Here is a 72089-nt window from a genome sequence, read left to right as displayed (position 1 = left end):
CCCAAACTGGGGCGGAGGTGTTACAACAGGAGTAGGCATAGGGGCAGGCATATCAAAAAGCACAAAATAAGATTTCTTCTCAGAAATCGTATTACAAGTGACTGGCCACATAAGATCTTTCTTCTTAGTGGGTTGGGCAAAAACAATAGACTGTTTTCCTACTTTAAAGGTCAATGTCCCTGAGCCAACATCTATATCTGCACCAGCAGTGTGCAAAAATGGTCTACCCAAAATGATAGGAATGTGAGCATCCTCGGTTATATCTAGTACAACGAAGTCAACTAGGAAAAAGAACTTTCCTATTTGCACGGGAATGTCCTCTAAGACTCCTATAGGCTGGACCGCAGAACGATCAGCCATCTGTATTGTTATATTAGTAACTGCAAACCTAGTCAATTTCAATTTCTTAGCTAGACTCAAAGGCATAACGCTAATGCTGGCTCCTAGGTCACATAATGCCTTCTTAATTGAGAAGGTACCAATATTACAAGGAACGGAAAAGCTACTAGGATCAGCTAACTTATGAGGTGCAGTATAAGTCAAATAGGAACATGACTCCTCAGTTAGTGCGACAGAATGCGCAGTATCAAGTGACTTCTTTTTAGACAAGAGTTGCTTCATAAATTTCGTGTAAGCAGGCACTTGATTAACTAATTCAAGGAAAGGAACTTGTACATTTAAACTACGAATAACATTTTCAAATTTGTTAAACGATACCTATTCCTTTGTCGGCACCAATCTCTCCGGATAAAGGGCTGTAAGAAGCAACTTAGCCCTCTCCTCTAGATCTCTCATACCGGCATCAGTGGACTTAGGCTGAAAATCCACTACCTTTTCCTTGTTGAAGCTCGAACCTTCTTCAGACCGTCTCAAGATGAGCCATTAATCGTCATTGGGTCATACTTTGGAACCGGAACAGACCCATCAGCATTTGGGTTTTACCTCAATAATTTCGGAGTCGTCGTACCCCGAAACAAGTGGTCCCTCAAGTTATCTGGCATTGGAGGGCAAAAAGGTTCAATATCAGTAGCGTTTTCAGTCGACCGACCGTGTAGGTCGATCGATCGATCGACTTCCTCGTAATCAAGTCGCACTATTTCGCGAATCGGTCGATCGCCAAGGGTATGTCGATCGATCGATCGATATACCATTGATCGTCTTTTTCTTGCTCTTTGTTCACTCCGCCTTTTTCTTGCTTGGTTCCGCCTCATTTTTTTCAGTGACATCTTCGACCATAGCGGGCCCATCAAGGGTAGACCCACTCCTCAAAGTGATAGCATTTAGGGTCTCTTTTGGATCCGGCTGCGACGGTGATTGCCCCGGAGCTCGAGTTACACTTTTGCTTGCCAGTTGAGCAATTTGACTCTCCAACATTTTTGTAGAAGTCTCTCTAGCTTGAGACTCCTTTTACAGCAAACCCGACAGATTTTGAACCATGTTTTTCAACTCGGAAATGTCAGAACTTTGAAATTGCTGCTGCTGAGGCACATAGGGAGGCTTTTAAAACTGCTGTTGCTTATGAGGGGGCACATAACTTTGCTGCTGCTGCTGCTGTGGACCCGGATTAAGAACATTCTGGTTAGACCACCTCAAATTGGGGTGGACATTAGAGGAATCGGGATATGTACCAGTCTGTCTATAATGTTGAAAGGCAGCACATACTTCATTCAAACTAGGACAAAAATCCGAAACATGTCCCTCAGCTCCACATCTTTTGCATGTAAAGGGACTGTCTGAGACAGCATTAACTTGGTAAATACCTCCCTTTTGAGATCCTCTTCCAAGCTCATACTTATCAAATCTCGCCGTAAGAGCCTCTAATGCAGATACAGAAGGGGATTCAGCAGCTCTCCTTTGATTTCCCCTGGAATTTCCATGCTCAGCTTTATGGGTGGCCATATCATCAATGATTTTCCACCCATTAGTTTCTCCAACATTCTCCTGGAATCTGCCATTAGCTGTAGCATCCAGGATAGCCCTCTGATCGTCATAAAGGCCATTATAAAACTGATTGAATAGGCTCCATTGCTCGAACCCATGGTGCGGAATAGTTCGCACCAGTTTCTTGAAACGGACCCATGCCTCATGAAAATTCTCATCAGGACCCTATTTAAAGATCGTGATCTGAGCTCTAATGGCATTGGTCTTCGAGGCAGAAAAATATTTCTTGTAGAATGCTAGGGCCAGTGAATTCCAATCAGTGATCCCGTTAGCAGCTCGATCCAGATCTCGGTACCATTCCCTTTCGGCATCACGAAGCGAGAATATGAACATCGTCTCCTTCACCTGGTCCTGGGTTACACCTGCTGGTGGGGGTATGGAGCAGAGAGTCAATGAATGTCTCCATATGTTTAGCTGCATCTTCATTTGCAGCTCCCCCAAATTGGTTTCTCTCAACCAAGTTAAAATAAGACGGTTTCGGTTCGAATTTTCTGTCCGTCCCTGGTAATGCGAATCCCTTATAGAGATTCTCACTGTTGGCTCGGAGTGACTGGCTATACTTGCTTCTTCAGCCATGTCTGGAGATGTGACGGTCTCAGCTGAGGAAGTAGAAATAGGTGACGAAGGTGGATCCTCATCAAACAGCTCGTTCTCGTAGTAACTAGACAGAGTACTCAACTCTTCCTCTGTCGGCAATACTCTAGATGATCGTCTCAACTCGCGCAAAGTCCTTTCGATCTCAGGATCCAATGGTCTTGGTACACCACCCTGTGACCTGCGCATAAGAGGAAATTACAAGTAGAATATGAGAATAGTTTAAGGAACAGATGTCCCTTAAACTAAGAAAAAGACTAAAATAAAAACAACTAAAAATTAAACAATTGCCTCCTCGGCAACGGCGCCAAAATTTGATACCGTCGTAGAGTACCAAAGATAATATTTATAATCCAAACTACAACTATAGCTAGTGGCAGTCAGGGTCGAATCACAGAGAGGCGATGCAATTACTATTTGTCTAATTTTAGTCCAAGGTAACAATTGTGAGGGGGTTTGATTTGAATTGTTCTATAACTAAAGGCAATTAAATCTAAAAGTAAATTACAGCAAGAAAACTAGTAATTAAAGAAATAAGAAGAAAACAAATATTAAAAGAGTGCCAAGATGGTCGGTTCACTAGAGTTTCAGCGGCAGTGTCCTAGGTAAGTCTGAGTCAATCACGTGAGACGGGAAAATAAGAAGTCCTCTCTGTCCATTCATAACAAGTAGCATCTTTCGATCTAGCTACGGGTCCCTAATATCACTAATGCTAACTTCCGTCCTGAAAAGTGACTTTAAAAGTCTAAATTAACTTATCTCTCGATCTTATTAAAATAGTCGTCTTAATTAGGTAGTCTATTTCCCTCCCCTATCTTTCGATCTTATCGGGTCGGTCAATTTCTAAGCATTCAACTAGTCACGTGCACTCGATTCATCAAATATAGCAATTAAATTAATTAAAACGAAGTAAAACTCACGGAGCCGGTCGATCGACCAGGTAGGCCAGTCGATCGACCATGGTGCGACTCAGGTCTACCAATTTCTACGCCGCCTGTACTACAGATCCCCTACATCCTAGCACAAGGGGTTTAGCTACTCATGATTACGATAAAAACAACAGTAAGATCAACAATTAAAGCTATTGAATGCATATTTAAATTAACTAAACAAGTAAATAACATGAAACGATAATTCGACTTTTGGGAATTCTAGACTAGCAATTCTAACCTAAGAATGAAATAAATATCAACTGGAATTATGGAATAAACGTTACCGTAAAGAATTGCAGAGAAAAGACGAATCCGAAAACGCAACCGAAAGTAAATTGTATTAAATAATTATGCCCTAAAACAAACTTGATATAGAACCCTAATTATTTCCTCAAAATCTGATGATCAAAAACTACCTCTCATCTGAAAACATCAGGTTACGTTATATAGGAGTATAACGTAACACTTATTCCTAAAACCTAATTACCATGGGCTTTGGAATTCTCGTTCTTTTAATTCCCGTCAAAATCACGGTCTGCTCGATCGACCATACAGCTCAGTCTATCGACCGATACGCGTTGTACAGTAGCTTCTAATCATTGTGCGCTGGTCGATCAACCATAGGCATAAGTCGATCGACCACTGTAGCTGGTAGTCGCTTCTAAATTCTTCATAAAGTTGTCTTTCAGGCCTCGAAATGCGCACCTAGTTCGTTTCTTGAGTAAATACTTCACGTCAAAATGCAATGCAAGGTACTTAGGGACGGATTCGGCTTGATTTCCACTGGATTCTTTACATTTCTGCAATATAATACAAAAACACGAAAATAGATGGAAATAGGGAAAATAGTAGCATAAACTACTTGATTGAGCTGTGAAATGCGTGTAAAATGGGGTGTAAAACATCATATTTAAGACACGCATCACACATTACCCTTTGCGAGGGGTGTGATGGTTTTTAGGCCCTGCAAATGATTACACAGATGAGAACCACAACCAGTATCAAGTACTCAAGTTCCGAAACTTGCATGTTTAATCTCAATCATATGAATATAAGATGACATACCAACAGAAGTGACGCGGCCTGCTTTTATGTCCTCACGGTACACGGGACAGTTCCTCCTCCAATGCCCTGTCTTGTGACAAAGGTGGCACTCAACATTGCCATCCTTGCTCTTTGCCTTGCCTTGTGAGCCACTAGTCTCACCAGGCCCACTCTTACCATTTCCTGACTTCTTAAACTTTGGCTTTCCTACAGTTAGGTCACTGTGAGCTTTGCCCTTACCCTTATTCTTGTTGGAAATCATGAGAACATCTTGCTTCATGCTCCCACTCAATTTCATATCCTTCTCGGTCTGTACGAGAAGTGACTGTAGCTCATGAGGACTTTTCTTCATGTCATTCATGTAGTAATTTTCCCTGAAGAGGGCAAAACCATCATGAAGTGAATGAAGCATACGGTCAATGACAATGCTCTCACTGATTTTGCAATCAAGTGCCTCCAGTTTCTCGACATTCTCAATCATGTTAAGAATGTGTTGGCTAACCGGTTGGCCCTTATGGATTTTCGCCTCAAAGAAGCGACAGGTATGCTCATAAGTAACGATTCTCGGTGCTTTTGAGAACTCATTAGTGAGCATGGTGAAAATCTTGTTTGCACCTTGGGCAATGAAGCGTCTTTGCAAATTGGTTTCCATTGCAAAAATGAGTACGTTCTTTATCGCACCCACTTCCATGACGAAGTCACTATAAGCAAGTGACTCGTTAGCTCTTGCATTGGGGCCTGGGTTTGGCGGTATTGGCTCAGTGAAGTACTTGAGCTTACCGTCAGCAATGGCAGCATTCCGTAATGATGCCTCCCAGTCCGCAAAGTTGGACCCGTCATTCTTCAGTCGTGTGGACTGATTCATGTGGTCCATGAAAGTTTTGAGCCAGGACTCGCGTGCAAGTGTAGCACTTGGCGTAGGGATATCATTATTTCCAGCCATTTGTTGTAAGCAGTATTATCAATATAAAACGAATTCTACACTGCGAAAAGAAGAATAAAAACATAATAATCATACTTATCGTTATGATTTAAGTCTAATGCAAAACTGTTATAATGCGAAGACTCAAGCATTTATACAATTGACCTCCCTCAAGAATTATATAAATGATCCCAAGACTCAATTATCTATAAATTGATAACCCAACCTCTTGGTTAATTCTACTTTTAGAATTCTTGGTTGATAAATTTCTGTAAATTCTATCTATAGTCCATCATAATCTCGAGAAACTCTTCGGATTATAATGTTGAGGTAAAATAAGTCAACACAAACTACTTACCCAACGTAGAAGGGGTCATATGGAAAGTACGGTCCTATATGCCTACCGACGAAGAAGGGATTCACAGTTGTTTGGCCTATAAAGACTAGTCTCAATTTTAGTTTTAGAGGAAGATCCCATCAACTTTATTTTAATACATTTTAAGTGAACTAATATCTAGCAACCGATAATGAATAAACTAAGATGATGGCTTAAAATTGTATGACATCTTTATGTCCATGATAACTAACATCCAAACTATATGAGTCAATTTTCATGCATATAAGTAGGTGGTTTGGTTTAGGCGGAATATGTTGCACTAATTATCATGCGAAGAAAAGCAACAAGAATGGAAAAACGTAAAACAAAATCAAAGTCCTAGTGTGGCCTATCTACCAAAATGAACATAAATACAACTTTGGAATCCTTCCTAGGACCCGAGAAGCTTGTCTTGATGTTCCATCTTGGTCCATGTAGCGGGAGTGAGCAAACCAATCACCATCTTTAGTCTTATCAAAATTACAATTAATAAATTACAAGATAAACCTATTTACATTCTAATTTCAAAAACATAATAATAAAGAAAACCAAAGGAGATTCGAGATCTCAAAATTACATCAAGATTATGTTTCCATCATTACGAAAACATAATCAACTAAGGCCACACTAGGTAATACAAATTACAACCGATTGCAAAAATACGTAAATAAACCATTCAACAATTCATACAACTAAATAAAAATGCATCAACATTAAATTAATCATTCAAGACATAATTCCTTAATTATGTAGAGTAATTTATTCAAACCACCTATTTTAAAATGATCAAAATTATGTGACAATTCCTCAATTACTCACAATAATTTCAATCTTAATACACATTAACTTGTAATATGAATTAATCTAACAATATTTTAAACCACTTTAAAATAATTGGGTATCAAAAATTTGTGAACTTTTTTACAACAAACAATCATACATTATAGATTTAATGTATAATAGAAACAACCAAAACACAAAAAAAAAAACAAAAAAAAAAAAAAATTTAAATGCTCTCGGCATTCAGCCCTAAATTCGAAAAATGGTTTTTTTTTTCTTTTTTTCGAAAACCACCCCTTTTATGAGAACAAATTTGTTTAAAGTTGCTACTATAAAAAGATTGGCATAATCATCAACTTTTAATTTAAACATAGATCAAAACTAGATGATTCAATTTAACCTCTTAAAATGAATATCTAAATTATGATTAAATCGATTATCTGAATATTTGATTCATCACAATTGATTTGAACATTATTAAATTAATGAATCATGATTCTTAAACAACAATTTAACACCATGTATGCCAAACCTATATAGCAAAAACAAATGAACATCATCAATCAAAACAATTTCCATTTACATTTCAATTTAATTCTTATTAAATCAAAACATCTACAAATTTATCATATTATCATCTTAACATATTAAAACAACAATATCAATAAATCAAAATGGAAACAAGGCATCAAAAAACAAAAACTCTCGGCAAAAAACAAAAAACAAAATTATTCGGCCGAATTTTTTTTTTTTTTATAATCCATTTATGAAAATCATATAAAATAATTTTGTGGCCTATGCTCTGATACCACTTGTGCGAAACATCGGTATATCTCATCAAGAAAATTCGGATTATAACGAAATTATGAAATATGAAATTACGAGTCATAAACGAAATTGCATAAACAAAAGAATAGAGATTAGAATTAACCTCCGGTCCTAGCAATTTGGTTTTAAGAACAAATATCGAGATCGATATTCTCCTAATCGTTGCACCCAAAATGCTCCGAGAAATGCCCTTTTCTTGCTAGAAAGAGAACCCTAATTCCTAAATCATTTTTAGGGTTTTTGTGATTAGAGTTTTTAGGTCAAAAATTAATAAAGAGAAAATGATCCTCCCTTTTCATATTATAACCATCCAAGGAGGAAAAAGGGGGAAGATCTTTTTCTTTCTTCTTTTTTTCAAAACCGTGTAACCAACCAAAAATAAGGAGAAAATCTTCTTATTTTAGGTTGTTATCAAATTGAATAAAATGTGTATATTTATCAATTGTCATTTATGTCGCCACGTATTAATAAGTCCACACACAATAGTTTGTAATCGATTTATTAATACCGGTCTGTCATCATTTTTATGACAATTTCGTATAATATATACATTAACTATAAATATGACATATTTATAATTTGCTAATTAAATATAACCGTTTACGTTTAATTACGAATTAACATCTTAATTCGTTTAAGCTAACATTATATACAATAATTAAATATAACAGTTGATATTCAATTTACGAATTAACAATTAATTCGTCTCAGCTGATATTATTTATTTGTATTAAATAATCGACTCATCATCACATTGACTAACCTTTTAGTCATATAAGGCATCAATGTGATTATATTTTCATATAATCACATCTCTCAAACACATCCTTTAGGTGTGACTTTTAGGGACCAGTTGATCACCGCCATCAGTATGATAATAACGTCAAACTTCTAGCAAGCCAACCGTTATTAGTTAACGTTAATCAACTGATAAAATACTAAGTATACCCTGTGAACCTATAAGAGATTTATACACGTTATCACACTAACTATGCAGGACACTATCTCCAACAAGCAAGTCATGATGGCTTCATGCTGGGGAGATCTAGACACCGAGGACGATGAAGAATCCGAAGATGAAGAAGTTGCAAATTTATGCTTAAGCAATATAAGTTTAGATATTGACAATGATTCAAGTTCAGAATTCTGTCTCATGGGAGAATTTGATTATGATGAAGACGAAGATGAGGTGAGTTATCTTGAACTTAAGAAACAAGTTAAGAAATTATCTAAAAGTGCTTTAGTTAAATATTTTGAACAATCGTTGGATCATTGTCATGAGCAAAGTCTTGAGTTAAAAGAATTAAAAGGGCAAATTATGGACATTGCTGAAGAAAATCAATTGCTTAAGGCAAAGGCCAAAAAATTGAAATCTAAGGCTACAGTTGATGATACTGAAGCTTTGAATTCAATGGCAAAGAGAAGAAGGCTCTTGAATCTAATGTTATAGCTAATGAAGCTATAACCAAAGAGCTGAAAGTCAACATTAAGCAACTTCAAGACAAGGTTATAGCCAATGAAGCTATAACCATAGAATTGAAGAAACTTAATGAACTTCAAAAATCCGAGATTTCAGCCAAAAATGGTACAATCTCAGATCATAAGAAGGAAATTGATTTTCTTAATAAGCAACTAAATGAAAAGGAGACTAATTAAGCAAATATCTCAAAACAATATGAAGAGAAAATTGCTATATTAAAAAATCTCCGTGAAGGTAGTTCTTCTACGGAAATTAAGATTGATCATACAAAATGCATTGAAGAAATTCAATCCTTAAGAGAACTACTTCTTCATGCTCGTAAGGTTCATAATAAATGGGAAGGAAGTACAAAAGTATTAAACTTCTTAACAGAACAATCCGATAATAATATGAAAATGGGATTAGGGCATGAATGTTATGGTCGCAGGGATCATTCTAAATGCAAGGCTACTCCCTCAGATCGAGAATTTAGAAAACGAAAGTACGCTGATTTACCCGAGTATTTAATTTGTACTTACTGTGGCGATAAAGGTCACATAAAGGTTAATTGTGTAAAACATGCACATGATATTCGTAAAAATGTCGAGACCCACAGAGCATGTGAGGTAATAGTTAAAGACGATTACTCTACCGTTGATGAACCGAAAGATAATGAAGGACGAAATAATGAGTTTCAATGGTTTTATGATATGAGTTTTGATTTTGAAAGCAAAAAGAATGTCCCTAAACAAAACACAAATGAAACATCTAAAACTCAAACGAATGATGTTAAGAAGCCTAGATCTTATCATAGAATGCCTTAGAAGAAAAAAACCGTTAGACAAGTTTGGGTTCGGAGAGACCTAGTTTATAGAGAAACTAACATCAAAGGACCCAACTTAGCGTGGGTACCTAAAAACTGTCTTTAAATTATTTTGCAGGTCGTGGTGAGAGAAAACAATCTGTGGTAGCTCGACAACGGATGCTCAAGATATATGACTGGAGACAAAAATCTATTTCTTTCACTCAAACTGTGACACCCCTCGATAGGGCATCAAAAGAACTATTTATTTAAAGCGGAAAATGCGAGATTTTTAAAACCTTTAAAAGTTTAAAGTGCGAAATCCACCATAAGTGATCAAAATAAATGAAAAGAAAGATAATTAAGTTTTAGTATTAAAAACAAGTGCGTTGGGGAAAAGATATCCCACGAATAAACACAAGTCTAACGATAGGTGAGTCTAAGCAGACTATAACTAAGGTCCAAGGGTCAACGTTCTCGCTAGCTCACACGTCTTCCCCATAATCTGCATCACAAACCTGTCATTCATGTAAACATGAACGCATACGTCAAGTGGGGGAGTAACTCAGGGTTCTCCAGCCACTATATGTCAAAATACACGTAAGCAAGAACTTATTTAAACATATAGATCATACATCATACTTGAATAATAATGAACAAGGGGATATAAACGATAATCATAATGAGATAGGCATAGTACATTCATAATGAGTTAGGCATTGTACATTATATTAAACATGCATTCAATGTAACCAAAACATTGATATGAGATTAGGCATCGAACCACATGAAGAGGGTAAATAACGGATCAATTAAATAGAAAATATACGGATGGAAACCAATAGCCATTACTTTGAAAACCTCTTAAAAACCATAGCACGGGACGTGGCTAATAATGTCACATTCATACTTATGGCTTGCATCTCACCATAAGAACGGATGGGAACATCAATCGCGGCGATCATATCGCAACTAGGGGCTAACGTCTCACCACTAGTATCCGATAGGACCAAGACTCTCGCAAACAGTAGGAGACGTGAACTCTCGTATATAAGAACACGCCAATGACCATAATCAGCAAGACATTTACAAAGGCTTTGACTCAAACAAGACAGACCCCTAGACTCCAACCTCTTGGTAGGACGGCGATCATAATACGGTCCTAGTCTAAACTGGCGACTCTCGGGATGGACGACACCCGATTCGACAAACGATACCAAATCGTATCCAAGACTCGAAACATGGTACACCTAACCGTGCCCGAAAGTCGAGTAACCCCAAATCGGAACCTTGTCACCTAACCGTAACCCCCGGTCCGAAGAGGCGGAAGGAAAAATAGCCCAACTCGGAGACCATGGCACCTAACCGTGACCCAAGGTCCGAGGGCAAATAAATAAGGAATGTCGAGTAGTCTCACAATGTAAAACGTCACGCTCGGGTCACAAATACGAGCAACAATGATTGCCCAAACATAACGTAAACAATTCATGTGAAGCATGTATAAACATAAGAGTATAATGATTACAGTGCTCTCTCTCACGGCGTAGGGGCCTGCGCTGCCCACCGGCAGAGGATTCATGCTAAGGTGAAACAAGGTCAAAAATAGATGAAGGTGTATACTCTGCCGGGTGGCCGGCTGCCGGCCCACCGGCAGGGAATACAAGCCAAGGTAAAACAAAGCCAAAATAGTTGGAAGTGTATTCTCTGCCGGTCCACCGCCGCCGCCCACCGGGGGGAATACAGTCAAGGTAAACAAGGTCAACAATGCTCAATGTGTATTCTCTGGTCCACCGGTCGCTGCCCACCGGCAGGGAATACACCCTATAGCCAAACAAGCTCAACTTTGCACATTATGTATTCTCTGCCGGTTGGACTGCCTCGCCCACCGGCATAGGAGTACACCCTATAATAAAAGATATCAAACTCGCATATACTCGCTGCCGGTTGGGTAGGCGGCCCGCCCACCGGCACGGGGGATCACCGTACACGCAAATTCCATTAAACAACATCCAAAGTCCTTCAAATTCAACTTTCTTTCATTTAATCACTTCATACTCTTTGTAATATGATGAATACTCAACAAATTTGGCATGTTAGAGTAATTTAAACATATGACATCAACCATGAACCTTAAAATAAGATAGCATTCCACTCAAACATATGAAGATCCTCATAAACGACTTCATTCAACACAACAATGGGATGAAACATGAAAGTTACCAACTTTAACATCTATATGAATCCAACCACACATAAAACACACAATTTTGACATGTAAGTCGAGTAACCCATCACCGTTACCTTTTTGCACTTAAATCCACAGTAGAATCGTCTACCTTTCAAGAATCCACTTCCGGGTCAACTAAACTTTCTCTTAAACATAAGAAAACACAAAATAACACTAAGAATTGAAATTAGAAAAAGGGTACCATGTATAAATGGCTCGACAGCCCTATATAAGGAGGAAAGTCGGTATCTTTCTTACCTAGAAAGATGGAGGGCGATGAGAGGAAGAGATAGACGCGAAAATCGTTGAAAACCGATGAGAAATGAAGGTTTTATGGCCAATTTAGTGAAGAAGGTGGAAGTTGTGTAACAATGGTGTTGTAGTTGTGTGTTTGTTGGGAAATTTCAGAATTTAGGAGTGAGGGAGATGGAGTTGTGAGGGTTTAGTTGGGGGTTTTGTGAAGGGAAAAGAGAAGGGAAAAGCCCATGAGTTATATAAAGCCCAACAATTCAAATTGAGTCGGTTTCCACTAGAATTTTCGTCTCAAGCCTACCATAACTCAAGACGGAGAATTTTATTATTATTATTATTATTATTATTATTATTATTATTATTATTATTATTATTATTATTATTATTATTATCCGACCAAAATATTTATTTTTGTATAAGATAAGCTTTAAAAATATAATATTTATAAAAATCATGTTTAATAATGAAATCAATTAAATTAATTAATTTAAAATATAAATAAGACAGTAGATGGTTAAATAAATTATAAATGTCAAAATGGAAAATTCGCGGGTGTTACAATCACCCCATCTTTTAAAAAGTTTCGTCCTCGAAACTTGAAGGTAGAAAAGAAAGGTTATAAAAAGTAAAACTGAACTTTTAAAAAATGGTAACCAAAACACTAAAAGGTTACTTATCGTAAGAATCAAAATCCATTCAGAAATCTCAAATAAAATTTTCCGACAGGACCAGATTCTCATCAAAGGAACGAAAATGCTCTCGTTGCGCATTCAAGAACATCACATTCCAAATCGAAGATATGGTAAAAAGCAAATCATTTGCATAAATCGAAAATCAAAATACTTTCAAAAACATTAATGAAGAGTTTTCAAAAGTATAAGCCTCATTCATGGAACGAAATTGCTCTTGTCGTGCACACAAGAACGCTAACTTTCCAAGTCAAAGACAAATCTAAGACAAAAGTCACTCGTCGACAAGAGTAGAACAAGTTATTAAACGTTTCAAATAACGAGTTCTAACATCCGATCAACGTCAAAATCAAAAGAAAAGGCAATTCATTCAAATTTTCTTTTGCAAAGGTCAAAATAGAAGTAGAGGCTTCATTTCTAAATTCAAAAGGAAGTCAAATTCCTGAAAATATAATATTACACTCTTGACAACGAAATCATAAGTAGATCAAAGCTAGTTAGAAATTGAGCAAAGTTAAAAGTAACTCGGATTTAGCAATTAAAAATCCATAAAAAGAAGTTATACTCGTAGAACAAAAGGAGAACTAAATCGAATTCTCATTTTCAAACCTTTAAAATAGGTAGGGTTTTGTAAGAGTAACATAAACTTTTAACAATGGATCAAAAGTGGTAGCCTAAAATGTTTAGAAATAGTACGAAATGAAGAGAACTTAGATATCATGAAAACAAGGTACGCTAAGAGGGTTCAACTTAACCAACAAAAGAGCTATGATGAACTTCCTAGGAGAAGAGTTGAAATCGAATCCACAAGGATATCAAAGATTGAATTTCATAGGTTAACATCAAATTATAAAGGAGGAGCAAGCATAAACGAGGAAGAGAGGTATGAACGGTAACACTTATGGTCAAAGAGGACGGGAAATTAGGCAACAAGGAAACGCCAGATACTTAAATCTCGAACAACAAAGTCATCCTGAACGGTTCCGAAAACTTCCTAACCACGAAACTCATAACCACATAACTTCCAATAATTTCCTCAAAATACTTACACTTTACTCCTATGCTACTCCGTCGGTCAAGTCACTCCACCACAATCGTGATTTCATAACTCTCAAATATAAATCATCTATAAACGATTTCCACGAAAGCTCAAAACTACTAAAAGAGTTACACACATAACCAACTATCGACTACTAGGAGTTCTCACTATGGTAAAATCCTAAATCAAAGGTCAAAATCTCAAGGTCTTTATACTTTCTAACACTCCGAACCAAAGTCTTATTCACACCCGAATTCACAAGCATAGATGATCAAATTCCCCAAATCGTAAAGACCACCAACCAAAAGTAAATAGGTTGTCATACAATTTTTTCCACTCAACTTAACTCAAGTTCCACTAATCCAATTTCGACGAAATCAAGATTCACAAAGAATCCTCAAAGAGAATCTCACTCACTCTACAACGTAGCCAACAATGCCATCACTCCACTAAAGAAACAAAGAGTATTAACTAGGTCAAGAAATTATAGGAAATTTCAAGGGGATACATGAACATGACGAGGTGTGAGATTAAAGGAGTCAATAGTAAAGGTAACTAGTTAACACCAGTAAGAGACATTAGAATTAGAGTGGTATTCAAGGCAAGGAAACGACAAGTAACTTTTATACTTAAGAAATAAATCTAATCAAGGTATGAACGAAGGGAAGGAAGATGATTAATGGTACGAAGGAGGATTTCAAGGCTTAACCCATACGCTTTCTAAGACTTAAGGTTCTCTCTAACAAGGTCACGCCTATTAGGATATCGTAACATCATAACAAAACGACCAAATTCCAAAACGAGGGTCAAGGCAATTCATCTCATTCCTTATATGCAAGTCTCTCTTAAAGGATTACACCTCTATGACTGATCAAGGTAAAAATAAACGCTCGTTTAAGGGTTGATAATTTGGTTAGATTCATTGTTCACCTATCCTATCACATATTAGGATTTCCCTAAAGTAAGTCTACCACTCAAGTATAACAACATCTCTCTATCTCAAGTTCTCGACACAACCTCGATGTTTTAAAAACCAAAGAATGAATTAACGAAGACTTCTCAACAAATTTCTTAAGGAACAACTAACATCAAATCACATCACCAATCTATACGGGATCATTAACATCTAAAAATGGGTTTTCTTCCAAGCTCATATCATGAGCCTTACTCCACGATTACTCTTAAGATAACAACACTCAACCTACTAAGCTTTCAAATTCCAAGCATAGACAACAAAGCCAAGTTCCATAGCCTAAGTAACATATACAACTCACACTTACACAAGGAATTCCACCAATCAAATATACTCACTTTGTCAAGGAACTAGGTATAAGAATCACTAAGCATGTCTCATCACACTACCTAAGCCTTTCTAACGTCACAACCTCTCAAAACTAGGGTCAAGGGTCAAACACAAACAAACTCCACAAAAGTTAAATTATTCGACCAAAGTTAACATTCCATAAGGCAAAGATGAAGGTGTACATGAGGGGCATTATAAGGAGAAAAGGTACAAAGACAACCCCCAAGACATGCGATAAGAGTTGTGAAAGGTATAGAAGTGCAAAGACAAGGGAATATGACAAAGCACTCAAAGAGAGGAAGGTATCTTCAAGACGGTAAAGACACCCTTCAAGAGAAAGGGATCCACAAGCAAGATGTTATGGAAGAAGAAAACAAAACGAAGGATAGGTCGGGTGGGTACGAAAATAGCTTCCAAGGTAAGGCAAAAGGGAGTTTAGAAAGGAAGGATGAGAATCACGGGATAAAAGGGAAGGTGGATCAAGGATAGAAAACACACACATAACGGTGTCGGGAGGAACGGCGGTTCCGACTTGATTCTCGTCAAGAATGACTCTTCTTGGCTCGGCTTCCGGAGCATGAGGGAGAGGAGGAGTAATCTTCTTCTCGGGGCAATCCTTCATGAGATGTCCGGGCTCCTTGCAATGGTAACACTTCAAGGGCATATCATAGCATCCAATCCCGGGGTGATAAGCTTGCCCACACTTGAAGCACTTGTGGTTCTTCTTAAGCCTATTAGTAGATGTAGGGACTTGTCCTTCAGGCTTATGCACTACTGGCTCTTGTCCTCCATGGTCTTGTACTCGTTGTCCTTGGACTCTCGGCACCAACCTCTTCTTGCTAGAAGACGACGAGGATGGGGGAACAGATGGCCTCTTGCCACGGCGGTTAGAGCGATGATTAACTTGAGCATTGACATTTCGTTGATTCCGAAGAATTAGAGTAAGAGCTTCCATGATAGTATTTTACACCTTGGTTGGTTGTACCATCTTCTCAAGACACCAAAAGAGTCAACCATGTTAGCACCTAACAAATAGCATGCACAAAGAGACTACCAACTTAGGTCCTTAGTTCTACCCATCTCTCATTCATTATTCAAGGTCAAGTTCAAGGTTAAATTCGGGGTACACGTGTGTGCGTCGGGAGCAACATATGCTCTGATACCAACTGTGACACCCCTCGATAGGGCATCAAAAGAACTATTTATTTAAAGCGGAAAATGCGAGATTTTTAAAACCTTTAAAAGTTTAAAGTGCGAAATCCACCATAAGTGATCAAACAAAATGAAAAGAAAGATAATTAAGTTTTAGTATTAAAAACAAGTGCGTTGGGGAAAAGATATCCCACGAATAAACACAAGTCTAACGATAGGTGAGTCTAAGCAGACTATAACTAAGGTCCAAGGGTCAACGTTCTCGCTAGCTCACACGTCTTCCCCATAATCTGCATCACAAACCTGTCATTCATGTAAACATGAACGCCACAGTCAGTGGGGAGTAACTCAGGGTTCTCCCAGCCACTATATGTCAAAATACACGTAAGCAAGAACTTATTTAAACATATAGATCATACATCATACTTGAATAATAATGAACAAGGGGATATAAACGATAATCATAATGAGATAGGCATAGTACATTCATAATGAGTTAGGCATTGTACATTATATTAAACATGCATTCAATGTAACCAAAACATGGATATGAGATTAGGCATCGAACCACATGAAGAGGGTAAATAACGGATCAATTAAATAGAAAATATACGGATGGAAACCAATAGCCATTACTTTGAAAACCTCTTAACAACCATAGCACGGGACGTGGCTAATAATGTCACATTCATACTTATGGCTTGCATCTCACCATAAGAACGGATGGGAACATCAATCCCGGCGATCATATCGCAACTAGGGGCTAACGTCTCACCACTAGTATCCGATAGGACCAAGACTCTCGCAAACAGTAGGAGACGTGAACTCTCGTATATAAGAACACGCCAATGACCATAATCAGCAAGACATTTACAAAGGCTTTGACTCAAACAAGACAGACCCCTAGACTCCAACCTCTTGGTAGGACGGCGATCATAATACGGTCCTAGTCTAAACCTGGCCAGACTCTCGGGATGGACGACACCCGATTCGACAAACGATACCAAATCGTATCCAAGACTCGAAACATGGTACACCTAACCGTGCCCGAAAGTCGAGTAACCCCAAATCGGAACCTTGTCACCTAACCATGACCCCCGGTCCGAAGAGGCGGAAGGAAAAATAGCCCAACTCGGAGACCATGGCACCTAACCGTGACCCAAGGTCCGAGGGCAAATAAATAAGGAATGTCGAGTAGTCTCACAATGTAAAACGTCACGCTCGGGTCACAAATACGAGCAACAATGATTGCCCAAACATAACGTAAACAATTCATGTGAAGCATGTATAAACATAAGAGTATAATGATTACCAGGTGCTCTCTGCCGGCGTGGGCACCGGCTGCCGACCCACCGGCAGAGGATTCATGCTAAGGTGAAACAAGGTCAAAAATAGATGAAGGTGTATTCTCTGCCGGGTGGCCGGTGACTGTAACACCCCACGTTAATTGAAGAGGTTCAGTGATAGGCTTAAATGACTAGTGCTTAAAGGGATTGGAAGTACTACTCATATCAACAAAGTACACTTTCTTTTATGGTCATCCATGTGAAAGAACTCCAAAGTTATGCGTGCTTGACTGGGAGTAGTCTTAGGATGGGTGACCTCCTGGGAAGGTTTTCCGGGATGCGCTTGAGTGAGGACAAAATGCGCTATAAAGGACCCGTGTTGATCTGTGGGCCATGTACACAGCCTGGTGAGCTATCATAAGTAACCGCTTTCGACCCGGTTTGGGCCGGGGTGTTACAAGTGGTATCAGAGCAACTCTGCGACCGTGTGGTGATCGGAGGCAGTTGTTATACGCTCCTGGAGGCAGTGGTTATACGCTCCATTGTGATCACACACCTAGCGGGGGAGGATTCTGGGTTCGCGGTTATGCTCCCAGGCGCAACGTCAAGTGGGGGTGACTGTAACACCCCACGTTAATTGAAGAGGTTCAGTGATAGGCTTAAATGACTAGTGCTTAAAGGGATTGGAAGTACTACTCATATCAACAAAGTGCACTTTCTTTTATGGTCATCCATGTGAAAGAACTCCAAAGTTAAGCGTGCTTGACTGGGAGTAGTCTTAGGATGGGTGACCTCCTGGGAAGGTTTTCCGGGATGCGCTTGAGTGAGGACAAAATGCGCTATAAAGGACCCGTGTTGATCTGTGGGCCATGTACACAGCCTGGTGAGCTATCATAAGTAACCGCTTTCGACTCGGTTTGGGCCGGGGTGTTACACAAACCCTTTAATGGCGGCAAGGTTACCTTTGGAGATAATAAGAAAGGTAAAGTAGTTGGAATTGGCAAAATAGGTATTTCTCCTTCCCATGCAATTAGTGAAGTATACCTTGTACAGGATCTAAAACATAACTTACTAAGTATCTCACAATTATGTGATAAAGGCAACAAAGTCGTATTTCATTCATATGGTTGTCGAATCATAATTGAGGGAACTAGTAATGTTATCCTTGAAGGACAAAGAAAGAGAAATGTATACATGATTGATTTAAATGCTATTCCTACTAACTATTTTACATGTATGAAAGTAACTTTAGATGATCCATGTTTATGGCATAAGAGGTTTGCACACATAAGTTCAACCATTTTAAACAAACTCAAAAGATGGGACTTGGTAGAGGGATTACCCACAATCAAGTTCGATCAAGAGAGCTTATGTGACTCTTGTGCTCGTAATGAGTATGTAAGATCATCTTTTAAGCCTAAAAGGGTGATTAGCACAAGCAATCCTTTGGAATTGGTGCACATGGATCTATGTGGACCAATGAAAGTAAGAAGTAGAGGCGGATCAAGGTACGTATTTGTTTTGGTAGATGATTACTCGAGGTACGTTTGGCCTATCTTCTTAAGTTCTAAAGATGAGACTTTTGATGAATTTGTTGTACTAATGAAGCTTGCTCAAAACAAATATTAACACAATCTGGGTTCTATTCGTACGGATCATGGCACTGAATTTGATAACCAAGCATTTATTGAAAATTGTAGGGAGAATGGTGTAGAACATAATTTTTCTGCACCACGAACCCCACAACAAAATGGTGTTGTTGAACGTATGAATAGAACACTAGAAGATATGGTACGAACCATGTTATTATGTAGTGGTTTACCTAGAAGCTTTTGGGCAGAAGCTGTTAGTACTGCATGTTATGTACACAACCGTGCTATGATTAGACCAATCATTAAGAAAACTCCTTATGAATTACTCAGAGGACGTAAGCCAAATATATCACATTTTCGTTGCTTTGGGAGCAAATGTTATGTCCATAATAAAGGCAAAAATCGTTTAACTAAATTTGATCCTAGAAGCGATGAAGCGATATTTGTTGGTTACTCTAATCATAGCAAGGCATACAAAGTTTTCAACAAAATAACTCTATGTATAGAAGAAAGTGTACGTGTTATTTTTGATGAAAATAATATGTTTGATAAGGCTGAACAGGATGAGGAAGAAGATATGAATGAACCTGACTTTCGTCTTTCTAGAGATGATCCTCCAGAGCTAGAAGAAGAAGAAGAAGAAAAAGAAATCGAAGGTACTAATGATGAATTAGGAAACCCTTCAAATGAGACAAATAAGAGAACTGAAACAATATTTGATGATACTATTGATTCTTATCAAAAATAAAAATTGTAATCTACGGTTATAACTGATGAAGCTATAACCACAAATATAGATCCTACGGTTACACCTGAATATACTACAACCCAAGGGCTGGATTCAGGGGGAACCATTTCTAACTCGTTTAAAGAAGGAGAACCAAGTTCACATGATAATATACCTGAAAATTCCAAAAAGTGGAAATACAAAGGATCACATCCTATGGAAAGTATACTTGGAAGTTTGGACCAAGGATTTCAAACTCGAAGAAAGTTGAACAACTTTTGTTCATTTTACTCCTTCCTATCCACCATTGAACCTTCCAATATTAAAGAAGCTCTTGCAGACTCTGACTGGGTTATAGCAATGCAGGAAGAACTTCAACAATTTGAACGTAATATAGTTTGGCATTTAGTACCAAGACCTAAACATCGTTCAATCATTGGAACCAGATGGGTTTTTAGAAACAAATTGGATGATACAGGGATTATATTTCAAAATAAAGCAAGATTGGAGGTACAAGGTTACAGCCGACAAGAAGGAATCGACTATGATGAGACATTTGCCCTAGTGGCAAGGCTAGAAGCAATTCGTCTCTTAATTGCCTTTGCAGCACAGAAGAAGATGAAGTTATTTCAAATGGACGTTAAGACTGCATTCCTTAACGGCTATCCGAATGAAGAGGTTTTTGTAGAGCAACCTCCTGACTTTCTAGATCACAAGTTTCAAAATCATGTATACAAGCTTGACAAAGCTTTATATGGTTTGAAACAAGCCCCAAGGGCTTGGTACGATAGACTATCCAAATTTTTACTTCAAAGTAACTTTAAAAGAGGGACAGTTGATAAAACCTTGTTTCTAAAGTCAGAAGGTTCAGATTTATTAGTTGTTCAAATTTATGTTGATGCTATCATTTTTTGCTCAACCAATAACAAACTTTGTAAGTATTTTTCAGATTTGTTGACATCAGAATTTGAGATGAGCATAATGGGTGAATTAAAGTTCTTTTTAGGACTTCAGATTCAACAAAAAAATGAAGGCATCATGATACATCAACAAAAATACATCAAAGAATTAATCTAGAAATTCGGAACGCAAGATGCCAATCCCATGGATACTCCAATGGTTAATGATAAGAAACTAACCCTGGATAAAGATGGTAAGTGTGTGGATGAAACCACTTACCGAGGTATGATTTGCTCACTTCTCTATTTAACTTTAAGTCGTCCGGATATAATGTTTAGTGTATGTGTGTGTCCACTATTTCAGTAACACTGGATAAAGATGGTAAGTGTGTGGATGAAACCACTTACCGAGGTATGATTTGCTCACTTCTCTATTTACCTTTAAGTCGTCCGGATATAATGTTTAGTGTATGTGTGTGTCCACTATTTCAGTCGTGTCCCAAGGAAACACATATGGTTGCAGTTAAACGGATTCTAAGATATTTAATTTGTACACAAAATCTGTACTTATGGTATCCACTTGAGTGCAATTTCAATTTAATTGGATATTCAGACGCAGATTATGCAGAATGCTCTCTAGATAGGAATAGTACGTCAGGATTCGCTACATTTGTTGGACCTTGCATCATAACATGGGATTCAAAGAAACAAAATTCAGTTGCCTTGCCTTGTCTCTCTTTATTTGAATATATTGTCTTGGACTGGTATGTTCTCAATTATTATGGCTTAAGCAACAATTATGTGATTATGGTATAGATGTAGGATGTATTCCTATTTTATGTGATAATACGAGTGCTATTATTATATCTAAAAATCCCGCACACCATTCTCGTACCAAACATATTGATATTAGACACCATTTTCTACGTGACCATGTTGATAAAGGCAACATAAAACTAGAATTTTGTAGTACGGAAAATCAGTGGGCGGCTATTTTGACAAAAGGCTTTAGCTAGAAAACGTTTTGAGATTTTGCGATTGGAAATTGGTTTAATCGGTGGCAGTTAATTTCGTCATACCTATTTTATTATCTCAAATGACTGACTAGAAATAGACAAGATTGTATGATTGTGTCCGTATATTTTGTTGCAAAAATATTTATGTTAAATATCTTATTATATTACGTGAATTTTCTATATTTGTGTATAATATATTTTTAGCCATATGCAAACCATAAAATATCGACACAATATTTTCCTGTTCAACTATGACCGAAAAACAATTAAAAATCTTCCTTTTATCTTGGATCCTATAACTTGGTAAAATTTAAACAATATCTTCATTATATCTTACCATATCCTCCTCAAAAGATTTACCCTATCACGTTCTTCCCTAAATATAGACTCTTCAAATCTTCTTATTAGATTTCCTTTTTTTTTTTTTTAATAATAAATAAAAAGGAAACAAACTCATCTCACACGGCACCCTAGTAATTATAACCTACCAAAAGTCTTATTCATCAAATCCCATAAAAGCCTTCACCTCCCTCATCTCACATCACCATCACTTTTCAAAAACCAAAACACTCCACCTTCATCTTCCTCTTTTCGGTCATCACCATCATCAACCATGCGACCCACAACTCGATCAAACACTAAGACACACTCATCCAAACCCACATGCAAAACTTCCAATGCCCCATCTCCTCACCCATCTCCCTCTGCCAACACGAAACCGCTCAATCCCAACCAAAACCGGAGTCCACCGGAAGTCGAGAGCAAGAAAAGGCGATTAAGCAAGGGTAAAAATAAGGCACATGTTGAGGAAGACGATGTGGAAGAAATTCAAGAAGTAATAACTCGTGACAGTGCTAAGAGGACCCTGTTTCGGCACTCTATGCCAAAAGCTACTGTTATGGGTCTTGATCGTCTTCGCCTTACAAAGGAGGAACGGGAACTGGTTCATTATGTATCCGGCTACGACATTCATGTCGGACGCTCTTATTCCAAAAAAAGGTATGGTAAGTAATAAGCCTTAAAGTTCTTTGATACTTTCTTGAATTTTCAAGGGTGGGTTACAATCAGTGAGTTTTCGGTTCCTGTTTACCCTATTAAAGTCATTCAATTTTATGCAACTGTGTCGATTAAGGGTGGATGTCTGTGTGCGGTTGTGAGTGGTGTAACACCCCCATACTCCAAGTGCCTTACCAGGACCACTCAGGTATGAAGACATTACCATCTCGGTTACCCGAGGCAATGATAGTCAAATAAACAATGAAGAAACAACGTTTATATACAAATACATAGCGAAGAGTTACAATTCTCAAAACCAAACCAAATGTGTAATACATGTTCTCAAACTGACTGTTCTAACTGAAATGTAAATAACTAATAAGCTACAGCGGAAGACTCCTATCATCATGTCGTGGCAATCCCAGCTATCCCAGTACTCATCTCAATACCTGCTCAATATCTGCTCACCATCCCCGAATGGATCACCGCAGGTTTAAAAAACAACACCGGGTCGATTAATCACACAACTCAATATATATTAACAATAAGATAAACAGAATGACCTTAACGTCATACACACACAATCACGCCAAATCCAATCATCTCAATCATCGATCGTCCTTTGGACTACCGCGATGGGGGACCGCAGCCTGCACCCACCAAATCCCCGCTCCACATAGTGAGCGATAACCCTATCCATTAATGTGCACATCCCTTCTGTGGCGGGTTCCACAGAAGGCGAAACTAGGGCGTGAAGCCACTCCCGCAAGTGACCTCACTCAGCCGAGGCCACACCTTGCGAACCATAGACAACGATCAAAATCACAATCACAATCACAATACAATTACTATATCAAACAACAAATCACAACACATTAACAATCATCCCATTATGGGACTAATACTGAGTAGGAAATCCTACCTGGAAAGCACACTGTCAGACGGTCTCTACTGCTGTATCAAAAAGCCTCCTCTATGAAACCTCCTCATATCATACAACACATAAATGCTACCCAGTTACATACTACTCAAAAACCCCCAAATCCCTATATTAGGGTTTAACCAAATCAAAGGAAAGACAATAAAAAGGGTACATAGATCTTACCCTCGACGCAAGGAACTCAACGGTATAACCAACGACGAGAACTGACCTTCCAAACTCCGGGGATTGCTTATAATGCGATTAGGATGAAGAACTTGCTTGCTTTCTCTCTTAAACAGTAATTTAGGTTTTGCAAAAGTGATTTAGAATAATGACGACAAAGCTTATATACCTTAATCGCATAATTAACAAAACCCGAGAAAACTCCCCGTAGAAAGGACACTCGATCAGTACCCGAGGTACTCGATCGAGTACCCCCTTTACTCGATCGAGTACCCTAGTTACTCGATCGAGTACCCAACAGTCGAAACTTTTCTAAAACGCAACTTACCCTTACTCGACAGAGTAAGGCCTACTCGATAGAGTACCCCAAGACTTATAAATACGGAGTATTACAGTCTTCCCTCCTTAAAAGGAACTTCGTCCCCGAAGTTCAAACCACTACTAATCAAAGGTACTCCCATACATTCCCGACTCAACAACCAAAACAAAATTCAACATAAAACGTGTTACTAACCCAACTCATCCCGACAAACATACCGACGCAACATACAAAAGGGGTATAAAACTCTTAAAAAACTGTTCACGATCATCTCCTACCCCCCTAAAAAAAACAACATTACGTCCCCGTAACCATACATACCTGATCAAAAAGGAAAGGGTAACGCTCTTTCATAGCTTCCTCTGGTTCCCATGTAGCTTCCTCAGTCTCGTGGTTAGACCAAAGGATCTTGAGCAGAACTGTCTCACCACTCCTAGTCTTTCTAACCTTTCGGTCTAGAATCTGCTTATGCACCTCAAGATATGATAAGGACTCGTCTAGCTCTAAGTTCTCTGCCTCTAACACATGTGACGGATCACTCACATACTTCCGCAGCTGCGATACATGAAACACATTATGCACTCTCTATAATGCAGCTGGTAAAGCCAGACGATATGCAACTTCCCCAACTCGCTCTAAGATATCATAAGGCCCTATAAACTTCTGACTTAGCTTGCCTTTCTTCCCAAATATCATAACCCCACGCATAGGAGACACTTTCAAAAGAACCTTGTCCCCAACTTGAAACTCTATGTCCCGGCGATGTAGATCGGCATAACTCTTTTGCCTATCCTGAGCTACTCTCATCCGTTCCCTGATCATCTTAATCTGTTCCACCATCTCATGCACCATCTCCGGTCCTAAAACCATTGCCAAAGACTATCGTCCCAACAAATTGGACTCCTACATCTCCTCCCATACAAAGCCTCAAACGGTGCCATACCAATACTAGTGTGATAGCTGTTATTATAAGAAAATTCTATCAAGTCCAACCTCTGTTCCCAGCTACCACCAAAGTCCATCACACAAGCTCGCAACATATCCTCAAGAGTCTTGATTGTTCTCTCAGTCTGTCCGTCTGTCGCAGGATGAAATGCTGTACTCATCTTCAAAGTTGTTCCCAACGATTCCTGCAACTCTTTCCAAAACCTCGATATAAATCTCGCATCTCTGTCAGACACTATGTCCTTAGGGACTCCATATAACTTAAGCACGTTCTTTCGATAGGCTATAGCCAATTGTGCCTTAGTCCATGTATCTTTCATTGGAACAAAGTGAGCTGATTTGGTCAGTCGATCCACTATTACCCAAATCATGTTGTTACCTTGTTGACTCTTTGGCAAACCCACAATGAAATCAATGGAAATGGATTCCCACTTCCACTCAGGTACCTCTAAAGACTGAATCTTACCTTGTGTTCGTCATTTGTTCCCCTTTAACTCTCGGCATGTCAAACAACGGACACAAACTCATTTGTCTCTTTCTTCATCCAGTGCCACCAAAACGTATTCTTCAAATCCTTGTACAGTTTGTCACCACCCGGATGTACTGATTATGGTGTACAATGCGCCTCTGTCATGATAGTCTTTTTCAATTCCTCATCATTAGGAACACACCACCTACCATCGAACCTCAAATTACCATCTGTATGAATAGAAAATCGGGACACTGTCCCTTTCTCTACTCCAGCTCTCCACTCCACTATCGTAGGATCCAACGCATGTTTACCTCGAATGTCATCATAAAACTCAAGATGTACTGTCATATCACCCATGGCGTCTCCTTTCTGCATCATATGTATCCCAAACCTCGCTACCTCATCTCTCGGCCTCATCAAAGATAGAGCTGTACACAGAGAATGTACACTCTTCCTACTCAAAGCATCAAAGAACTACATTGGCCTTCCTTCATGGTAGATGATTTCCATGTCATAATCGCCAATCAAATCCATCCACCTCCTCTGTCTCATGTTCAACTCCTTTTGAGTGAAAATGTACTTGAGACTCTTGTGATCAGAAAATACCTTAAAGATTGCTCCATAAAGGTAATGTCTCCAAATCTTGAGAGCAAACACCACCGCACCCAACTCCAGATCATGAGTAGGGTAGTTCTCCTCATAAGGCTTCAATTGCCTAGAAGCATAGGCAATCACTTTACCGTCTCGCATCAACACATATCCCAACCCATTCTTTGAGGCATCCGTATAAACCTCAAAGTTCTCGCCCCTTCAGTGCAATGCTAAGACAGAGCGTGGTCAAATGCTCCTTTAATGTTTGGAACGCCGTCTCACAACTCTCATCCCAACAAAACCTGTTCTCTTTCCTCATCAACGTTGTCATAGGTCTAGCTATCTTGGAGAAATCTTTCACGAACCGTCTGTAGTATCCAGCTAAACCCAAGAAACTCCTAACCTCAGCAACATTCTTTGGTGCTTCCCACTTTGTCACTGCTTCTATCTTTGCCGGATCCACAGCTACCACCTCCTTAGAGATCACATGCCCCAGAAAAGCAACTTTCTCTAACTAGAACTCACACTTGGACAGCTTAGCATACAACTCATGCTCCCTCAAAGTTGCAACACGATCCTCAGATGCTCCTCCTTAGTCTTAGAGTAGAATAAGATATCATCGATAAATACCACTACAAACTGGTCCAAGAACTGTCTGAAGATTCTATTCATCAAATCCATAAACACTGTAGGTGCATTAGACAACCCAAACAACATCACCACATACTCATAATGGCCATACCTTGACGTAAAAGTCGTTGTCTTTGGTATGTCCACCTCTCTAATCTTCACCTGATGGTACCCCGACCTCAAATCAATCTTAGAAAAGACTGATGCACCACTCAACTGATCAAACACGTCATCTATCCTTGGCAAAGGATACTTGTTCTTCACGGTCACTCGGTTCAGCTCTCTGTAGTCTATGCACAACCTCAAACTCCCATCTTTCTTCTTCACGAAAAGAACTGGTGCTCCCCACGGCGATACACTTGGTCTAATGTATCCCTTCTCTATCAAATCATCCAACTGTTTCCTAAGCTCCTCCATCTCCTTAGGACCCATACGGTATGGTGCCTTAGAGATTGGCCCCGTCCCTGGCTTCAACTCAACGGTGAAATCTATCTCCCTCTTTGGAGGCAACCCCGGAATCTCGTCAGGAAAAACATCGGCAAACTCGATCTCCCACCACTGGTATCTCATCAACTGTCGGACTCTCTATCCGGTCATCTCTCACATGGCACAAGATAAAGGACATCCCTTCCTCAGATAAGACTTCAAGGTGACAGCTGCAATCAACTTAACTTTGGGTTTGACTAGAAACCCACGATAAGACACACTAACACCCTTAAGACCTCTTAAAGACACTTTCTTTTGATGACAACCTATCTTAGCTTTATACTTTCCTAACCAATCCATCCCGACTATCATCTCAAAACCGTCAAAAGGAAACTCTAGCAAGTCTACAGGTAGATCAACTTGCCCAACTATCATAGATACATCTTTAAACAATCTCCCACATGATACAGACTCACCCGAAGGTATAAAAACTTGCTCACTAACAGACTCATATACCCTCAAACCCAACCGCTTAACATGACTCGAAGATACAAATGACTGAGAAGCCCCCGAATCAAACAAAACAAAGGTATGAATACCATTGACAAGAAAAGTACCGATGATAACGTGAGCATCCTCCTCAGCTGCTTTCTTCTCCATCATGAATAACTTTCCACTTGTCTTCTGTCCACCTCCCTGGACAGTACTGGCTGATGTGGTCGGCTTAGCACCCGACCCTTGATTGTTGTTGTTGTTCGTCGGTGGTTTCTGATAAGAATTACCGCCGTTACGGTAGCCTCCACTCTGGTAACTCTGACTTCCCCGGTTTGGCCATGACCCAGCCGGTCTATTGCTTGCAGAGCTCTGCGCAGGTCTCTGGAAAGTTCCCGACGGACTTGTGCACTCATGTCTCTTGTGGCCCACACCACCACAGCTATAGCAGGTCACTCCCCAACTACCACTAACACTTCCACGGCCACGCCCATAGGAAGCCCCAAAGATCGAACCCCGACTCGAAGAAAACCCCTTAGGATCGATTGTGGTTGCCTTTCTTGTGATTAGATTGGCCACCACCCTCGCTCTCAGACTTCCTTTTCTCACCACCTAACCTCTCCTGAGCCATCTCCACCAACCTCTCAGCTCTCCCAGCCCTCTCATAATCTTCCTTAACATTAGTAAGGATCCCCACGGGTAACTTATCCATAATCTTAGGGGTCAACCCTCTCTCAAACCTCAACGCCAGGTTCTCCTCACTCAAACCCATATCCTTAGCATACCTAGACTTATCATTGAACTGCCTGTAGTACTCGGCCACAGACATCTCAGCGGTCATCTTAAAACTGTCAAACTCTTCTCTCAACTTACTCCTCACATGCTCCGGTACAAACTCCTTTCTCACAGCCCTACGAAACTCCTCCCAAGGTATAGCAGGTAAGCCTTGGTTTGTATATATCTCCTTAGCACTCACTTTCACTGTATCCCACCACTTGCCACCAGTGCCTCCCGCAGATAGAACGCACTGCTCCACTCTCATCTCATCGGGAAAGTGAACCAAATCTAGTATGTTCTCCATCTCTCTAAGCCAACTATCGAGAAGGTTAGGCTCCCCAACTCCCTTATACTCTTTCGGGTTAAACTTCGCTATATAGAGGCTGATTTTAGAATGATCAACCTCCTTCTCCTTATCCTTATCCTTATCTTTCCCCACAGTCTTTAAAGCCTCAGTGAGAGCATCCTGATCCTCCAACATCTTAATGATGTCATCTATGTTCATAAGCGCAGCTCTCGCATACAAAGCAGTCTTCTTGGGCGGCATCTTGAAACTATCATAGAAAAAGGGGTGGATATAAACATACGCGCCAAAACCTCAAAACAAGAAAACACGCTGCCCAGACCCCTACTCGATCGAGTTCCCAAACATACTCGATCGAGTAACGGGCTACTCGATCGAGTGCCCAACATACTCGATCGAGTTCCCCAACATCAGACCTCAAACAGACCTTCTGATCTCTAACATACTCGACCGAGTAGCTAGGCTAGTCGATCGAGTGACCCCCTACTCGATCGAGTGCCCGAGGTACTCGATCGAGTGCCCAAAAATACGATTCTGGACTCAAAATCGTCAAAAACCCACCCGATCGAGTCAGTCCCACTCGATCGAGTCATGCTAACTAAGAAACGCTACCCGCATGCTATATCATATGCTAACATGCTAAAAACTTTATAAAACCACATATTATATCATAACTAAGCATATAATGCTACGCATCCTTTCGTACGATCTACGAGATCATTATATCATGTTATTAAATGCCACCTTATAAACATCCAACATGTTATCACTCCAACAACAAGTCTACATATATCATTAACCTTTCTTTCACATTCTCAACTTTCTACTTCAAACATCCAACAATTACACACACTTCATCACATTCTTACACAAGCTAACCAAACAACACATACGACCTTGACATACACCCTCCCATGTGACCGGTTCAAAATTGTAGGGCAAGTTCGCGACTTTAGGACGTCTCCCAAGCCTTTGCATTAGCTCCTACAACTTTTACCCCGGGTTCATTTTAATTGACTTCGTATGTTCATTAGGTTCATTGCTAACAGGTTTCAGGATCGTCGCTCTGATACCATTTGTAACACCTCCATACTCCAAGTGCCTTACCAGGACCACTCAGGTATGAAGACATTACCATCTCGGTTACCCGAGGTAATGATAATCAAATAAACAATGAAGAAACAACGTTTAAATACAAATACTTAGCGAAGTGTTACAATTCTCAAAACCAAACCAAATGTGTAATACATGTTCTCAAACTGACTGTTCTAACTGAAATGTAAATAACTAATAAGCTACAGCGGAAGACTCCTATCATCATGTCGTGGCAATCCCAGCTATCCCAGTACTCATCTGAATACCGCTCAATATCTCGCTCACCATCCCCAAATGGATCACCGCAGTTTAAAAACAACACCGGGGTCGTACTAATCACACAACTCAATATATATTAACAATAAGATAAAAGATACTTAATCGTCATACACACACAATCACGCCAAATCCAATCATCTCAATCACCGATCGTCCTTTGGACCATGCCATGCCCGTGGGGGACCGCAGCCGCACCCACCAAATCCCCGCTTCACATAGTGAGCGATAACACTGTCCATTAATGTGCACATCCCTTCTGTGGCGGGTTCCACGTAAGGCAAGCGGGGCGTGAAGCCACCCCGCAAGTGACCTCACTCACCGAGGCCACACCTCGCGAACCATAGACAACGATCACAATCACAATCACAATCACAATACAATTACTATATCAAACAACCAATCACAACACATCAACAATCATCCCATTATGGGACTAATACTGAGTAGGAAATCCTACCTGGAAAGCACACTGTCAGACGGTCTCTCTTTCTTTGTATCAAAAGCCTCCTCTATGAAACCTTCTCCTATCATACAACACATAAATGCTACCCAATTACATACTACTCAAAAACCCCCAAATCCCTATATTAGGGTTTAACCAAATCAAAGGAAAGACAATAAAAAGGGTACATAGATCTTACCCTCGACGCAAGGAACACAACGGTATAACCAACGACGAGAACTGACCTTCCAAACTCCGGGGATTGCTAATAATGCGATTAGGATGAAGAACTTGCTTGCTTTCTCTCTTAAACAGTAATTTAGGTTTTGCAAAAGTGATTTAGAATAATGACGACAAAGCTTATATACCTTAATCGCATAATTAACAAAACCCGAGAAAACTCCCCGTAAAACCGGACACTCGATCGAGTACCCCCTTACTCGATCGAGTACCCTAGTTACTCGATCGAGTACCCAACAGGTCATAAACTTTTCTAAAACGCAACTTACCCTTACTCGACAGAGTAAGGCCTACTCGATAGAGTACCCCAAGACTTATAATTACGGAGTATTACAAGTGGGACCGAAGTCAATGTCTCCATTGATGATTTTTGTGCTCTGTTTTTGGTTCCTGATGATGGGGCCGAAATTAATCCGAGTGCAGAATGGGGTACCTTGACCGTGGGTGAGAAGGAGGTTGTTAAGAATTATTTTGAGGTTGATGCTAAGGGTGGTAGTCGTTTGTTGGCGGGTAATTTGTCACCAAAATTGAAATTCCTCCTTAATTTTTTATGGAATACCGTCGTACCTCGCCGTGGTGGTCGGGAGATATTGTCGACCTATTAGATGGTTGTCGTCTATAATTGGATGAAGGGAAAGAAAGTGAGTCTCCCGTTTTTAGTCTTTCACCGTATCATACAAACCGCTATGCTAGTAACCGAGGACAAGGTTTATAAAACTATTGACTTGCCTTACGGTATGTGGGTGTCTCGGCTTTTGGAGAATAAGGGGGTGGTTAGTCCGACTAGTTATGGTGTGAGTTCTACGGATGAGATGAGTGATACTCATTTCAAATTGATGAAAATTTCCGCTTGTGGTCTGGAATTGGTATTTCTAGCAAAGGGTAACACGGATGAGAAATTGGAGGGTTTGGAGGCCACGGAGAAAAAGCTCGATGCCTTTATGATGTCGCTCAATGAAAAATAGGAAGCTCAATCAAAATTAGTTGAGAGCTTGGTCTCGGGAATTGCAACGGAAAAGGGTGTGGGGTCGTCTAGCTCGGGTGTTAGCAATGATGAATTGTTTGCTCGACTAATGGCCTTTGAAACAAAATTGGTCGTGACTCTCAAAGCTACGGATCGTCAATCAAACACGGTTGCGGATTTTGCAACTCAAGGCGGAGCTTTGTTGCAAATTGGGCGTGAAATGAGGGAAGAAATGGGCCAACTTTATGAAGTTACTCGGGCTTTGACTTTGAAGATGACCAACTTCGACATTTGCTTGGTGGCTCAAGCAAATAATGTGCGCTCATGTCTTGATCGTCTTGATTCTCTCGAGTACTAGACTCGACCCGGTTATGTTGACCCTACCCAAGTCCAACACCCATAAGCCCATCTCCCTTTTCCTTTTGTTTTCCTAAGTACTTTATTTTGAATGCTTCACCATTCGGCCCATTTTGGCTTTTGTTTATTCGGCCCATTGTGGCTTCTCTTTTTCGGCCCATATGGTTTGTTTTGGATAATCTTATGTTGTGTGCTTAGACTAATTATTCTCGTTTTCTTAATTTGTGTTTGTATGACTATCTCTTTCCTCAACTTATATTATTCTAGTTGTTTTATGTCTTGTTCTTGTCTTTTCGATGATGTCAAGAGGGGGAAGAAATCGTATGACTTGAGTTATTGCCTAAGCTTGTTCCTTGTCAAGATCTTTAATCTCTTAAGGGGTTCTATGCTATATCTTTGAATAAAAATAGCTTGTTCTTGCGATCAACTTACTATAACTTTGGTAGTAGCATGTTGAGGGGGAACATGACCTTAGTCACAAATCATAAGAGACTTGCCATCATAAAAAAGGGGGAATTTGTTGGACCGTATTTATATAAGTTTTGATAATGACAAGTATTATGATTTGTAATATATTATACACTTGTGCGTGTAATTGTTTGTTCAATGGTGTATATTTTAGTTGACAATTTCCGTGAAGACTAATTATGGTTATAGCATATGATGGAATTCTCATGATGAAATTGAAGCTTGGCAATCAAGTTTGGTTATGGTTGTTTTGCTCATAACCTCAGAAGACTAAATCAAGCAAAACAATATATTATTTGATGGAAGCTCAAGATGAAGAGCTTCTAGATCAAGATGAAGAAAGAAACCTATATTTGAAAATCTCATGAAGATTAGGGATATAGCATTTCATTCTACTAATGGTATGAACAAAATGGTTTTTGAGAAAGTATGGTTATAGTTATTTCATCTCTAACCCTATCTATCAAAGTTCTTGGTTATAGCCATTTGACCTATAACCATGAACGACTTAAGAGAGCACAATCTAAGTTTTAAATTTACTTAGTGTTTCGAAAATCAAAATGATATTTATACTACATCTTTTCTAACTGAAATTGGTAATATAGATTATATTAATCCTACTGATTTATCATACAACTTATGGGTTGCTATGTAATCTAGGGTTTCTAATCACATTATCTTAGTTTTATAAATTAAATCTAATGATTGTTAGGGTTTCAATTAGAGTGAAATGGATTATGGTCATATCACCTTCTAGTCGAAAATATCCTAGTACTAATTAGGGTTTTTGAATAAAAAGTATTTTGTAGATAAAGATAAAGAATTTGACCTAGCCCACCTCAAGGATTTTCGAACCTAAGGAGGCGGCTAGGCTTTCGAGCTTTTAACCTAGTTTTAGGTTTTTCTACTCCTATAAATACCAAAGCATTTCATTAGAAAGAGGTAGACACTAATTTGAGAAAAACCTTTGCAAAAATATTAAGCATATTTCAAAATCGATCTTTTCATATTTGCAAATTATTTTAGAAACCCTAAGTGTGTCTAAAGCTAAAACCGTGTGCCTCATTAAGTCAATCATTCTTGTTTGTTTCATTAATAGGATAATAATACTCATTGTATTCATACTCGTTCATTAACGTGAACACTATTAGAATCTAGTAGTACATTCTTATTAACGTAAGATAGAAATTGGGTATTTAACAATACTCAAATTGAGTTACAACTATAGTTAGTTGTACGAGTTAGATTGATAATTTTGTAATCCGTAGTAAGGTACTAAAGTTATTAATCGAGAATAGTGGACGTAGGTTTCGACTTGAGAAACTGAATCACTTCAAAACTTCGTGTGTCACCTTTATTTACGCATTTATTGTCTCATTTTCACACATACGATAAATTAATTAGTCGAGTTTAATTAATAAAATTCGAGTAATTAATAAATTATCAATAAGTCGAAAAAGTAGGCAAGAGTTTTACATACTCACCCCTCCCCCCCCCCCTCTTCAGTATATCGTTATATAGACTCTTCAGCCATGAAATTTTTTGCATATAATATATTCTGGTTCTAAAATAATTTTAGGTCATATTGATGATTTATGGAAGATTATTGCTTATTTTAATGATTTTTAGTGAAATAATTACACCTTATTGAGTAAAATGATCTTTTATTTACTAAAAATAGTTAAACTTTACCTCTGGCCATGAAATTTTAGTATGACCTCACATGCATATTTTAGATTGTATGTAAAATTTTGTACCATTGTGATTAGTTTTGCACGTTTTATGATTTTTATGTGATAAAAATGCAATAAATGGAGGTTAAATGACTAAAAATAGTAAAACTTCGAAACAGGCCATAACATTTTAATATGATGTCACATGCATATTTAACAGATTGTATATAAAATTTGAGATAAATGTGATTTATTTTACATGATTTATAATTTTAATGGTTAAAATGATATAAATAGTGACTATTTTTAGCAAAAATTGCTAAAATAAATTTTTTGGCATAAAAGTTTTCCCTAATATTGTTTATATGATATGGACATTAGATCTAAATATTCATGATTAATTTTGATTGATTTGATATGTTTATTTATTTTTATGTGATAAAATCGATAAATGGGCAACTTTATTATTCATTAAAATTAATTCAAAATTTTTGGTTGAACTTTTACCATTTCTCGGTGCTGGAAATTATTTAAGAATGTTTAAAATTTTGTAGGAAAATTTTATTGAGTTTTTGGAATCTTGGTAATATTCCAGTATCCGAATTTTTCAATTTTTTATGATTTATTGGGAATTATTTCATAATTGTTATGATTAAAAGAAGTTTAAATAAGCAATAATACAAAACCAAGTTGAATTATTGTCAAATGTTTACTGAAGACTAATTTTTGAGTCCTAAGAAGGTTAGGATAATTAACTAGGGCTTAAATTTGATTTAAGTATTGATTTGTGATTTTAATAAGTTATTATCACGCATTTCCATAGAACCGGATTATATACGATATAAGGTTTAAGTAGGGCTATTTGGCACATTAATTTGGCATGTTAGATGATACCGTCGTTTTACTATCAAAAATAAATACCTAAGTACTAGTAACAAAAGCCAGCGGTAAGTAGGTTCGATCTCCACAGGGAGGCGATCACTATCTACTTATCAATTCAATCTGTCTAAGGTCACCAGATGGGGGTTTGAGTTGTTTAAACTAAACTAAATTAGATTAAAGAAAGAGAAAAGAATAAGAGGGATTAACAAAAGAGATAGAGAACTAGGATTGTCGGGTCATCAATGAATGTCGGATAATTGCAGCTAAGGTCACAGATCGGTCACTTATATTGGTCTATGGGGCAACGAATATTTCCTTCCGGTCTCAATTCGCCCTAAAACACCATTAGCTTAGATTCCGCCCTCACTAAAGCATCCTAATGTTCACTGCAGGTCTCACCCCTTCCAACCTTCTGGTCTAGGTCAAGGCTTACCAAATCAATTAGCTAAATGCGTCGACTCAAGCAACTAATTGCAATTATATGCAGTGATTAACAACAAAGACATGATTTTAGCAACAGATCTGCAAACCTAATAAGCAACTAACATCAACTCATTGAATCCCCTAAATCCTAGCAGGAGAATTAGATAAACATAATAATGGTTAAAGCTAAAGAGAAAGATGAAGCAAGAACAAACATAATGAAGAAATAAGCAAAAGAGAATTAATATAAAAAAAGAGAGAGAAGAAAGGTTATAGAAGTTTAGAATCCGGCAAAAGAACAAGGTAGCAGCAGAGATTAAGAGTAAAACAGTATGATAATATGTAAAAAGTGTGTTTATGACCTAATCCCGACTTCCTTAATATAGGGAAGTCATTATTAACATAAAATAAACCTAACACGGAATAAAAATCCCGAATATATAAGCTAGTCACTCGATCGAGCAACTTTATATCACTCGATCGAAAAAATCCAAGATAAAACCTCTCGATCGAGGACTTTAGGTACCGATCGAATACTATCAAAAATCCCCATTCGATCGAGTAGAAAAAGGACTCGATCGAACAATATAGTACTCGATCGAGTACTTTCCAGTGCACAATTTATGCTTCGCGCACTGAATTTCAAATGGCCGCCATTTCTTCGTTACTGGGGAAAACAGAGCGTTTCTGGTGGCGTTGGAAAGCTAAGAGGACAATCTTTCATCTCCAATTAGAATAACCTGAAAATCGATTGTAGAACTTGAGATATTTCTCTTCAAACTAGGTACTAGTAATTTGAAGTTCTTCCTTTGCTCGCCTAGCTATCTTACTTCTTTGCGCATCTCAAAATAGTAGTCTTAAGGCTCCGACTTAACTCATCTCCTAAATCCATGCATAGGGACATGTATTAAGCTTGATTCAGCTCCTCTTTGGTTCATTCCTGCAAATAAGACAAGAGAAACCAAAGTAGACAATTCGGGGGACATTTGTAGCTAAACACTACACAAAATGCATAGAAATGCGTGCAAATGAAGTACAAAATGCCTATATAAAATGCACGCATCATTAGACACATATATTTATAACGCATATTTTATTTATGAATGTCATATTATATTTATGTAATTTTGAATTATGTAATTTTATCTTAGTATGGCCTTAGTTTAATCGGTATTACCCGTAATGTAAGGGAATACCGATTCGGTTGTAAATTTAATGTGATCTCGTATCATTTTTATTTTTAATAATTTTTCATATTACAAATGTATAATAGTAATACCTATGTATTTTATTATTATTTGTAATTCCGGAGTTCCTTCAAGATAGTGCCAACCGGAAAGGTGTTCCGATCAAGACGGAGTCCTTGGGAAGCGTGCCACTTGAAGTTCAAGGGACCAATGGAGTTGGTTTCCGAATTTGTAAATAGAATATTAAATTTTCTATTTAAGGAAGGTCATACTAGGAAATTTATTTATTGCTTTGCATTTATTCTTTATATGTTTGCATGCATTGTCAAATCACCATAAACTAAACATGCATATCATATTGAGTATTCGACCGTGTGCATTATAATTATCGTTAGTTCAACAATTGAGTTCACTTAAATTTGATAGATAATAAATTGACTCGACCTCACACATTTTAAATATTGAGACATAGCTTTACCAAATAGTAGGAGCCCATGAATCTCAATTTCATAAGGGGAACAATACGATTTTTTTGGGGTACTTCAATTGGCGTTGGGTAAGTAGGGTAATATATAGTTATTACACTTCGAAAATTTGGTTGATCTCAACGAAAGTATTTGCGACCGTTGCCGCAATAGGTTCCGGCTAAAGATAAACTTAACGTAAATTCATCGACCGAGAGATCTAATTGTTGAATCAGTTAAGAGGGTTAACCCACCAAGTTATATTAGTAAAGGTGTAGAGGGCCCGTTGGCACACATCCAAGTTGGTATGAATTTGGATCTCGGAATCATTTATATAATTGGGTGGAGGTCATTATATAAATGCTAAAACATGTTAAAATGTTTTAAATTATAACGATGAATGTTTCTTTTCCCACTATTTCGTTGTTTTATATTGTTATTTAACATTTCTCCTATTAATATACGATATCAATTCAATTATAACACGAGTCTCCGCTAAACCACTATTACTAATGACAAATAGAATCTCTTTCTAAATCCCCAAATGAACCGTTTAAAATAGGGCATGGACTAGTTCCATAAAGAATTGTTCTATTCCATAGAACTCCATAGGAGTTGTCCTATGTTATATAAGATTAACATCTTAAATTCCTAACATGCCTATGTATGATTTCTTGTGAAGAAGTGTTAATAGAAGTAATGATTAGTCAAAATATGTTTTGATAATATCTTCTATGCATCCACGGTTCAAAAGTCTTATTGCTCAAACTAAACACTTGTCATCAAGCACTTAAGTTATTAAGAACATGACAATGTTAAATTGGTAAATTAATTTGTTAGAAATTTTGATTAACCAAATACCACAATAGAGTTAACCCTTTTGAAGGTTTAACTGGGAATTTAAATGAAGATAAGTCTTCATCAAGTAGAAATTTTTGAAATAAGTGGGAGCAATAAGAAGTAAAGTACCTATCTTAATTGTTAAGGATAGAACTAGGCTCGAAAGAGAAAGTGTTAAGACACTAAAATAGAGACAAACCCCAATAAATAAAGATCAAGGAAGTTGGTCGTGTGACTCCAACATATTCCTTCTTGAAAATCTCTGACATTGACATTGCATTCTTGCCAAATACCATATCATGAGTATTTGATACAAATTTGTGAATTTCATCATAATATTTGGCATGATCGCGTGACGACTAGGAAGAATGTTGTAGTCTACTCATTTTAGTTTTGTGTTTAGAAATGTACCTCAATAATTGTTATGATATACAATAAGTCTAAATAAGAATATAATTCAAGTTTTTGTATAAAACGCATAGGGTTTCTCTATCATGCAATTAAAACAAGCGTTGTGCCCTTACATACCACGATTAAGTTTATGGTGAGACCATACAAATCAAGGTAATTATATTCAAACTAGAAATAAAATGTCATATTTACAAGACTCAAGTTGGTGACCCCAATCGTTTCTCAATTCTCGATTGAAAATCACATTTAGAAACTAGTTTTGACTAGTCTCCCAAACCATTTGATTGGGAATATTTTGGTGTGTGCAAATCTTGTATTCAAAGCAAGTTAATTCTTGACTTTTCTGGAAAAGGATTATGAATATAGCAAGATATTCGCCCTATTTAACTTTGAAGTGCATGGTCGAATACAGTTTCAATCAAAAAAGGTTATTACTTTTTCATCTCTTTTACCAACGAACTAGGTAGATACTTGGTATCCACTTAATGAGGTAAGAAAATAAATTCTTTGAATAAGTTCAATGAATGTTTAAAAAGTATTAGTACTTTGTTAAAATGGGGAAATATTAAGTGAAGACTTTTATCTGCACCAAAAGAGTGTGATATGGTATCACAAGTTCACTTTCATTGCGATATGATTGAATCTTTACCATATAGTTGGAGGTAGTTTCTGTTATAAAATTTGTCTAGCATTTAAATTTTCCACTAAAACAAAACATGATTAAAGAAATCATCTACTTTTAATATGAGATATGGTTAGGCATGGTACCTAAATTGTAACTTGTTTCGATAGTAAACATATGCTCTCTCTTCCTACATGATCACGAGAACAAATGGTTTGTGGCTCGTGATGCTGTCTATTAAAGAAAAGAGGAATTGTTCTTAAAGACAGAGTGGGAGAAAATGTTCAAGAGCCACAAACTAAGAATAAGACATAGGAAGATGTTCCTTCTTGGTCAAAATCAGTAATTATTTCTTCGAAACCTAAAGTGGACAGGAGTCATATTATTTTTGAAAATAACAAATCTGTAATTTATTAAGATGCTCTATCTAGTTTCAACTCCGCAAAAGTCCAAACTGAAAATAAACATTAATATGTTTCCATAACTTGGTTGATTGGTGGTAAGAGGTTTACACCAATTGCAACGCATCATTAAATTTGGATTTAATAATATTATTTGACTGTTGGATTATAAAAATCATCTTGCGTGAGTTTTATAAATCGCAACTATCCTAAGGTAGGATACGAACTTAAGAAGAAATTTTAATCTTAAGTAAAAGTCAAGGAGTTGAATTATATGTTTCAGTCATGTAATAAACCTTTCTCGAATTGCCGAGTAGTTCTGTTTATACATGGAGTTTAGTGGGAGTAATGTGGTGTTACTAGTCTTATATGTAAGGGACATATTGATCATTGTGAATGATGGAAGACTTAGGAGAAGAATAATACATCTCTAAGGTATCCAGACCTATAAAGATAGTTCTAAGAGGATATTAGCGTTAAATGAATATTCTAATATTGATAAGAGTCTAGACAAGTTCAAAAGTGTTGAACATGTAGAAATTGAATCCACATGCTTCTGCTGCGGGATTAATTCATTACGCTAAGATGTATTACCATTCTTAAACCTCGTATACTTGGAGTATGATTAGATGTTACAAATCGAATCTTTGAGAGAAGTCTCTATATAGCCACATAGTTCATTAGTTAGTACTCGGGAAGTACTAAAGATATGAAGCTAAGCATTTAGAAATGAAATGGATTTATGTGCAAGGAGTTACACAAAAATCATATTCTAAACACATAAGGATGGGTATAGAACCATCTTGGCTATATTATTAAAGGAGGATATCTGCTAGAAACATCCTAGGCAGTTAAACAATGAGATATACACAACGGAAATTGAGTACACTTGCAATAATGTGATATGCAAGGAGGAAGGGATGATATTAGGATTCGGTTTTGTGAATTGGAGGAACTATGGTAGTTCTTTTCAATAACCGAAGGTCCTATCCCTACTCACTGTGAGGACAGTGGGAGCTATTATAAGGCAAGAGAGCCTATGTCTAGACTAGATCTAGACACGTACTTAAAAGTTTTATAATAAAGATTATACATAACAAAGGGAGAAAGTATATAGTAAGGTTAGAAAAGTGCAAAGTGTTGTTAAGACTTACTAAACAAAGCCTTCCCATAGGCTTAACATGATAAGTCAAGCCATTTTAATTGAATTGAGATGATCAACTATATACAAGATTAAAAATCATTTATAGATTATGTAGTAATTGATATTTTATTAATTTTACATATGTGATAATACATTCATCGTTAGAGTTTAATTATAAACTCTTTTATTACTTTGTTATATCCAAATAGGTTGTAATGACAACTTTGAAACCTATTAAAGTGAACTGGATTAACATAGTATTGGCCCCTAGTTAATTATATGAGGTGACGTCTTCAAGTGACTAGAGTGTGATGTGATTGATGGCAGTTCAAGTGCCATAGAGTCATAAGAGATGACTAGTCGATCACATAGGCAGACTGTATGAGACAATCTGTCGGGCAGTGACCGCTTATAGAGTTCTGGCAATTTTTATATAGCCTGGTCATGGCAAGAGCTACTATAGTATTCTTATGAGTCGATTCTTTCACTAAAGACTGTTCGCTCAAGTTGGCACAGTTTCTGATTGGCTTTGATTTATGCTCTAATACTGTCGTAACTGAAGTCAAATGGGTATCTTTTGGGTCATGATAAACTGTGGCTACACGAAGAAAATAGTGCGATAGGAATTGTCCACCCCCTTGTTAGGGTTATATAAAATCTTAGGGCCACTCGAGCAGTAGTGAACTGAAAATGCGTGGCCACGCTCGCAAGGTATCTACGGTAGATAATTTCGATCAGACAGTTATTCTCCAGATCGAGTAAACCACTCTTGATATGATCGAATCCAAGTACGACCTGCAAGACACCTTGCATTGAGTGAGTCATTGTAATAGGACAGGAGAATTGGTGACGCACACTTGTCTCGGACAAGTGGGAGATTGTTGGAGTAAGTGTCCTCAACAATAATGCGATCACATAATTAAATCTCATAATAAGAATACGTAAGGGGTGATTCATTATATAGTCAACTGATCAACATTAATCGGTAATGATTGGCTAACTAGCTTTTGACGTTACTGTCGTTTGACGGTGGTGGTCAGTTGATCCCTTAAGGTCACACCTAAAGGAACTAACCCCAAAACGAAAGCTAATTAATTGTGTGAGATACAGTTTAATTAGTCCCTTGATAAACTGACTGAAAGTTAGTGGAGTAATATAATTTAGAGAGATCGAGTTAAGAACTCGTGTCGGTTGAAGTTTTTTTTAATTATGTGATAATTGAATAATAATTTATTAGAGACGGGTTTTAGTAATTAATAGTTAATTCACTAAAATTGTACTAATTAACTAATGAGATTAGTGCTAGTTTATATTATATGTATATGTAAATAAAAGGGGTGTTATAAGACGAAAATAATTGGGAAACATTTTTATCATATAAGATGATAAAAAGTGAAAGTTTTATATTAATTTGTGACACAAATTGTAAAAATGAAATGGACCCATATATGCATGGGTGTGTCGTTGTAAATGGAAGGAAAAAGAGAGCATTGGACACAATCATTATGTTCATGCATGCCTCTTACACTTTATCTTTTCCCAATTACTTTTTCTCTTTTCTATGTATGCTATCATTTCAAGCATGCAAAGAAAATTATTAAAAAATATATATATATATAAACACACTCCCTCACCTCCTTTCTTGGACGGTTCACACCCCTAATTATAGAGCAACTTTATTTCTCAATTTTACTAGACTTGGGTATGTGAAAATTCCTACAAACTCTCTCTAAAATTCTCTCAAATATATTACTAGTAATACAAAACTAATTAGACTAGTATTATCACTAGTATTTACGTATTAATTCAAGGGTACTCTAATAAGATATCTAGTTAATATTTATTAGAGATTTGGGTAAGTTCTTGGGTGATACTAAGAGGAGGTCTTCTACTTTGAAGACTTGTTGGTTTAAGGAGGATCTTCTAATGTTATTAGCTCAAGAACAAGTGAAGGTGGGAGACTTATTTTCTCCTTATTTTGTTCTTTTATCATGCATGCAACTAGATCCACAAAAATATAAATTATGAGTAATTTATAAATTGATTAAATGAGTCTAATAAGGGTTTATAAACCTAACAACATCAACATAATAGTATATGGACACTGCACAAAAACATGCTCATGTGATTCCGAGGCAGCATCACAGAGCAAACAAGTATCATCTTGGGCAATCCCCAAAATTAGCAGCCTATCTTTAAGCAACAAGGCTTTCCTAGCAATCAACCAATTAGTGAAATTGTGCTTTGAAATGCACCTGGTATTCCAAATGGTTTTATCCCAGTGAACAATAAGTTGAACCTTCCTATACCAGTTGTAGCCACTTGAAATAGAGTACCCTGCAGGCTTAGGCAATCACTGAACAGCAGAATAACCATACTGAAGTTTGTCCTTAACCTTGCAGATTATCTTCCAACTCCAAGAAGCATCGGAATGTGGATAGTATGTGCTCCAATTTGCTCTTTTGATTTATAAATGATCGGTTTGGTGTAAATCCACCAAACAATCTTCCCAATAGCAGCAACATTCCAAGTGTGACTATCCTTAATACCCAAACCACCGTCACACTTGGGAGCACAAATCTTCTCCCAACTCACCATGGGAGTTCTCACATATTCAGTATTACCATCCCAAAGATAATTTCTACATATGGAATCAATCCTCCCCAGAACACCTTTGGGAACAATAAACACATTTGCCCAAATAGTTATATAGTGAAGATAGCACAACATTGACCAAAGTTAACCTATTTGCATAGGATAACTTCTTAGTACCAAAAGCCCTTATTCTGTCAGTCACCTTATCAATCAACACTGAGCATTGCTTAACTTGAAGCCTTCCAGCAGTTATAGGAACACCCAGGTACTTAAAGGGAACAACACTTCCTTCAACAAAACCTGACACTTGAAGAATATCAGCCTTAAAGAAAGCAGAGACTCAATTAAAATAAATATTAGACTTCATGGTGTTCATTTGCAGACCAGTAGCTGTTGAGAAAGTGGCAAAAGCTCTGAGTAATATCATAATTGATGTCACATCACCTTTAGAAAAATTAAAAGGTCGTCAGCAAACATTAAATGAGTGAGATTTTGATGACCACACAGAGGATGGTATTTGAACTTCATTGTAGTTGAGACATGACACAAAGTTCTACTAAGATATTCCATTGTCATAGTAAACAAAAGGGGGGAGATTGGATCTCCTTGTCTTAACCCTTTTTCTCCCTTGAAATACCCAAAGTTTATGCCATTTAGAACTAGAGAATAGGATGCTGACTTTACACAGACCATAATCAGCATTTGTTCAATAAACCCCCAATTAACTGAATCACAAGCTTTTTTAAGATCAACTTTGATCAAACACCATGGAGACACAGACTTTCTGTTGTACAGTCTAACTATAGTCCTGTTCTTTCTGGCTTATTTTCAGCTCACTTCAGCTCAGCTCAGCTCTATTCAGTTCAGTTCAGCTCAGTTCAGTTCAGTTCAGCTCAGTTCAGTTCAGTTCAGCTCTATTCAGTTCAGTCCAGCTCAGCTCAGCTCCATTCAGTTCAGCTCCACTAAATTCAGCCAATTTCAATTTTGCGAATCTTAAACTTAATAGTTTTTATTAATATTATATTAATATTAATATTAATATTTTATTATTATTTATTATTATTTATTATTATTATTTATTTATTTGCTATTATTATTATTATTATTATCATTAATTTATTATTAATTAATCATCCTCATTATTGTTATTATTATGAATATTATGGTTATTAAAATCAATAATATTCATATTAATATAATTAATACTATTACTATTATTATTATTAATATGAATATGAATATTAATTAATAATAATATCATTAATAACATTGTTAATTTTAATATTACTATTATTAATACGTAATTATTTTTTCGTATACGAACTTTACTCTTTCACACACACTTTTTCATAACGTTCTATTCTGTACCCTTTTCACCTCAAACTGAACCAAGTGAACTCTTAAATCAATATTTTTCCTTAAAACTTAATTTAATTGCTCAAATGACTTAAAACTTACAAGATGAATTCTATTTTTTAAAATAAATAATTAATTTACTTGTTATCAATTATTAATATTATTTGTTGAGTTTTAATTAATCAACCAAATTTTATTTATTTGTTAAAGATGAAATTAGGGTCTGTCGATTTTTATTTATCTAATTAATTAAATTAGGATTGTTGGTGCTTTGTGGTGGTTACCTAATCTGTCAAATTAGGATGATAAACGGCTAGACTTTGAACATCAATCTAGCAAATTGGTGCTCCGTTATTTCACCTAATTAGATTGATGGCGAACCGTGGTTCATGGTGGCTACCTAGTTAATCACTCAAATTAGTTTAATTACTATTACTATTATTATTATTATTATTATTATTATTATTAATGTTCTTCTTCTTCTTCTTCTTCTTCTTATAATAATAATAGTAATAATTATAATAATTATAATTATAATTATAATAATATTAATATTATTATTAATATTAATACCTATAATAATAATAATAATAATAATAATAATATAATAATAATAATATAATAATATTATTATTATTATTTATTATATTTAGTATTAATATTAATATTAATATTATTTCAGTTTAATTCAGCTCTAATCAGCTTAGTTCGATTGGCTCGCTCCATTCATTCGATTGGCTTCGATTCGATTTATTTCAGCTCCATTCGATTGATTCAGCTCAGTTCAGCTGGGCTCGGCTCCATTGATTCGATTCATTTTCAATTCAATTCGGTTCACTTCATTCGATTCGATTGATTCGGCTCTAAAAAGCCAGAAAGAACAGGGCCTATATCTGGACAGACCAGGACATTCTCAATGATATTCCTGCCCCTAATGAAGCCACCTTGACTAGCACTAATGATATCAGGGAGCACTGCAGAAAGTCCAATGCATAGAATCTTTGAAATAGCCTTATAGAGCACATTACAGTATGCAATGGGCCTGAATTGAGTTACATTATGAGGCACTTCACACTTTGGGAGGAGGGAAATAAAAGTATGATTAACTTGTTGCAACAGTTTTCCATATTGGAAAAAATCTAGAATGGTAGAGCATACCTCTTCTCCCACAACAGACCAAGCATCCTTATAGAATGAACTTGAAAAACTATCAGGTCCTGGAGCTTTGTGACTTGGAATAGAGAAAATGGCATCTTTTACTTCTTTATTTGAAACATGACCTAACAGAATATCCCAATATTCATGGATACAAAGTTTACCTAGCTGAACAACATTCTGGCTCACATTAGTGGCATTAGTTGTTGAACCTAAAAGTTGTTTGTAGTACTGGAGAAAAGCTTCTTGAATGTGTTCCCCATCAAAATGTTCTTTACCTTCCATATCCACAATCTTGAGTACTTTTTTTTAGCACATTTTGCCTTCAAAAGACTATGGAAATAGGTTGTACTATTGTCTCCCTTATTCACCCAAGTTGCCTTTGATTTTTGCAACAGAAAAATATCAGCTGCTCTCTGTAAATCTCTATACAGTAGCTGCCTCCATCTCCTTCAGAATTAAAACCTGATTAGAGGGGTTTTGTTTCAGACTAGACTAAATATCATCCAAAATTTTTCCAACATGTATGACATTGTTCTCAATATCAACAAATAATTTTCTATTTAATTCTTTCAGAGGTTTTTTCAAACTTTTCAGTTTCATAACACCTTGTACATTTTTGTCTCATAATAAGTAGATTGCCACTAATGTTGAACACAAGGGATATACTCATCAACTTGAGTCCACATAGTGAAATATTTGAAACTTTTGTCAATTAAAGCACTATTGGAGTCTTGAACAATACAGGGAGAATGATCAAACAAACCATCATTACAAAATTCAGCAAAAGAATCCCCTCTAGTCTGCAACCATTCCGGATTTACTAAAACTCTATCCAATCTTGAATAAACTCTAGTAGTGGGATCCTGTTTATTATTCCATGTGTAAAAAGGACAAATACTAGGGCTATCCATTAGGCCACAGTGATCAATGTAAGATTGGAAATCCTCTATTTCCTCTATTGTGGATTGACCTCCAACTCTCTTAGAAGGGGACAAGACACAGTTATAATCCCCACACAAAATCGATGGAGCTTGAATACAGTCAGCAAAAATTTTTAAATCTTTCTAGAGAGACTTCCTTTTAGTGGTGTCATTGAATGCATATCTCATGGTGCAGTAAAATTTGAAACATGAACTAGCCTCAGTAAACGACATATGAATCAGTTGGGCACTATAATGAAGAAAGTGAATATGAAAGATTGTGGGATTCCACAATACCCAAACCCTTCCACCACTATGACAAGCTGAATTAGTAGACACTGACCACCCATCACACATATTTCTTTGTAAAGTATTTAGAGACGTAGGCTTTACCTTGGTTTCAAGGAGCCCAAACAGCCTTACCTGATGATTATGCAGGAACCACTTAACTTGTTTTTGTTTGGCAGGGCTATTTACACCTCTAACATTCCAGAATCCTGGGCTATGCATTACTCCCAGGTAGGAGTCATACACTACCATTTGTACCTATCCCCACTTTTGGAGTAGCATTATTTAAGGCATTAAGGAATGTATACTATTTAAATTAGTGGATTGCTGCCCTACTTGAATGATTTCCTGCCTACTCAGACTGACCTCAGTTCTAGCAGGGGTATTAACTTGCCTATATGTGCAATCCTTATTCCAGGTAGCCTGTATTTGATGATGTATTTCCTCAGGAGTTTTGGTAACCTCGGGAGTAGGAACACCCATATTAGGAGAGACACTGGTTTGTCAATAACCACTATGATACTTGGGGTGTCACATGGGGCAGTAGGCTATTTGGGAACCCATTTATTAGTTGGGGGGCAGGCTGAGTAGATTTAGGTTTAGATCTTCTACATTTTTCAGCCTCATGACCAATCCCACCACATATAGAGCACAAAATAGGTTTCCATTCCCATTCCAAGCTGATTTTTACCAGGTGTCCATCCTCATGTAAAAACATAACAACCTCAGGGAGTTTAACACCAAAAGGAACTTCTAATAACACTCGTGCAAAGCTTAATCGAGTTTTTTTCCAGAGTAGAGGAGTCACATCTAATGAAATGACCAAATATTTTAGCAATCGTGGGTAGACATTTACCCCAAAATTTCAGAGGTAAATCATGAAGTTTGACCCAAACAGCAACATGCTTCACATTATCCTTAGTTAGTTCAATGTTTGGTTGTCAATCCCTTATAATTAGAGGTTTATTATCAAAAAGATAATGACCTTTCTTGAGAACCGCCACCTTACTTGCATCATTCACAAACCTAACTAAGAATATGACATTGGACTAGAAAGAAACCTTATCAATTAGATAGTTTGCCCAGATTCTTCTCACAAAACCTTCAACTATCTCCCATAGCGGATTTGCCCCCAAAATGAAGCCGTACACAGACGATTTCTAGTAATTGAGTTCCTCCTGGACATCCTCGTCACAGCAATGCATCAAACCAGAGGGTTCCTCTTCAATACTCGTTAAGGTTTGCTTACGCTTTCCTTGTATCAACCATTGCTCTCCATTTTCATCAATTTCCACATAATCAAGTTCGAATGGAGTAATACCAGCAATCGCATTGATACTTTTTGCCTTTCCAGTTTCGGAAGAATTAGGACCATTTTTAGGGTTTTGTTGGATAGAAATCGAAGTAGTAACAGACGTATTTTTGGTTTTTTGATTAGATTTAGACGAATAAGTATGATTCGATCCTCTCGCCATTATTAATATTGTGTTGACGAACCCTAATTTTTAGAACATAATTGGGATTTCAGAGCTTTCTCTCTCTATTTTCTCTCTCATGATTTTTTGTTTTTTTGTTTTTCTATCGCATTTTTCATATTATGCTTAATTCATCATGAACATGAAGTGTTTGGTTTAATTAAATTAATTGAACAAGAATTATATCTAATTAGTTTAATTCTTAATCGCGTGAATTTGTTTTCAATTGATGAGTTATGAAATAATTGGTCATTGAGCCTGTTTAACCGTCCTCTCGTAATTTGTGCATGATTTAAAGCCACTAAGTGATAAAGAGATTTTTAGCCGTCGATTCTCTTCTCAAAAAATATTTATAAATAAACTCAACTAAGTAGTATAATCGAGTGTCGAACATAAAGATGGCGGGGATTAGTACTTAGCTTGCTTGAATCAAAGTTTAGTCTAATAATTAAAAGTGATGGTTTAACTATTAACTAAGATGTAAACTAATGAAGTCGAATAAAATAAGACAATAAAAGAGATGAGTTTAAAAAAATTTATAAAGGCTAAGACTTTCGGGTTCACTCATGTAAGGTGGACAAGATTATGGGTTTAACAAGATATAGGTAGTGATTTGGCCTAAATTTGACAACTAATTTCTTAGTAATCCTAAAGTATTTCACAAAGTCTTCACCTTGCTTCCAACTCCTCATACACACATTATCAAACATCCCTTTTTATTCTCAATCAAGAAGATGCTAAGCATAAATCAACAAAAGCTTTGAACTTTCATACAAACATTTCATCAAACACCTTATATGCATGTGTACAAAGACCAAACATTTTACCCACAAACCATATGCTAACAACCCATATTCTTTGTCCTACCCTTACCCAAGATCCCCCTAAGTCTTAGAGGAGACTACTCACACATACTTGTAACACAAATGTTAACAATTAAAGAAACAAGCATAAATAAACCAACAAACATATTGTTAATTCAAACAACAAGTAAGATGAACTCTAAATGTAAATAATGGATGACAAAATGAAATTAAGAAGAGAATTATACCAAACACTAAGGAAAGCTTGAAATTTTTGATTGATTATGGAAGAAATCTTTCAAGATCTTCAATTACAACCCAATACTAATATGTAAAGAGCCCAACTAAAGTAGAACTAAACTAATTTGTAGAGTAATTAACGCTTAATTAAGGAAAGATTAAAATTTGATTAAGGAAAGCTTAGCATAAATTAGGAAATATTTCAGATCTAGGGTTGTTTGTACAAATGTCTTAAGGAGGGGGTATTTATAGCCTTCTTCAAGAATTAGGTCTTCAAATGAAAGGGAGGAGTTGTTACGCGAGTTATAGTCCTCTCCCAGTTGACCGGTTGCCGGTCTGTCCACCGGCAGCGAGGACTTTCTTCTTTTTAAGTTCTTGACTTGGGAAATATGGCTAAGTATGAGGATGTGTGTCCCTGCCGGCTGACCGATTGCCGGCCTATTGGCAAAGGATAGCTCTTCTTCTCCTTTTATTCATGTCCTTCCTTCTTCTTGAGCTCCTTGCCGGGCAACCGGCTGCCAGTCTGTCCCCCGGCACCGAGCATTTCATTCTTTTTCTCTTCTTTCTTTTCCACAAGTCTCTAAGTGTTGTAAAGGAGGTTCCCAGCCGGCTACGGACCGAGAACCCTTCTCATCTTATCTCTCCCCTTCTTTCCCATGATATCCTTTTAAGTAGCTTTTCTCTTCTGTTTACGCCCATTCCGACTCAATTCCTGTGAAATAAGACATAGACTCACAATACCAGATTTAAGGATATAAAATGCAAGAAAGGTTACGAAGACGGTCTCTACGTAGATTAAAATGCATGGTAAAGAGAGGGGGAAACGCTACAAATTATGCACATATCACTAGGGCCGTGTGTATGTCTCGGCCAAAGGGCCGTGTTTGTGCCTTGATTTGCGTGCCAACCATGCTTGCTTGTTTTTAGTTTTATTACAATTGTTATTGTATGATAATTTGTTGTTTACTAACGTTTGTTTTTCTTATCTTATACGAAGCGTAAGATTATCTCTTATCCTTTTTTCTGTTTGTTTACTATGATAATGTAAATAAACTCACATACTAAATTTACTCGACGAGTTAATTTCATTAAATTGCCGTAGAATGAAATTCACATGTTTAGGGTTAATACAATGATTGCATTCTCACATGATAGAGAGACAAATAGCCATTATAGTCGAGTAGTAGAGGTCGTTATTGCAACGGGCGAGGTTGGGTGTTTTTAATGAAATTAATTAACTTCCCAACACGTAATATCAGAACGAACTCAAATCTCTAAATTGGTTTCTAAATTCCACCTAATAATTTAGTGACGACTCTTTTAAAAGAAAGTGTTTTTTGAAAAGAAACATTCGCGTGGATGAAATTTCCCTTTTCCACACCTTCCCAGGACACTCGATCGTCCCATGAGGCCCGGCCAGTCCAATTAGGCGTCGTGTATCATAAGACCTCTAGAAGATAAACCTTCAAGCCAAGGTACATCCGGAGACATGCACTGACCTTAAAGTAAGAGCTTGTCCGAAGATGTTACACCGACTCTGGAGAAGCACCCCCGATATGAAGCCCTGGCTAGGGCGGAGAGAAACCGGCACTAAAGGAGGACCGCCGGGAGAATGAGCAACCGAGCAATGCCGGATGGGAAGCGGAAACCAAACAAGAACCCGTTCCCCACTAAAGGACTGTTGTCCAGAACAACCCACCTCGGTGTCCGATACAAAGCTGGATCTACCGACCGTGGATGTTGCAGTGGCGGACCGGGGGGTGCGCACAGCATCGCACGTGCGCACCCTCGCGTTTTGAAATTTAAAAAAAAAAATCAAAAGAACAGTATGTATAGCATTTCAGCGTAATAAGTTTCACTGTGCAAGGCGTGGCACAGTGGTTAAAACTAGTACTTTTTAGTTTGGTGGCACGGGTTCGATTCCCAATAACTACATTTTCCCCCTACCCTTTCTTTTACTCAGTCATCATTAATCATTTCCAAGGGCGCACATTTAATGTATTATCATCAATGCTTCATTCTGATCTCAATTTTTAATTTTGTGAATTTATAACGTATACTTTAAGTGCAAAAATTTGTTCTATTAGAATAATTTTGTAAAAATTTGTTCACAGTGATTGAAAATTTTTGATCCTTCTAAATCAATTAAAATTTCGGTTGGTTTCGTTTCCATGTCATTTTGAATTCTACTTTTTATGATTCAAATCAAACTAGTTATAAACCCGTGCAAGATTGCACGGGTATGTATTTGGGCCGGTATTAATGTTTTTGGATGTTTTTTTTTTTTTTTTTTGCATTTCTATTGTACTTATCTCGTTGGTCTAAATCAGCGATCTACATAATTAATGTTTAAACTTGTTACAAATACGTGTTCACATGCAATGGTTTAAGAGGAAATAACAAATGATATTTTTTTTAAAAAAAATATATCGTACTATCTAGTTTTTAAAAATTATGCATATAATTTATTCACATTATATGTAATTCAATCCCGTAATTAAATGTAATTCCTTCTCGTAATTATGTAATTTTATTATTATTATTATTATTTTTAAATTATGTAATTCATTTATTTGTAATTAGTTTCATTTATTCCGATTTGTAATTCATTCCGCTTATATGCCATTAATTTCATTTATTCGGAATGTATAAAATTATTTCATAGTATTTGTTATAAGACGGGATTTGTCGCATGATTGTATAGCCGGAATTCTGAAAAAATAAATACATTGCACACTAACGGGTCCCACCATAACATGTATTTCCAAAAAAAAAAACTGAATTAATGACGTGGCACGTCCTTGATTGAGTATTGTCTTCTGAATTAATAGAGATAAGATTTTCGTTGTATATATGTTCAAGTTTGACCGATCGGTTCGTTTAGTCGCTTCAAATTTTTCCACTCGAAAGTGCACCCCCATTGTATGAATCCTGGGTCCGCCACTGGTTATAATCTCGCACCATCAAGGTAATCTGGCAGATGGGATACGTGTTGGTTCTAGACCCCTAATTAGACTCCTCTAATTAGTAATTAAATTAACATAATTTAATTAGTCTTATGATTTAGTTACATGCATGCAAATTAAAATGAGTAAAGGATAAGAAAAACAACATTTTTCTTCATAAAATGGCAAAATGATCAACAACAAATCCTTGCTGTGGTGTGTTCCAAATGTGTGAAGCAGACCCTCCAATCTTCTAGTGTCCAAACTAGGACACCTCCTTCCTTTGTCCACCTAAGATAAGAACCCCCAAATATTCTTATTTTATGATCTAGATAATAATAAGAAGACAACCCTTAATTATACTATTAATATTACTACTATAGTAATATAAAATGTATAATATTTAGTGTGAATTTTATTCTTCTTTTGATTAACATTTTGATCAAATGATGATGAAGGTTTGGTGTAGATTTTTGTGGAAATAATAAAGGAACAATTGAACAATTTTTTTCTTTACCATACGGCACATGCATGCAAGTGTATATGAAATATTTTTGTGCACACTTCTAACCTTCATATGGCATGTAATGTCTATAGTGAATCTATCATAAATAAATGATAGACAAAAGGTAGTGGAAGATAGCCTTATAATCATGTGTCAACATGATATAAAACCGGACATAGGCTATCTCTTGGTTCTTATTTTGATTTTTGATATTTGTCCCACAAATACTTATAAGTCTTATAATTAATTATTCTATATAATTAAATATTAATTTGATCATTTAACAATTAAGTGACAGAAATTAGTGACTAATATACACTTACCTTTAAGTGAATATTTAACCATTATATTAATATATAATGGGTCTTATAAAACACAATTAGCTAATTTTACAACTCCTTATAAATATTATTAGCTAATTACCTCCGCCTCACAATATATACATAAACCTTATTAATTTAGTGAATTAAAATTTAATCACTATATATTGTCCTATTTAATCATATTAACCTAAGACACAAAATTTATTAGTCAATTATCATATAGTTGAATAATAAATTCCTTTGGCCTGAGTTCCAAAATCATTATCAAATAAAACTCACTTGACTAAATATTAGTCAATTATATTCAAGGGACTAATTAAACTGTGTCATATACAATATATTTAGTTTTTTCATTGGGGCTCCATCCTATAGGTGTGACCGAAAGGGATCAGCTGAACACCGCCGTCATATGACAGTAACGTCAAACCCTAGTCGGCCAATCGTTACCGATATACGTTGATCAGCTGACGAGTATTAATAATAAATATCCCGATTATATTCTTTTAATGAGATTTATTAAGTAAACGCACTATTGTGGATGACACTCACTCCAACAATCTCCCACTTGTCCGACACAAGTGTGCGCTACCGATTTTCTTGTCCGTTATAGCTCCACTCAATGCAAGGTGTCTTTCAGGTCGTACTTGCAATTGATCATATCATGAGTGGTTTCCTCGATTGGGAGAGTAACTATCTGACCGGAAAATCTACCATAGATCTCTTCCGAACGTGGCCACGCATTTCCAGTCACTACTCCTCGAGTGGCCCTGAGATGTTTAAAACCCTGACGAGGGTGGACAATTCCTATTGACCTATTTTCTTCGTTCAATCACAGATCACCATGACCCAAAAGATGCACATCGGCCTCCTTTTACGGCACGACCTAGGACAAAAACCAAAGTCAATCGGAAACTATACTGACTCAGACAAATAATCGCTAGTCAAAAGAATCGACTCAAAAGGAATATTATAGAAGTCCTTACCACGACCAGGCGCCATGAAGAAATTAAAAGGACTCTATAGATGGTTACTGCCCGACAGAGTGTCTCCACAGTCTCCCTATGTAATCGTCCAGTCATCTCTATGACTCTAAGGTTTTTGAACTCACCATCGATCGACTTACAATCTAGTCACTCCGAGGCGTCACCTCATTAGGCAACTAGGGACAAAATACAATGTTAATCCTGTTCACTTTGATAGGGTTCAACATTGTCACTACAACCTATTCAGATAAAACAAAGTAGTAAATATTATCAGTAATTACTGAATATATAAGAGATTAGAAAAACTCAGACGATAAATGTGATTATCATATATGTGAAATTGACACACTATAATATTATTACACATCATATAATCTACAGCAATTCAATTACCATGTTTCAACCACATTGAAACGACATGACCATCATGTTTAACCTTTAATAAGGCCCTGGTTTAATCAATGACACCTCATCTGATTAAACCAACAAATTGCTATTTCCCTTTGTTCCACATGACTTATATTAGATGTAACAAAATTGAGTACATATCGAGACTTAACTCTAGACTAAAATACCCTTGCCTCAAAAATAGCTCCCACTGTCATAACATTGTATTAGGATAGAATATGCGGCTGTAGGAACTACTTCTAGTCCTTGCATTAATGCTGAATCCAAGCTACTTCCTTTTTTCAACATCAAATGTTACAATGTACTCAATTTCCGTTGCAAAATCCGCAATGTACCACTACGTAGAACTCTTCAAGCAGATCAACTCCTCATAGCCAGTACGGGAATCCGTACAATCCCTATGTGTTATTAAAAAAAATGGTATTTGTGTCACTATTTACACAAACTCCAACTATCATTTATGTAACTCCTTACACAAAACAAATAAATTACATTAAAACACTTGATTTCACATCCTTAGTTCTTCTCAAGTACTAAAGGATAACCGATCTGGCTATTAAAGGACCATCACTTAACTTCGATTAATAACAACTCATAATACTCAAAGCATATGAATTGTTATGACAATAATACATCATAGTGTATTAAATTGATCCAGCAGCGGAGGCAATCAGAATCAATTCTAATGAGTTCAACTGATTTGAACCAGTCAAGAATCTCATCTATATAAGACTCCTGATAAAACGCCTATATCTTTCTGATGGTAGAGCGAGTCGTTGTTCACTCCACCAATCAAACACATTTATAAACTAAACAAACAACTAGTTAGTGGTTAAGTCAAGGTCGATCCACGGGACGGTGTGCTTTGGGTTCTAAGTATATCTATCTCAATTTATGCTAGTGTCACAATTGATTTGGGTTTGTAGTTGTGTTCTAAACTAATGAAAGCAATAAAGTAAATCAAGCAATAAATTAAGAGATGTAAACAAATGATTAAAAGCACTAGGATGTCATGGATTTATAGGGGATTCATGCCGGTGATCATACAAACATGTTTCTATAGTTGCAGGCAATTAATGTTGTAGAGGAACCGATTTAGTTTATGTCTTACGGTTCACAGGAAGATTTGGGTCCCGGAGCCGAGTCTTCTAGACTTTACAACACCTATAAATCGACTTACTTTCCTCCTATTCACTTTTGTGAATGGTCTAACAAGACTCGAGTTGGTTTATATCTTGCAAGTCTCATTGAAAAGATAAGATATGGGTAAAAAATGCGAGGATTCATAGGCTCGCATTTCATCAAACATAACATGTGCATAGGTTAAAACTACAACAAACAAGCAATAATATGATTACATATTAAATTAAGTATGAATCTACCCCCATGTTATAGTTCCCTAATCTCCCATTAGTCCTAGTTAAGTAACTACTCACTCATTATCATGGAAGACATATTATCAATGGTGTCAATCATCACAACAAGTATAAACATGATAATAGAGTGAGGAAATAAGAAATAAAGAGAAAAGAGTAAAGGAATTATTCCAAACTTAAGAAGAACAACTGAAAAGGAAAGAATAATAGAAGAAAACTTGATTGATTGATGAAGAGTTGTCAATTCTCCAATAATAACCCAATAATCTTCAATTACCTAATAATAAACTTGAACAATAATTAAGGAAAGATTAATGTAGAATGATTGAGATTAATCTATTCTAATCTACTCCTAATCTAATCTAAGGAAGGTTTGCCTCCACAAAGAGGGCTTAGTCCCTTGATTATTACAAATGGAGTATATGTGGTACATCATTAGATTAATCAAGGGTAGATTAGTAAATAACATTCTTAGTTGTTGAATAGAGCTTTGCAAGTCCCGAGGGACATGCGCGAATCATGTAGCAACTCCTAAGAAGATCCGTGCGTCCTGACTTGAAGCAAGGTTGATCCTGTAAGGGGATCCGCTCGGATTGGCTGGGGGACGCTCGGATTCTCGGCTGAGATGCGCGACTTGGTGTTGGGACGCTCGGATCCTATGCTGAAATCCTTGTCAAGAGCTTGGGACGCACGGATCCTGGGACAGGGTTCCATCTCCTTGCTTTTAGGCTTATGATCCTCATACATACTCTTTATTCCTACATCCTTGATCATCATTCTTGCCTCCTCTTCATACTAGTCCATCCAAGATCGTCAACAAGCTTCCGAATATGCGCGAGAGACGGGAATTCCGCCCCATTATCTTCTTTCTTACAAGAAATATACAATGCAATAGGAAACCAAAATAGGAAATAATTGACGGATAAAATGGTCGTGGAATGCTATAATAGTGTGTAAAAATGGGTTCAATTAGGGGACTAAATGTGCGCAATTAAGTGTCACATCAAACATCCCCAAACCGAACCTTTACTCGTCCCGAGTAAAGAGGTGACTAGAACTAGACCTTTATTTAATCTATTCTAGTAATAATATAACCGATGTGAGACAATTAGCGGGTTTCACTCCGCCCCTTCAACTCACAACAAGACATCCATGAGGTAAGATGCCTTCTTGCAAGGCAAGGTGGGGCTTGCCAAAATGGCGATACATCCAAGCATTAAGCACACAAAACAAGTAATGGATGCATCTACAAAAGAATAGCCACTTTCCTCATCTAACTGGCGGAAATCATCTAAAGAGGAAGCAATCTAAGGGTACACACTCCGTTGTAGATATCATTTCTCTAAGCTACTAAGTCTAAGAGGATACCAACAAATCACCTCCAAGTTGTGTCAAACTATGGTACCTTTGTCCACAATTGTTAAATGCTTTCGTCAAGAGTAGACTCCCTATGGTGTTAGAAACACAGTAGGATCGCGGAATTCCCTCTCTTGTCAAGACAAGAAGAAGGGTCGTCCCATGTCCACCATGCAACAAAATAGGATCAATGGATAAAAGGGATCAAGATGTTTTGAGTTACACAATGGTAGTTTGCTTTTGATTTGTTTTTCCCCCAATTTCTTGTGGCATTTGACTTTTTTAGAACATTTCTTTTCCATTTTTGATGTTTGGCATTTTGATACTTGACAAATTTTTCATTGCATTTTTGAACATTTTTCAAAGTAACCCCATTTTGTAGCAAGGGTACTTTTATGGAAGCATAGGAGTCTATTTTTGCTCCTCTTTTCATTGATGCATTTTTGTGCAAACTCTTTGATTTTCATTTTTGTACTTGAACTCAATTTGGAGATTTTTGTACCCATTCCCTTTTTGTTGACAAAATATGATGATAGAAGTGAAAGAACGGTTGCATGGCTTCAAAGGTCACCTTGGAATAAACGGTAGCCAAGGAGTTATCACACCATAAGGTACTCTTGACTAGGCCTTAGTCCATGGGCCAAAAAATACTAGTATGACATATCCTAGGGTGTCTTGAGGGTATTCTAACAAACAAAGTCTCAAGGAGAAAAATTGTCTACAAGAGCCTTATATACACTTGTTAAGCTTCCCAAATAGGCATTTTCACAAAATTTTCTAACCATACAACTACATGCCATGATGCAACTTACATATATACAACTATAATGCATATGCTTCTATCAACTATTATGCCATATAAACTAAATGCAACTCCTAATAACACATAGATGTAGGGTTAGATCCGTATAAAACCCTTTCTTTATAGGATTATAACGCAAAATTTATATGTAGATTATAGTCATGAAACGAAATTAACAATGAAAACGATAAAAATTATAGAAATAACCTTCGGTCCTAGTGCAAAAGGCAATGAGAGATCAAGTTAGATCTCCTCCTAATCGTTGCACCCAAGATGTCCGAGTAATGCCCTTGTGCTAGAGAGAATCCCCTAATTGCCTTGCAATATCGAGGGGATTGTTTTGTGAGTTTGTGTTGGATGAGAGATCCGGGATTCCGGAGGCACAATTCCCAAAACCCTAATATTTTTTAGCAAATGAATTAGGTTAGAAGTGAAAGGAGAAAGCTCTCCTTATGGCCTCTCTAATTCGGCCAAACCGAATGGATCAAGGGGAAGTGGGCTTCCACTTCCTCTTAATTTAAACTTGTGGTCCGGTTCATAATTCGCTAAGTGTATATGACACGGTCTAATTATAAACTGTCATCGGTTATCGGATATTAAAGCATCAACCAATTACACGGATTAGTTGAATTATTTAATACGTGTCCGACAAAGACAATATCGTATAATTATATTTATCCAATATACATTAATCAAATATAAATCGCTTATATTTAATTTTACGAATTAACTGGTTAATTCGCCTTAGCCCATGATATTTAATCCGTATTAAATATTATATCTCAACATCACATTTTAACTAATTATTAGTCAAATAACTCAGACTAACTGGTTAGTCAAAATTGGCATCTACATGACTGTATTTTCATACCGTCACATCACTCAAACGTATCCTATAGGTGTGACTTTTAGGGACCAGTTGATCACCGCCATCTGTATGACAATAACGTCAAACTTATCTAGCAAGCCAACCGTTATTGATAAACGTGGATCAACCGATAATAATACCAAAAGTATGCCCTTTGATCCTTTTAGAGGTTTATAAGTCCTTGCACTAACTTTAAGGACACCAACCCCAACAAGCTCCCACTTGTCCGTACAAGTGTATGTGCAATGACGTTATCCGCACTAAGCTGGAGGACACGGCTCAACAAACTCCCACTTGTCCGTACAAGTGTATGTGCGATAACCGATTCTCATATTCATTTAAAATTTCTCCCACTCAATGTAAAACAATTTGCAGATCTGGATCCACAAAGGTCGTATTTTACAATCGATCTGTATCTAGAGTGGTTTCCCCGACTAGAGAGTAACTTAACTGATAAAACGAATCCGTATCCGAGCATGGCCATGCATTTCGATTCTGACTCCTCGAGTGGCCCCGAGAAATATCGAGTACCACGATAAAGGCTGAATATTTCCTTCAACTCAAACTCCTTCCGATCTAAGCACAAACATGAAATGACCCGAAACAATCTACTTGGCCCCCTGTTACGGATGACCGTGAGAAAGAAACCAAAGTCACCCAAAATCGGCCTTAGTCTCTAGAGACAGTCGATAGTCAAAAGAATCGACTCTTAGGATCACCATGGAGGTCCTATCCACGACCGGGCATCGAATGTTATAAAACATTTAGGACTCCACGTCGATGTCACAATTGTGTCCTACGAAATATCCGTATAAAACGCCTCTGTGATTGGTCGATCAACTTTGTTGACTTATGGCTAGTTGAACCCACCATCAACCAACGTCACAAAATAATTGCCGAGTTATCAGCTCATGTGGGCAATTAAGGACTAAAAAATATAATGTTCTTGCAGTTCACTTTGTGGTGTTCAAAATTTGTCGTACAAATCCACATGAAAAACAAAATATATATATATAAATTATCAAAACGATGATGTTGTATAGAGTACAAAAGCGAATGAATCTAATCCATAAAAAGAGTACTACAACTTAGGAACACGTTTAATTCCCATGGAATTAACGTGCCCTTCATGCTTATCTTGTCGTAATGCTTTAGTGAGAGGATCTGCTATGTTATCATCGGTAGCAATCTTTTCTATCACTCTGTCTTTTGCTCCACGTAATCCGGATTAGATGAGCTTTCCGTTGTACATGTCTAGACTTGTTGCTAGACTTTGGCTCCTTAGCTTGGAAGATGGCACCACTATTGTCGCAATAGATGGTGATCGGGTCATTCGAACTAGGCACTACAGATAGCCCATGTAAGAATTGACGCATCCATATCGCTTCCTTTGTAGCTTCAGACGCGGCATAGTACTCGGACTCGTCGTAGAATCTGAATAATGATTTGTTTTTGAACTCTTCCGGTGATCAGCGCCATTAAGAGTAAAAACGAATCCTGACTGAGATTTCGAGTCATCACGATCCGTTTGGAAGCTAGCATCTGCGTAACCGGTTGCGCATAGCTTTTGTTCGCCTCCATAAGTCAAAGCCCAATCTTTAGTCCTCCGTAGGTACTTAAGAATGTTCTTGACAGCCAACCAATGTGATTCACTGGATTTGTTGGAATCGACTTGTCATACTCAATGCATATGCCACGTCGGGACGTGTGCATATCATGGCATACATGATAGATCCTATTGCCGAGGCATAAGGTATCCGTGCCATGCGCTCTTTCTCTTCCGGTGTCTCTGGTGCCTGAGACTTGCTCAAATGCACCCCTGGAGACATAGGAAGGAACCCCTTCTTGGAGTTAGTCATGCTGAATCTCTCTAGGACTTTGTCTATGTAAGACTCTGATCGAGAGATAGCATCCGTCGTGATCTATCTCGATAGATACGGATGCCTAGAATTCTTTGTGCCTCTCCCAGATCTTTCATCTGGAAATGGTTTTTCAACCATACTTTCACCGAAGTTAAGAGAGGTATGTCATTCCCAATCAGGAGTATGTCGTCAACATACAATATTAGGAAGACAATCTTGCTCCCACTCGACTTGATATATAAACATGGTTCCTCGACTGATCGAGTGAATCCATTTTCTTTTATCACTTGGTCGAAGCGATGATTCCAACTCCTTGATGCTTGCTTAAGTCCATAAATGGAACGCTTTAGCTTGCACACTTTCTTAGGATGTTCTGGATCGATGAAACCTTCGGGTTGTACCATGTACAACTCTTCCTCCAAAAAACCGTTTAAGAAGGCGGTTTTCACGTCCATTTGCCAAATTTCATAGTCATGAAAAGCGGCAATCGCTAAGATAATCCGAATGGAACGCAGCATGACTACGGGTGCAAAAATCTCATCGTAGTGCAAACCTGGCACTTGGGTGAAACCTTTAGCAACTAGTCGTGCTTTGTAGATATCTTGTTGACCTTCCACAGAATGCTTTATCTTGTAAAGCCATTTGCATTGAAGGGGACGAACCTTAGCAGGTAAGTCAACAAGATCCCATACGTTGTTCTCATACATAGAGTCCATCTCGGATTGCATGGCCTCAAGCCATAGCTTTGAGTCAGAACTAGTCATGGCACCTTTATAGGTTGCGGGTTCACTACTCGTTAAGAGTAGAACGTCATCTATATCATGTTCCTCGACCATACCAATGTATCTGTCTGGAGGAATAGAGACTCTTCCCGACCTCCTAGGTTCCTCAGGAATATTTACCGCAGCCGGGATTGAAGGAATTGGTTCCTCCAATGGTTGCTCGGTGTTTGGTTCTGGAATCTCCGACAGGTCGAAGGTTCTATCACTCTTTGCATTCTCGAGAAATTCCTTCTCTAAGAATGTCGCACTAGCCGCAACAAAAACACGTTGTTCGGTTGGCGAATAGAAGTAATGACCACGTGATCCTTTAGGATAACCTATAAAGTATGTCTTGACCGATCGCGGGCCGAGCTTATCTTTAGGTCTCCACTTGACATAAGCCTCGCAGCCCCAAACCCGTATAAAGGACAAGTTAGGGACCGTTCCCTTCCATAGTTCATATGGAGTTTTGTCAATGACTTTAGACGGACTTGGTTAAGTATTAGAGCGGTGATAAAGAGCATAACCCCATAATGAATCGTAAAACCGTGTGACTCATCATGGATCGAACCATATCAAGTAGTGTTCGATTTCTCCGTTCGGACACACCATTCACCTGAGGTGTTCCAGGTGGAGTTAAGCGTAGGGCGATCCACGTCTTTAAGGTGTTGATCAAACTCGTGAGAAAGATACTCGCCACCACGATCTGAACGTAGTGTTTTTATCTTTCTACCAAGTAGGTTCTGTACCCTATTTTGGTATTCTTTGAATTTCTCAAAGGATTCACTTTTGTGCTTCATTAAGTAGACATAGCCATATCTACTTAAATTATCCGTGAAAGTGATGAAATACCTATAGCCTTCTCGTGCGGTGATTGACATAGGACCACATACATCCGTGTGTATTAGCCCTAATAGGTCAGCAGCGCGCATTCCAACACCTTTGAAGGAAATACGAGTCATCTTACCGATGAGACATGATTCACACGTGCCAAATGATTGAAAATCGAAGGCCGAGATGGCTCCATTTTTGATGAGCTGTTTTACGCGTTTCTCATTAATGTGTCCCATGCGGCGATTGCCATAGATATGTTTGATCTTTATCACCTACCTTTAACTTTTTATTCATTACGTGTAATATTTTGGTCGTCTGATCTAAAACATAAATTCCGTTCAAGGAGACTCGCCTTGCCATAAATCATATTGTGTAAAGAGAAAATGCAAGCATTATTTTCTATTACAAATGAAAAACCAAGTTTGTCAAGTGCGTAAACCGAAATAATGTTTTTCGAAAGACTAGGAACATAATAGCAATCATATAATGATAACTCAAATCCTCTAGGAAGCTGGATCACATATGTCCCCTTTGAGATGGCAGCCACTCTTGCTCCATTCCCAACACGCAGTCAACCTCACCCTTTACGAGAGGCTCGAGATTTCGGAGGCCCCGCACATGATTACACAGATGAGAACCACAACCAGTATCTAGTACCCAAGTTCCGTAACTTGCATGGTTAATCTCAATCATATGAATAAAAGTAGAAGAAGAAGACATACCAACCGGTTTAACGCGACCCGCTTTTATGTCCTCATGATAAACAGGACATGTCCGCCTCCAATGCCCTGATCTTGTGGCGGTGATGGCATTCCATGTTTTCGGTTTTGCTCTTTGTCGCGCCCGATGAGTTGCTCGACTCACCAGGCCCACTCTTACCTGATCCCGACTTCTTAAACTTCGGTTTACCTCATCGCTAGGTTTGCACTCGAGCTTTGCCCTTACCTTTCCCTTTGTTTGACACGACGAGAACATCTGTTTCATGCTCCCACCGAAGCTTCATGTCCTTCTCGGTCCTGTACGAGAAGGAGTGCGATTCATGGGGAGTTTTCTTCAAATCATTCATATAGTAATTCGCTCTAAATTGCGAATAACCATCGTGGAGTGAGTGAAGTATCCGGTCGATCACAATGTTCTCGCTGATCTTACAATCAAAGGTCTCGACTTCTCGACATTCTCAATCATGCTTTGAGAATGTGTGGGCTAACTGGTTGGCCCTTCGGAGTCTCGCATCAAAGAAGCGAGTGGTATGCTCATAGGTCACGATTCTCGGTGCTTTCGCGAATTCCTTAGTGAGCGTGGTGAAAATCTTGTTTGCACCATGGGCTATGAAGCGTTTCTGCAAATTGGATTCCATTGCAAAAATGAGTACGTTTTTAATCGCACCCGCTTCCATACGGAAATCATTAAACTTGGTGATTTCATGACTCTAGCCGTGGGACTGGGTTTGCCGGGAGGGGCTCCAATAGATATTTGAGCTTCCCGTCGCCAGTGGCGCATTCCGTAATGCCGCCTCCCGTCTCCGGTTGGATCCATCATTCTTGATCGAGTAGACCGATTCATCCGATTCATGAAGATCCGCCAGGACTCACGGTCCAATGTGGCACTTGGCATTGGGTTATCAGCAGAACCAGCCATTTGTTATTTTGCAGTTTAAAGAACGTGATCTACACTGAAAAAGAAAGAAAAACAAAACGAAATAAGCAACTCATCGAGGTGATTTAAGTCTATTTTAAAATTCATTTTTAAACATGTAGACTCTCGCACTTGCATAATTGATCTCCCTCAAGAATGATACAAGTGATCCCAAGACTCAATTTTCGGAAACCGATAAGCCAACTGCTGTTTAGCTAATTCTTAGGAAGAACTCTTGGTCGATAGATTTCTGTAAATCCTATCTATAGTCCACCACAGTCACAGGATCGTACGAGTGACCATAGTGTTGAGATAAAATAGGTCAATCGGTTCCAATTTACCCGACGTAGAAGGGGTCATAGTATGCCTACCGACGAAGAAGGGAGTCATTGGAGTTTGACCTATAAAGACCGTTCTCAATTTTGGTTTATACGAGGAAGATCCCATCAGCTTAATTATAATTCATTTTAAGTGAACGAATAACTAGCGTTTGCGTGAATGAATTAATTTAGGTGATGGCTTAAAATCGTGTGACATGCGAATGTCAAAGAAAACTAACTCGTGACCTCTATATGTGTCAGTTTTCATGCAATTATTAGGTGGTTTGGTTTTTAGGCGGAATATGATGCATACTATCGTTGCAATAAAATAAATAAATGAATGCAATACGTAAAAAAAAATTCCTAGTGTGGCCTATCCTAGTAAAAAGAACAAAATACAACTTTGGAATCCACCGTTGGACCCGAAAAGCTTGTCTTGATGTTCCATCTTTGTCCATGTAGCGGGAGTGAGCATCCGGTCTCCATCTTAAGTCTTCTCAAAAATTACAATTTAAAATTTACAAATATAAACCTATTTACATTCTAAATAAAAGCTGTAATTAAAAGAAATAAAATGGAGATACGAGATCTCAAAAATACAACCAAGACCGTGTTCCATCATTACGGTAACACGTTCTACTAAGGCCACACTAAGTTACAAACGTTTGCAAAATAAATAAATACGTAATTAAAAGGCATTCAAAACATTAAAAATATAAACAAGAACGATAAATTAAAATGCATCAACTAAAAATTAAATTTATTCGTGACATAATTCCGTAATTATGTTAAATTTTTATCCAAACCACCAAAGATAATTAAAATTACATGACAAAACCGCTTTAGTCAAGTTAATTTTAATCCGAGATAATCCGTTACAATAAATCATGTTAAAGTAACTTTATTTTACGTGGGTGAACCGTTTCACTAACAAGCGAGAGCATAAAAACGTTTTATGCATTAAAAAGGCCGGAAAAAAAAAAACAAGGAAAATTTTTTTTTTTTTTCTTCTCTGTACTGTACGTGAACAGTACCAGGGGCCAAAAAAATTTTTTTTTTTTTTTTTTTATAAACCGGCAGAAATGCCGAGAGCTACAAGAGGCAAAAAAAAAATTTACGCGGCTCAAAACGTGAGCAAAAAGGATCAAAACAAAACGGTTTGATAAAAACACAATTGTAGTTTCAATCTAATCCGTATAGAAATCACACTACAATTGTTAATCTTCAACATTTTGCAATAATTATCGGTTAGAATTGCAACATGTGAAGAACGATTGAATACTTGAGATCGAACGATCTAAACAAAATGTGTAGCACGCAAATCAATGTAAAAACAGAAAAAACAGGCCGAGACATGAGGCCACACGGTTTTCAGAAATTTTCGAGACAAAAAATTGTGCCACACGAAATTTTATGCAATCATTTTGATGCATCTTAAACATATTGAAATGAATATCGATTTCAAAATAATATGCAATCAAAATTAAAACAAAACAATCATCACCGTGTAAACTAGACACGGATCCCAACACAAAAAAAAACGCAGCAACATAAAAATTGCCGAGACAAAAAAAAATTGTGCCGAGAAAAAAAAAATTGCAGCCGAGACAATTTTTTGAACAAAATCATCGATTCAAATATCGTTTGATGAAAATCACATAGAAAAATTTGCGTGGCCTCGCTCTGATACCACTTGTAGGGTTAGATCCGTATAAAACCCTTTCTTTATAGGATTATAACGCAAAATTTATATGTAGATTATAGTCATGAAACGAAATTAACAATGAAAACGATAAAAATTATAGAAATAACCTTCGGTCCTAGTGCAAAAGGCAATGAGAGATCAAGTTAGATCTCCTCCTAATCGTTGCACCCAAGATGTCCGAGTAATGCCCTTGTGCTAGAGAGAATCCCCTAATTGCCTTGCAATATCGAGGGGATTGTTTTGTGAGTTTGTGTTGGATGAGAGATCCGGGATTCCGGAGGCACAATTCCCAAAACCCTAATATTTTTTAGCAAATGAATTAGGTTAGAAGTGAAAGGAGAAAGCTCTCCTTATGGCCTCTCTAATTCGGCCAAACCGAATGGATCAAGGGGAAGTGGGCTTCCACTTCCTCTTAATTTAAACTTGTGGTCCGGTTCATAATTCGCTAAGTGTATATGACACGGTCTAATTATAAACTGTCATCGGTTATCGGATATTAAAGCATCAACCAATTACACGGATTAGTTGAATTATTTAATACGTGTCCGACAAAGACAATATCGTATAATTATATTTATCCAATATACATTAATCAAATATAAATCGCTTATATTTAATTTTACGAATTAACTGGTTAATTCGCCTTAGCCCATGATATTTAATCCGTATTAAATATTATATCTCAACATCACATTTTAACTAATTATTAGTCAAATAACTCAGACTAACTGGTTAGTCAAAATTGGCATCTACATGACTGTATTTTCATACCGTCACATCACTCAAACGTATCCTATAGGTGTGACTTTTAGGGACCATTGATCACCGCTTATCGTATGACAATAACGTCAAACTTATCTAGCAAGCCAACCGTTATTGATAAACGTGGATCAACTGATAATGATACCAAAAGTATGCCCTTTGATCCTTTTAGAGGTTTATAAGTCCTTGCACTAACTGTTAAGGACACCAACCCCAACAATAGATACACAAATCGGAACAACAAAACACACAACATCCTCCTTGACATGTAAGCACATCCTCCTCATATGAGTAATGAAAAGAAATGGAAGGGAAATAAAGGTTAGAGCGATCATACCCAGCGTTCTTCATTTTCCCTTGCTAATGCCTCAAATGTAGTGTTGTATCTATGTGAGAAGAGGACAAAAAACACAATTATATACAATTCTACACTACTAAATTAAAGAACATGTTTTTTAAATTTTTTAAATTTTCAAATTTTTATGGTTTTTGTTTTTATGAAATAAAGAACATATTTTTGAGTTTTTTCAAAAAATTTCAATTTTTATGCATTTTTGGAATATAAATTACCATCCCCCAATTTATTTTGGACATTGTCCTCAATGTACATATAGGAGTAGGAATGAAAAAGAAATACATGTTTTTGGATTTTTGATTTTATGGAAATTGAAGTATAAATTCAATGATATGATATGAATGAATACATGCTCTAAATAAATGCAATTCTATGACATATATAACAAATGAATGCAATCTACACTAATCTAGATGATGCATGCTAAATGCTTAAGTCACCTATGATCAAACCTCCCCAAACCGATTTAGGGACTATTTCTAGAGTAAGAGGAATGAGGATGGGTCATTAGTGACTATGTATGAAGGCAACTAACTATATGAGATATGTGAGATATATTACAATGCAAACTTAATCTAATCATATGAGATATATTACAATGCAACTATACATGAGAGATAGGGATAGAGTATCATACAAATTGAGGTGGTGTGGTCAAGCACCTCTAGCCACCCTACTCATCATCATCATCAGCATCGCGGTATCCACGTCTGATGGATCCTCCTTGGTCATATCCTCCTCCTTGGCTAAAGAATCCCCCACTTTGGTCTCCAAAGTTCCCTTCTTGGTTGCCATAGTTAGGGAACAAGAGATGTGGTCGAGCCCAAGATGGATGAGGGCCTCTAGGATTAATGTACCCTTGTTGAGCCATGTTGTAGTAGGAGGGGTATTGGGCCAAGTAGTTGTCAACCCTCTCATTTTGCACTCCAAGATCAACATTTTGCATGAGCTGCATCAAATCGGTCATGGATGGAGCTCTCGGGTCTTAAGGAGTGAATGGTATATGTGGTGTTGGGTAGGGTTGAATGGGTACATAAGATGGTGATGCGGCACCCCATACCGGCAACTCGCGAGGTCGATGAGGTGCTTCTTCTCTTGGTGGGGGGTTGTCATGGATTTCAATGGGGAGGAGGTAGCTTGGCCTTGGAGAATACCGGCTCAAGCGGGGCTCGGTGGGTGGTATGTTCCATCCCCTTAGAATAAGTGATGAGCAACCCTTGGTGAACCACTCTACACTTCCGGCCTCATTGTAAGTACACCAATAGTGGTGGTTGAAAATAGCATCCTCATCTATCAAAGTGCTCCCCTTGAGCTTTTCATAGCTTCCATCAAGGTTGAACCCGGGGCAAAGTTCAATGGCCAAAATTGTAATTAGGCCTCTCATCACAAAGGTTTTGATATGAGTGTTCCCTTGTGCAAAGTCATTGAACCGTATAAGCATCTCAAGGGGTGTGTTGAAATTGTAGGGCCTTGTCCCTTGCACATTCAATTATGACTTTAGAAAAGTCAAGTCGCGAAGGGTGCACCTATATTGCTCTTGTCCTCCATTGATAGTCCCAGCGATAAACCGTTCGGTAATCCTAATTACCGGATGTTGGATTGCAAAGGTATAACATTGCTTGTAGGAATGAAGTTCTCTCCTAGAAATAGACACCCAAAGGTGGTTAACACTAAAGTCGGCGGGCTTATCGGTGTCATCCCTTGGTACCTCAAGACCAAAAATACTTGAAAATTGGTCTAGAGTCAACCTATCGTCTCTATTGCAAAGCCGGAACATCAAATCAACATTTATTTGCCGAGTGCTGACTACTCGGAGACTACACAAAAACTCTAGCGTGAGACTCAAGTATGTGTCCTCATGGGCATAGAACATTTTCTCTAGATCCATACCATTGAAAAACAACTCCGTTTGGTTCCTTATGCCAAGTACTTCTAATGCATCAAGATCGATGAATTGAGTGGGTTCATAGTCCTTACCTAGCAATTGCTCAAATCATCCGTGGTATTCATCGTTGGTGAAGATTACCTCCGGAAAATACTCAAGTTGTGCAACACCTTATATCATCACATTCCCTTGGCCCCTTGCCTCTCGTGGGGTGGATGAAGTAGCACCCTTGCGTCGCTTGGATGCGGAATCGGCGGGTTTCTTGCTTTTGCTCTTTAGATTCATCATCTTTGCTTTATGTGGTTGGGATTTGTGATGGGGTTTTGCTTGATTTTTATGATGGGGATTGTTTGTTGGTGATGAGATGTGGTTTTGATTTGATAAGATAAGGAAATGGGGATGGTGGGAGGCATTTATATCTAAGATAAGGTTCTGGGACAAGCGGACTAGGGTTGGGCTCGGGCGGATTTAAACTGTGACCCAACCATTACCCGTTACAATCCGTGCATCCTGGCATTGGCTCGAGCGGCCTGAAGATGCAGTACGGGCATCTTGTTGAGGAGATATGAGGATCCCTTTACAGCTAGGCTTGTTGTTTTACATTCAGGTCAGTATAAGCGGCTTGGGTTCAGGATGAGCGGATCTTCAATAGGACGCGCGTCCTAGGAAAAATCTGCCCAGATCTTTATCCAGGAAGAAAAATTGCTCAATGCATGGTTCAGGACGAGCGTCCTGGTGTTGGCTCGAGCGGATCAGAAGCGGGATGTGCGTCCTGGCACGGCTCGGGACGAGCGGGCTGCTGTCGGGACGCACGTCCTGAGCTATTTTTTATCGACCCTTCAATCATTTCATGCTAATTCCTTCCCTTACACCCTTTTGTGCTTCCTTCCTATCAATTTCTGAAAATTTGCTCAAAGAATGGGTGAGTAACCCTCCCTCACAACTCTCATGTAGAAAAATATAAGTAAACTGAAAGTACATTAAATATGTTACAATGCAAAGTTGTAGAAAGAAATATTTTACAAATGGTGGTTTGAGATAGGACTCCACCAAACTAGTTTGAAATGTTGAAATCTAATGTCCATAGAGCTCAAGGCCCTTAAAAGTTGGTCAAATGCTTGTGAATGGTCCTCAAGTAAGCATGAATAAGTTTTGAACCATTGAAAAATAGAGTAGGGCAAATCCATGAGGAACCTCCCTTTGAACTCCTTGTTTTTCTCTTTTGCTTTGTCATGATGGCCTTCCCGACTCTTGAAGCTAGCAAACTTGAGATTCTTGTCATTGGGGAATTTCCGGTTGCTCCTATTTCTTTCCAAGTTGATGACGAAAATACTTGGAGTAGGTGATTTTCTAAGAATAGAAGGTGAACTTTCATGGCATTGATTATGGGGTGTTTTAGGAGTTGGGATAGTAGGTGCCAAATTTCCACAAGTAGATTCCTTCTTAGCCCTTTCTTTAAGCTTGTCCACTAGGTAATTCTTGTATGATGATTTGACTTTCGTGAGAAGGTCCATAATATCATCTTCAAGTATCATGCGCTCCATAGTGGGTTTGAAAAGGCTCTCATGAAGGCATTCCTCCTCTTCCTATAGGCAAACTTCAAACTTCTCAAAGATGGGCTCCTCAAGCAAGTTGATTTCACAACTCCGTTTATCATTTGAGCTAATCTTTCCCTCATCATCTTCTTCCAGAGATGCGTCATCATTGCTTTCTCCATATGAATCATAAATAGGGGCTTCATTTCTCCTCAATAGTTCTTCCTCCACCTTCTCAATGTTCACATCAAAGGATACACCTTCAGACTCACAAAGGCTAAGAGTATTTGGCTTACTCAACCTCATATCTTCCTCATCAAATACCAAACTTTCATACTCACAAGAGCTCAAGGAGATTGGCTCTTCTAACTTCTCATCAAAGGTAACTCCTTCAAACTCGCATTCATGATCAACGTCTAAGGATTGGTGAGGAGTAGTAACTTGGGCTTCCTTCATTTGGGCAATTTGAATTGCGAACTCCTCACCATGGGTAATAATGCTTTGAAGAACATTATCTCTATTTTGGCACTCCTCTAGCACTTGTTTGAAGAAATTTTGTTGGTCTCCCATCATTTGGAGAACCATACTTTGAATGTCAAATTCATGCTCATCTTCTTGTTGTGGGTGGGTGTAAAAGTGGTTGTGTCGTGGCATTTGGAATTGGTTGTAAAGTGGGTCATGGGTGGGTGGTTGTTGTGGATATTGGATGTGGGGATATTGGTCGGAAAAGTTGGGGTAGTAGTTAGGATTTTCATTGTATGAGTACTAAAGTAGGTTTGTGTTGACTTGCTCCTCAAACTCCCCATACCCATTGTAGTAATACTCAAAAGATCCACCACATACTCCATATACCAAGTCTTGCATCATCATCATAGCCAAGATAAAGATACAACTACAAATATGGAAACTACAATAAAACGGTAAAAACGACCTTAAGGAACAAGTTCCTCAAGGTTAAAGCACAATTAAAATAGACAAACAAGTAAGAACTTAATCACATAACACCGTCCCCGGCAACGGTGCCATTTTGATAGTAGAGCGAGTCGTTGTTCACTCCATCAATAAAACAGATTTATAAACTCAACAAACAACTAGTTAGTGGTTAAGTCGAGGTCGATCCACGGGACGGTGTGCTTTGGGTTCTAAGTCTATCTATCTCAATTTATGCTAGCGTCACAATTGATTTGGGTTTGTAATTGTGTTCTAAACTAATGAAAGCAATAAA

General features: G+C 37.6%; 1 long non-coding RNA gene across 1 annotated transcript; it reads right to left on the bottom strand.

Moving 5' to 3' along the window:
* Positions 1-45998: 45998 nt before the first annotated feature.
* Positions 45999-48755, bottom strand: LOC141633748 (uncharacterized). The gene is made up of 2 exons (XR_012538522.1): positions 47262-48755; positions 45999-46365 (listed from the first exon to the last, which is right to left on the bottom strand). It is a non-coding gene; the product is annotated as an uncharacterized LOC141633748 (long non-coding RNA).
* Positions 48756-72089: the final 23334 nt, after the last annotated feature.

Source organism: Silene latifolia, chromosome Y (genome assembly GCF_048544455.1).
Source record: "Silene latifolia isolate original U9 population chromosome Y, ASM4854445v1, whole genome shotgun sequence".
NCBI lineage: Eukaryota > Viridiplantae > Streptophyta > Magnoliopsida > Caryophyllales > Caryophyllaceae > Silene > Silene latifolia.
Note: the sequence above shows the minus strand (reverse complement) of the source record. Positions and strands in the feature narration are given on the sequence as shown.